Source organism: Lolium perenne, chromosome 5 (genome assembly GCF_019359855.2).
Source record: "Lolium perenne isolate Kyuss_39 chromosome 5, Kyuss_2.0, whole genome shotgun sequence".
Classification (NCBI taxonomy): Eukaryota; Viridiplantae; Streptophyta; class Magnoliopsida; order Poales; family Poaceae; genus Lolium; species Lolium perenne.
The window spans coordinates 40458570-40530658 of NC_067248.2; the positions used below are offsets into that span (position 1 = coordinate 40458570).

At 43.8% G+C, this 72089-nt stretch overlaps 3 protein-coding genes across 5 annotated transcripts; 1 reads left to right on the plus strand and 2 right to left on the minus strand.

The window, feature by feature from the left end:
• Positions 1-18921: 18921 nt before the first annotated feature.
• Positions 18922-19830, minus strand: LOC127298525 (uncharacterized). Its single transcript, XM_051328376.2, has 2 exons — positions 19667-19830; positions 18922-19568 (listed from the first exon to the last, which is right to left on the minus strand). The coding sequence occupies exons 1-2, from the start codon at positions 19769-19771 to the stop codon at positions 19083-19085; spliced, it is 591 nt and encodes a 196-aa protein (XP_051184336.1). The 5' UTR covers positions 19772-19830; the 3' UTR covers positions 18922-19082.
• A 6848-nt stretch (positions 19831-26678) lies between these two features.
• On the plus strand, positions 26679-29853 carry LOC127298524 (uncharacterized). Of its 3 annotated transcripts, none has more exons than XM_051328372.2 (9): positions 26679-26914; positions 26986-27189; positions 27286-27412; positions 28240-28310; positions 28405-28468; positions 28589-28677; positions 28752-28837; positions 29140-29242; positions 29435-29853. In XM_051328372.2, the coding sequence occupies exons 1-9, from the start codon at positions 26791-26793 to the stop codon at positions 29539-29541; spliced, it is 975 nt and encodes a 324-aa protein (XP_051184332.1). In that variant the 5' UTR covers positions 26679-26790; the 3' UTR covers positions 29542-29853. The 3 variants fall into 3 exon arrangements, with proteins under 3 accessions (XP_051184332.1, XP_051184334.1, XP_051184333.1); XM_051328374.2 differs by having other exon boundaries at positions 28589-28665; XM_051328373.2 differs by having other exon boundaries at positions 26680-26914; positions 28414-28468.
• A 1399-nt stretch (positions 29854-31252) lies between these two features.
• On the minus strand, positions 31253-36036 carry LOC127298523 (cationic amino acid transporter 2, vacuolar). The gene is made up of 14 exons (XM_051328371.2): positions 35701-36036; positions 34594-34795; positions 34419-34503; positions 34198-34338; positions 33986-34104; positions 33814-33910; positions 33542-33714; positions 33385-33451; positions 32911-33069; positions 32508-32748; positions 32293-32401; positions 32086-32198; positions 31926-32001; positions 31253-31808 (listed from the first exon to the last, which is right to left on the minus strand). Exons 1-14 carry the CDS (start codon positions 35843-35845, stop codon positions 31649-31651), a joined length of 1887 nt encoding a protein of 628 aa, XP_051184331.1. The 5' UTR covers positions 35846-36036; the 3' UTR covers positions 31253-31648.
• Positions 36037-72089: the final 36053 nt, after the last annotated feature.

The following is a 72089-nucleotide window of genomic DNA, read 5'->3' on the forward strand; positions in this document are numbered from 1 at the left end:
TGCTTGAGCATCAGATCACAAAGGAAATTGAATCACTTAGCCACGGTATTAATCAAGAAGCTATTATCGACATTGAATTGATCAAATGGATCAATTGCAGCAAGCCAAGCTACACAGGAAGTTAGCCAACAAGCAAGGAATGATCCAATGGATCATTGGCTTGCATAGATAGCATCAAGCAGATCACGTGCACCACTGCACACACACAAGTGTCACCGATGCATCACAAATACACCTAGACAAGCAAGCATGATATACCAAGAAGCACAAGCAAGTCATAACCAAGCATAGCATGGCATAGTTAGCTTTTGAGCAAGCACAAGAGAGCATGGCAAGTACGTAGCATGCTAGGAGCAGCAGAGAAGCAAGCACAAAGATGAATAGCAAGCAAAGCAAAGATGTGCCGATACCAAGAAATGGTAATTGGGTCATGAGCTTGCAAAGAATCAAGCACAGAAAATTGCGCAGCAATAGCATGGCTCGCGTGATCACAGATCACCAGAGAGCAACAGAGCATGAGGAGGAAGAAGAACAGTGGCAAGGGAGGCGCACAGAAGAGAAGGAGGAGATGCAACACTTACTTGCGCCTGGAAGCAGAAGCTAGGGCATGGCGAGGCAGTGCTCGCGCGGCCCTAACAGCTGCGAGTCCAGGGTAGGCGCCGACGTTACGCCGGCGAACCCAAACACGAACCTAGCACCACCGTAGCAGAAGCACCTGAGGCGACGGCACGAGTACTGCGAGCAGCACCCGCGCCAGGTCAACCCAGGAGCACACCCATCGTCGGCGAGGACGAGCGCTCGCCGGAGTTCGTCGAGGCGAATCTCCACGAGATCCAGAACGGAGGCGATTCGCCAGGAGAGGAAGAGAAGGGGAAAACTACGCGGACAGATCGATAGATCTGCACGCGGTGGTTCTAGTTCGGTAGGTGGCTATGGCGGAGGAGCACGGCGATGGCCGGAGCGAGGCGGCGGCCATGGCGGCGACGCCATCGCCAGAGCGTCGCGAGAGGTTAGGGTTAGAGGTGGACGAGAGAGAGAGAGGGCCGAGTGAGTGAGAGCGGTGGGCCGTTCGGCGCCATCGAGCCGCTATGGGGCAAGCCTTAGTGGGCTGTCCCATGGGCTTAGGTCATTGGGCTGGGCCCAATAAGGTCCAGGGGGGTATTTTAGTCTTTTAACATTTAATAAAAAGCCAGAACTTTACCAAATTTTAATAAATCAAATACAACTCTAAAAATCCATTAAAAATTGGATTAATGAATGAAAAATAAATCTTAACAAGAATAAAATATGAATGGAATTTATGAAACAAATTCAAAATTATGAATTTTAAGAATTTAAATAATAACTTGGAATTTAAAATTATTATTTCCTTGTAATTAAAATTCAAGGAAAAATCTCAAATAAGTTCAAATACTTATTTTCAAACATTTCAAAATAAAATTCTAATATTCCAAGTCATTTCTATTGAAAAGGGTATTTTTCCAAGAAAAATACTATATTCCTTTTTATTCCAAAAACTATAGAGTTAACTCAATAATTTCAAATTATTTTTGGAATGATTAAGGAAATCATCAAGTAAAATAGTTTTACTTTGAATTGTGTACTTTGTGTGAACTACAATGATTTATACTTTTAAATCAATTGTAAATTACTGTCGAAGACATAAATCTTAAACGCAACCCTAAATTGATATAACTCAGCGGGGTAAAGGGATCCAACATAAAATAATACATCCATGATTGCATTATTTGGATTTTATAACATTGTCCTTACCGGACAATGATGCTTCTTACAGAACCCGAGGTCCAGGTTCCATCAACCGCATTGAATCGCACTATCTCGCATCACGTGCAAGTTCACCCTTGCTCATGTCAACTTGAGTATTTTCTACTACTTTAATACAAAGCTATATACTTATCATTCCTGCATCGCAAATGAAATGTTACTTTCCAACTATGAATATGACTATGTGGCTGGCAATGGAACCATGGTATGTGTTGATATGGTGGAGGTTCCATTGCAATGGGTTATATCACCCTAGGATTAATTACCAATGCCGTCCAGTGATTCTAGCGCCGTACAAATCGCGTTGACCATGAGATCTATAATGGCTCTGGGGAAGCCAGCCGTATCTTTTCCCTTCTGCACGCCAACGGATTGGTAGAGCCGGTGGGGTGTTGGAGGCACTTCCGCAATAGGTTGGGATATCCTTTTAAATCCCCATCCATTAGTGATGATAAGCTCTACCATCTATGAAGGATTGTCCGGAGTACACCGTGAGTAAAGCCGTATTATCGGGGGAAGTCTACTGGGGGTGTACGGTTGGACAAAAGGGTGGGTTTGCAGTCACGGAGAAGGCGGTGTGGGCTTTGGATCTTTATACCTGGCCTCACACCAAAGGAAGTGTGAACGGGGGCAAGTCCCTGCGGATGGCAAAAAGGGTGAGATCTCTTGTGGGAAAAGTAACGCACCTCTGCAGAGTGTATCAAATTGTGGCTGTCACTCCTTGTTCCGGGAAGGGAACTGCGAACGCGGCAGGAAAGGAACTCCACGAAGTTCTAGTCAACCTGTGAAGACTGACGGGCATAGTTTTCATAATAAAAGCAACCTTTTGAAGAAATGATTGCAAAACATGCATTGACCTGTGATTTCCTGATCAATGGTCGTAGCTAGTGCATCAAACACCTTTTTATTCTTTTAGAACTTGCTGAGTACCCCTGTACTCACTTTCTTTCGACACCCTTGCTAGACTGTGATCCAGAGGTGGAGGCCATCAACGATGGAGCACCAGAAGGAAGTTACGAGCTGGTCTACGAAGAACCTGATCTTACCGGCGGAGTGGAAGGCATAGACTATGGGATAGTCTACGGACCAGATGACACGGAGGTGGAGGAGTAGTGACATACCCTAGCATCATAGAGCCGAGCAACGTAGAACTTACCTAAATAAGTTGTTGAGCTCTCTTTATAATTGTTATGAGTTGTAATCGTACTTAAGTAGTATCTTAGGGTGTTCTCATAGGACCTGTGAGAATACCAACTTGTTAAGACAATGTTTGTAATAAAGTATGGAGTGTTATGACCTGCAATGTTTCTGTTGTACCACTCTGAGGGATATGGCAAATTGTGAAGAAGTCCCTTCGCAAAGATCATATCAACGACTTGTATACTACAACATGCAGTGGTATGCTGGGTCACCGCACTATCTCCGTCTTCTGGAAAAATAAGATTTTCCGTGTAATTTCCGTCAATTGTTGATCTTCCGAAATATTGCATTCTGACAGTGCTTTTTCCAGCAGAATCCTGACTCCGGTGCGCGATTCTCCAATAATCATGAAACAAGCAAAATAGATGAAATAACATAAGTATCATCTCTAAATATGAAATATATCAATGAATAACAGTAAATTATGATATAAAATAGTGATGCAAAATGGACGTATCAAGTACCGCTACTACTTTTGTATGTAATGTATATATATGCAATGCTCCCGATGGGAGTTTCTACCAATGCTTTTATGAAGTCAGAGTTGTGCTGCAGATTCCTCTGTCTTCTTCTCGCACCGATCCTTCTGTGAACTTCTCGGCTAACGATGAGTCCGATCTTGTTCATCATTTGCGTGACCAAATTACTCGGCTGAACAAGGATATAACCACCCTTCATGCGATGGTGGCGTTGATAAAGAGAAAAAGCAAAATCGCCACTGCAATTGAACAACACGCCCTTGATCGTCTCCATATTTCTACTGAAAGCTTGAGCTGTAAGTGCCTATCCATCTTTCGATGTTTTACTGTCAACCGATTGCTTCTTGACTGATTAATGCTTCTCGACAGTCGTGGCTTCCGATTCGGCAGAGGAGAACAAAAGGATCCATGAAAAGATCGAGGCGATGTCCAATATTGCACATCCGAAGCACGAATTATGGTCCCAGCGTCCAAAGGCTGTTGTTGTGGCCAAATTCGAGCATCAAGCAGAGAAAGTGCATTACTACTTTGACAAGTACCATGCTCATCTCTCTATGGTGTGGAGGACCTTGTTTCCCTTGGACCAAGCACCCGAAATTTTATCTGCTCTGTTCACTCGATTCAAGACCCCGGAGAGGATTCGGCTATTGGTGCGAAAAGAGCTCCTGGCCAGTGCTGAACTTGCCTTTGCCTCAGTGTTAGCGTGTCATCCGACCTTAGATTTGGAGGCCATAGAAAACACCAGTAGAAGTTTAGAGCAATATTACGGTATTGCTAGAAATCCTGCGTATACTATCATCTCTCGGATGGAAACAGGTATTGAGAGGGATCTGAAGGCCCGAGAGGACCGGAGAAACCTGTCATGAATTTATGCATTCATACGTATGTAATGACCTTGTACCTGCAAGGGATAATCTCATATAAGCTTAATGTGTGTTTTGTACGTCATGTACTTTTGGTGAATTTGCTAATTTGATTAATATTTTTTTGTCGGGGGCGGCCGAGTGATCAAGTCAGCCTGCTCATCCGACGACTCCGTTGTAATTGCAAGTTTATTGCGGAGTCGATATGTAAGTTCTGTAAGAGCTTGGCTTCGTGACACGGTGCACCGGTTTGAGCCTTGTTTGTGATAGTACGTCCATCAACTGCAGCGCTCGCGTATTTTCCTGAGGCTTGGATGGGTTGTTGTGTGTTATTAACCTTAGCTCCCGATGGGAGTATTTAATTAATGACATTGTGCGAGCGTGTTTCTGGCCAGCGCTGCCGATGGGATTAAGAGCCAATAGCATGGGCCCCGAAAAATTTGTTCGGATGATGAGGCCCGGAACAATAAAGGTAGAAAACTTGATTAGAATTTTTATTCATAAGACAAGCTTAAGAGCTACCAAATAACTAGGAGAGGATAATTATGTCCTATGCGTAGAACCGTCGCAAATGTGCAACGTTCCTTGGATTTTCAACGTCTTGACCCGAAGCTGGATTCTTGAGGCGATAAGCTCCCCCTGGTATCACTTTAATGATGATGAATGGTCCTTCCCATGGAGATTCAAGCTTCAGAGGTCTCTCTTGCTTCAGCCGCAATACCATATCTCCGACACTGAAGCTTCGAGTGCGTACTCGTCGGCTGTGATAATTTCTTAACGCTTGCTGATACACTGTTGTTCTTGCTAAGGCGATGTCTCGAGCTTCATCAAGGAGGTCCACGACATCTTGCAGTGCGTTGTTGGAAGTAGCTTCCGTGTACGCGGTCACCCGAGGGGCTTCGAACCGAACATCGGCTGGCAAAACTGCTTCGGCTCTGTACACCAAGAAGAACAGGGTGTACTGGGTTGACATGTTCAGTGTAGTACGCAAACTCCAAAGCACAGATGGCAATTCTTCTACCCAAGCTCCAGCCACACCCGTAAGTCGTTTCTTGAGGCCATCTCCTATTAGACCGTTGATCCTTTCAACCTGACCGTTGGTCTGAGGATGTGCCACCGATGCGAATTTTAGCTTAATGCCACCGTCATCGCAAAACTTCCGGAACTTTTTGGAGTCAAAATTAGTTCCATTGTCTGTGATGATACTGTGAGGCATGCCAAATCGAAAAGTTATTCCCCTGAAGAATTGAATGACAGTTTCGGCTTTCTGATTTCGAATAGGTACAGCCTCGATCCATTTGGTAAACTTGTCGACTGCAACCAGTAGATACGTGTGACCCCCAGGTGATGATCTTGGTAGTGGTCCAACTTGATCGAGTCCCCATTGTGCGAAGGGCCATGCAAGTGGTATCGTCATTAGATCCGTTGCGGGGGCGTGCGGTTTTGGTGCAAAACGCTGACAAGGGTCACAATTCAAGACCAGGTCTCACGCGTCCGATGCTGCCGTTGGCCAGTAGAATCCTGCTCTGAAGGCTTTCGCCACGAGGGCCCTGCTGCTTGCGTGGTGCCCACAGGTTCCTTCATGTATCTCGCGTAGCAGGGCCTTTTCGTCGTCGATGGCGATGCACCTTTGAAAGATGCCAGAGATACTACGTTTGTAGAGTTCTCCGTTTGCCACGGTGAAGGCTTTTGACCGTCTCACAATCCTGCTGGCTTCCTCTGGTAGTTGCTTCTCTATTAGGTATGCTAAGAAGGGTTTGGTCCACAGGGGCTCGAGGAGGAGGACCTGCTCAGCGGATCGAGATGGAGGTTCTCCGGTAGTTTGCTGCAAGCCCGCTTCTGAATCGTCAGCCGATGAGTTTGGAGGTGTCGACGCTTTATCCTTTATCGATCGTTGAGTGATAACTTCGTAAAATACCCCGTCTGGAATGGGGGAACACATGGACCCAATGTTTCCTAGAGCGTCGGCTTCCTCGTTGCTGGCTCTGCCGATATGCTTAAGCTCGCACCCTTCAAATTTGGCTTCCATATTCTGGTATAACTGACGGTAGGTGATCATATTGTCACTGACCACGTCGCATAGATTCATCGACTGCTGCACCACCAGATTCGAGTCTCCATAAATTTCCAGACGAGTTGCTCCACATGCCTTTGCCATCTTCATTCCATGCAACAGCGCTTCGTATTCCGCCTCATTATTTGTCGGCAAGGAGAAATTCATATGCAGGATGTACTTCATATTGTCTCCTTGTGGCGATATCAGTATCACCCCTGCTCCTGCGCCTGTACTCTGCTTTGAACCGTCAAAATACATTGTCCATGAACCGGACATGTCGGGTGCTACCGGTGTTTGTGACTGGATCCAGTCTGCCACAAAATCTGGGAGGACTTGAGATTTGATCGCCATCCGATTAATGTAGGGTATGTCGTGTGGCGCTATCTCGATAGCCCATTGGGACACTCGACCCGTAGCTTCTGGGTTAGTAAGTATATTCTTCAAGGGTGCCTCGTTGACGACAATGATCGGGTGCTCCGTGAAGTAATGGCGTAGCTTGCGAGCCGTTCTCCATACCGCACATGCCAACTTTTGGTGATGAGGATACCTCTGTTTTGCTGGCGTGAGTACTCTTCCTGCCTCCTCCCGTTCGACAACTAGGACGTTGCTGAAGACTTGCACCGTTGCCGCTATGTACATGAGCAATGTTTCTTTTTCGTGCGGGGTTACAAGTACTGGAGACGTCGATAAGATCTTCTTTAGATTATCAAAAGATTCATGCGCCTCGTCTGTCCACTCGAATTTTTCTGACTTTTTCATCAGGTTATAGAAGGGCAAAGCTTTCTCTCCCAGCTTGGCGATGAATCTACTGAGTGCTGCCAGTCGTCATGCCAATTGCTGCACTTGGTGCAGATTCTTTGGCGGCTCCATATCGAGAATAGCTTTGATCTTTAAGGGATTGGCCTCTATCCCTCTGGCTGAGATGAAGTACCCGAGCACTTGTCCTCCTGGCACCCCGAAGAAGCATTCCTTCGGGTTCAGCTTGATTTTATACCTGTCGAGGTTGTCAAAGGTTTCTCGCAAATCGTCGATAAGAGTGGCGGCGTGCTTTGTCTTCACCACGATATCATCGATGTAGACTTCAATATTCCTTCCAATCTGCTCCCCAAGACAGGCTTGCATACACCGCTGATAGGTTGGCCCTGCGTTCTTCAACCCGAAGGTTATGACGTTGTAGCAAAAAACTCCGTGCGGGGTGATGAATGCGGTCAACTCTTGGTCTTCCTTCTTAAGCTTGATCTGGTTGTACCCGGAATATGCATCGAGAAAAGAGAGACGATCGCATTCTGCTGTGGAGTCGACTATCTGATCGATACGAGGCGGTGGGAAGTGATCCTTAGGGCAGTGCTTGTTGAGGCTTGTGTAGTCGATGCACATGCGAAGAGCGGTTGTATCTTTTTTCGGTACCATAACTGGATTTGCTACCCACTCGGCTTCCTTGAGCTCCCAAATGAATCCAGCCTTGCAGAGCCGACTAACCTCTTCACCGATTGCTTTTCTCTTCGGCTCTGAAAACCGGCGCATTGACTGTTGTACTGGTTTGGCTTTTGGGTCAACATTGAGGGCGTGCTCAGCGAGTTCCCTGGGAATACCTGGCATGTCAGATGGTTCCCATGCAAATATTTCCCTACGCTCACGGAGGAACTCGATGAGCGCGCTTTCCTATGCGACAGCAAGATCTGCCGAAGTGTTGACTGTCTTCTTCGGGTCAGTGGGGTGTACTTGCTGTTTCTTTGCCTCCTTTGCAATGTCAAACTCATCGGTTCTCACATTCCGATTGTCGGCTGGTGGCTTTGCGTGGTCTGTGATAGCGTCGATTGCGTTGAGTTCTTCCTTGGCTCCAAACTTCGAGGCGATCTTCTGGAAGTCCCTGTCGCAGTTTTCTGAACGTGAGAAGCTCCCGTGGATGGTTATTGCTGTTCCATTATTGCCTGGCATCTTCAATTTCAGGTACGCATAATGCGGTACCACCATGAATTTGGCAAACGCTGGTCTGCCGAGGATGGCATGGTATTGAGATTCCCAATCGACCACTTCAAATTGCACTTTCTCCTTCCTGAAGTTGCTGGGTGTGCCGAAGACCACGTCCAGCGATATTTTACCAAGGGAATAAGCGGGTCGAGTTGGTATGATGCCGTGAAATCCTGTGTCGGACTCTTTTAACATATCGACTGTTAGGCCCATTGCTTTCATTGTGCTGGCGAATAACAGGTTCATGCCACTTCCTCCATCCATGAATACTTTGCTCATATTGTAACCTCCGATCTGTGCTTCAAGGACTAGGGTTGCGTGACCAGGTCTTGGGACGGCTTTCGGGTGATCTGCCTTGCTAAAAGATATGCTTTGGTCTGACCAGTCGATGTAGTCGGGTGTGTCGACCATGGCAACTTCCGTGTACTTTACTTCCCGCGAAAACTTCTTGATCTCTCTCTTTGAAAAACTAGTTTTATGGATCATGCTGACCTATCCACGAGATTCCGGAAACACCTCGGTTGGTACGTACTTGCTTCCTCCTGCTGGTATGTATGATTCTGGTATATATGGTTCTGGCGGATAACTATATGATGCTGCCCTTCTTTCCATCGTATGAACTCTTGTCGTGGCTTCAGCACTAAGATCATCGCAGAACTGCCGAATTTCGAGGAACTGCCGACAATTTCTGAGCAAATGACTGGATTTTTCGAGGCCATCCTTCGGGTCGATATAAGAGTGCAGATAACACGGTGCTTAAAGTTGCTCCGTAGCCGATAGGTAAGGCGTGCGGAGGCGATTCTTGTTTGACTGCGTGATGTGGCATCCTCATTCATACTGTCGGGGCGAGTTGCGATTTGCTCTTCTCCTTTGCGTCGTGAGTCTCTTCGTCTTTTCTTTTGCTCCTCCACGGCGCCGATGTTGCTTCGGCTGCCCTCTCCTGCACTCTTGGATAGGACTGCCAAGGCCGCTACTGACGCGATATCTCCTGGAACCGAAGTTCTCGGGCTTGATGCGCTTGAACTAGGGAGGCGAAGAAATCCTCTGGAATCAACGATGAAGTGAACACCGCCAAAAGTAGTATCCATGCTGCCGCGCGATTCTGTGGAGATCGGTTGCGACGCCACAGTGTGCGGTACGAACTCGAAGGATCCACAGCGAACTGAATCCCTTAGGTCTGATGGCGTTGGTGACTCCAGCATGAACGCCGCAGATGTGACTGGTACTGCCGATGACCTGCCTTGTGCCGACAGATTTCCCACAGACGACGCCAATTGTCGAGGGTACTCCTCGGCAATGCCCTCCGATTGGGGCTTAGGGTTGATGGAATCCTGTAGGCTGACACAAGACATCAGTTAACAGACAAGCGGGGAGAGCGATTTACCCAGGTTCGGGGCCCTCGATGAGGTAAAACCCTTACGTCCTGCTGATCTTGATTATGAAAATATCAGGTTTACAATGGGGTGCCGAAGGTTTCGGCTGTGGTTTCGGCGAGAGGCTAAGTGCTACGTGGACCTAGCTCTAGACTTGCGGTGGCTAAAGTTGCTAAGATTGATTGTGTCCCTCGGCAGCCCCTCTCCTGGCCCTTATATAGGGTGCCAGGTCTCGAGAGATCTGTCCGGGTACGACTAGGTTACAAAATCCCTAGATCTAAACTTTCCTTGTTTGGTTCCTCTTCGTCTTGTCCTTCAAGGAATCTCTTCGGCACCACCATAGTGGCCCACCTTGCCATCGGATGTCTTCATGGGCCTCCAGTTGGGCCGCACAGGATAGGGCAATAACAGTTAACTGAAGGGTAATGCCCACGTCAGAGATACTTGGTTAGCGAAATTGATGTATCACCTTCCAATTTTTTATCTGAAATAGCTTGTGTTAAAAGGAAATAGTGGATTATATCCCGATTTTGTTTCCGCAGATGGACGGTGAGATAAATGACAAAAAGATTGAACGGATAGGATGTCTCTAATGACGACCACCAAACGCGTTGAGTGACCAACCAACAACTGCAATATAATAGTATAGATCATCGTTGTTACTTGTATTGATTGTGTTGGACAAGTCTTTGAAAGGAGAACGTTCACTCGATTGTTTCGATGGATCCATCTGCAAGGTAAAAGCGTAGCAATCAAATGATTTGCGTGCTATCGGATGGTAGTTAGACGCTAGAAGCATGAATCATTAGTAGAACTTACCAGAGATCAAATAGAGTCGTCGACAGGACCTTGGAATCTTCCACCGTCGTACCTGTTTGCATAGGTCATTGTTTGTTCACCGTGCTAATTGTATGGGAGCAATCAAAGTGGCCGAAATTTGAGATAACTCTGTCGGTTTGGAGAATTCTGCTTGGAGCAGTAGATCAAATTTTGGGTAAGGGAGCCAAACTTGGGTAATATTATGTGCCTTGCATAAGGAAGGTGATCTCTCATCTTAATTTGGCTGGAAGTAGAGAGAAATTTGGGCAAGGGGAGGAAATTTGGGAAGGTGATTATTAAAAATCCTATTGAATAAAGAAGCTGATCTCTCATCTTAATTATCAAGAGTTTATGAAGGATGCCACCAATTTTAGCAACTAATTGCATGTTGGACCAATTGATGATGATTATTTCCTTATTTTCGCTCATTTTAATTTCCTTATTACCTTCATTGGAATCTTAGGTATTTGTTATGGTATCCACCCCTTTGCGTTTCAGTGGAATAAAAAAAATCCCTCGTCAACAGTTTAGGCTACTGGTTACTGCCACATCTAAAATTAACAGACATATAAAATTCGTGCAGCTTGTAACCAATGGATAGCTCATCACATTTTATTTTATTTGTGTCATAGGTTATGTCTATACCACTCCACTTTTCGTACTTTGCCACAATTTGAAATTTCACCGTTTGCCTTTAATTAGTTGATATTACATTTATTTATGTGTGTTATCCAAATTTGCGCGAGCCATGAGACACGGTCCAGATACTCGGGCGATGGTCTGCGAAGCCCAGGTGGGCGACGGCGAACGACCAAAAGGACGATGAAAGTAGGGGGAAGGAGGAACACGTTCCTTCTTTTTAAGTCGCATAGATATAGATATAGATATAGATATAAATTTTTTACATGCTTGTTCTACGGTTGTAGTTGTAGATGATATCGAGGCGGTTGTCCTTGTACACAGTCCGAGAAACTGTTGGCTGCTCGACCTAAGATTGTTCGGTGTCGCCAAGCACCATGCCAGCATCGTACTAACAATAGTCTGGATGAATTCGCCGGTCTAATTAGCGGCCCAGTGGTACCTTCTAGAATCGTCCCAATATATGAATATATGCATTACTCGATGTCTGTGATAGACTCATTACAATTTCTTACCACAATACCTTCAAGCAGTACTCTCTACTTCATTGGAGTGACGTGCATGTACATGCTTATGCAGGAGTACTTGCTTGATGTCACGTGGACGTTGAGTTTGTCACTTAGGACGGCACCGAGGATTTATTGGTTTTCATCTATGCTCCATCCCTAGGAGGGTGATTTGTTGTCTTGCTTTGGTAGTGTAATCTTCGTCCTAACACTCTCTAGAAGAAACAACTTCGACTTAGCGACATAGATCTCCCATGCTCGCTACTACTTTTAGTGCGAGGCGATGTACGGTGTATCTGCGAACATCTCCCACTGAAATTTCCAATGCATCACATTCCTTAATAGATCGTACCACGTGACTTTCCTATCATTCACCTTGCTCGTTGACAACAATTTTTCCCATTTGACCCTAGCAACGAAACATGATTCCACTACATATGATAGGTAGCTATTTATGGAAGGTGAATGACTGAGCATGGTGCATGATCTGAACTCATTGGTTCACACATAAATCACTTGCTAGTTGTCATATCATTAGTTTCAATGTCTACGGTGTAGTTGTAGACATTTATGGCAATCGTTGCACATCTATGTATGAACAACACTAAACCAAATGCAGCTAGCAACCCAAGACAATGTAGCCATAGTGGACTCTATAAACAAGGCAAATGAGTCTTGTTGATTTATTTTCAACAAGGGGTGGCGTAAAAAATACATACACCACACCATACCTTTTTCATAACTCAGAAAAAAGAAGCAAAAATAGACACGAGTAAAAGATTTTAAAAAATAATGACAAATTATGACTGATGATCATCATAAGAGCATTTTGGATGTCATTTGGAATAAGCACATGAGTACCATCATAATTTCCCATTTGGCACTAGCAACTAAACATGATTCTACTATATAGGGTGGCTAGTTATTTATGGAAGGTGAGTGGTTGAACATGGTGCGTGATATGCACATCATCGGGTCACCAAACATCACATGTTGGTTGTTGTGTCATTAGTTCCTATGTTCATGATGTAGTCGTAGACATTTTTATCGTCCGTTACACACCTATATATGAACAACCGCTAACAAAATATAGCAAACAAACAAAGACAATGTATCCATAGAGGACTCAATCAAAAACAATAAATGTGTCTTGTTGATTTATTTTTTAATATTGACATATTATTAGTGATAATCTTCATAATCACATTTTGGATACCATTATATCCTCCAACCCTCTCTCTCTCTCTACCTCCTCTGCATCCCGCCGTGCCTCTGGGTCACAACCGAACCCTTTCACTCCATCAGCGTACAACCAAAGAGAAACGTTAGGTTTATTTTCTGCATCTCGTTAAGAATGATCTAAGAATGAGTCGTTACATGCCGTAAATGCCAAAGAAAATGTAGCATTTATTTTGGTAGTGAAGTGATTTTAGTGAAGAAGGCGCAGGGGCTGGATCTGATCGGCGAACGGTAGGAATAGCCCCAGAAACTAAGTCTCGTGGAAGATCAATCCGTGCGGGAGAGGTGCAGAAGGGGCATCGCGGCCCGTGATATATGACGGGGGACCTATCGGGGCGCTGATCCGGCGGGTGCCGTCAGCGAGGAGGAGTTAGGTTTTCGACATTTAGTGTTTCCTAGCGGCGGTGGGTGGGTGGGGAGAGCGGAGGGGTCCGGTGAGCGGGAGCACTGGCGATGGGGATCATCGGGGGAGGGGACGGAAGGGCAGGTAGGTCGTGCTCACTTGGAAGCTAGGATGTCGCCGCCGCGTGGAAGGGCCCGACGCCTGTCGTTCCCTCCTACCGGACGCGGCGGCGGAGGGGCGCAACAGAGATAGGTTGGAGTGGGGGTGAGCTGAAATGGTGGAGGAGCGGGAGCTGAAGTGGAGTGGGCGGGGCGGCGTGGAGGGGAAGGAAAAAATTCCCCACGAGGTGAGAGATAGAGAGGTGACAGGGTGGGGATGCCAAAATTTTTGGGGGAGATTTCGATTTCGAAACACACATTTTTCGGCCCCAGCCCCGCCGTCTGCCTCTGGAGTCCGGACAAGCGCACCTGGCTCACGGCACCCAGCGGAGAGGCTTTTTTTAAGTGAAGGAATTTTCTCTTGGTTGGGCCGTATTTCTTCGGGTACACGGTTTTGGCCTGGGAACTCGTGTTCGACGCTTACATTTTGGCATTCGTGTTCTCATTTCTACATTTTGGCATTCCTGCCATGAGTTAGCTAAGTTTAGTTATTTTAATAATCAATCTTGTAATCGGGTGGATGAACCCCTAGCTTTCTCTTAGACACTCTCATTAGTAATGTAACCATACTTTGATATTGGGCAGCAAGTTTTAGACACACTTTTTCCTTACGAGAGTACTAATGGAATTGAAAGGTTTTTAATGAGACAAGTTGCTAGCATGACATATTATGGTTCCAACAAATGCTGATGTTGAGGAGTAGATAGTCTGCGAGACGAAAGATAAGCTGCTCGAGCTGGGTCTGCTCGGCGTTGTTAAGCTTTTGGAATCGCCTCCCTAAGCAGAAACATATATGGACATGCATTACTCGACTCATTACAAATTCACATACGGATACCTTGCTACATTGGTGTGACCGGGGTTGTACATGCTTAGACAGTAGCACTAGCATGGCTACATTGAAGTCGACGATGAGCTTGTCACTTAGGAGGGCACTGAACCTTTATTGTTGTGCATATATGATCCATCATTTGGAAGGCAATTCGTTGTCTAGCTTTGGCAGTGTAAACTTCGTCCAAACACGCTCTAGACGGAACAACATCGACTTAGCAACATAGATCTACCGCGCTCACTCCAACCTTCAAAGTGGGACCCGTACATGACCGTTTCCCAGAACTCCTACTAGAATTCCCAGTGCATCTTATTCCTTAATAGATTGCACTACGTGACTTTCCTACCATTCACTTCGCTTGCCGTCCATAATTTTTTCCATTTGGCCCTAGCAACTAAGCGTGATGATACTACATAGGATAGCTAGCTATTTATGGAACGTGAGTGGCTGAACATGGTGTGTGATATACTCACCGGGTCACCAGAAACCAGATGCTAGTTATTGTGCCATTAGTTCTTATGCCCATGATGTAGTCGTAGACATTTACTTCTTTCATTGTACGTCTATACGTCTATATATGAACAACTGCCAAACCAAACATAGCTAGCAAACCAAACGAAGACAATGTAGCCAAGCATGCACTTTGACCTATAAGAGAGAAGATTAATATTAGGACAAGATAAATAACTACATGAACTAAGCAAAATACCTAAAAACTACATAACCTATCACGTATATGATAAGCTCACCAAGAAGCTATTAGGCTCACCTAAGCTACTGTAAATAACTAACAACTAAAAGAATTCTTAAGAACACTCAATTAACACAAGTAATAAGTTGACAAAGAACTGTCATGATTAAATCTTGATCATCAAGTGATAAAAAAATATTTGAGTGCCCAATAATTACTTCAGTGATAGAATAATTATTGAATGTGTTGACGTAATTAAACAAAACTATACAATTGTTTACTTAAACTTGAATAGCAACTAGTGACAGTCAACTATCAAAACCGAAGAAAAAATAAATGTATGTGACCAAATTGGAAGAAGTACTAACTAAATGAAGTTTATTAGCAACCAAGAACTAATAGAAAGTCACCTAAGCCACCTAAATACCCAGGAAGAACATGTGAAACAACTGAAATGAACAATTTTTAAGTGTTGTCTGATAGAACCAAAGAAATTTCACTAACATCTGGAATTAAGAAGGAATCGATGAGTAGGATTAGTTTGGACGAACTCCTAATCACTAAGGACATGTTAGAACCCCATATCAATCCTTAGACAACCCAATGAACCCTAGAACTCGAGTCAGCTATGATCGACCAGTCGAAACTCTAGAATTTGATCCAAGACGAACATAGAGGAAGAGTAGTAGGCAGGGAGAGGGGAGAGGCATAGAACGTACCTTGGACATTAGAGCACCATCGGGGATCTTAATCTCGACATATGGTGCCGCCATGAATGCCATAGCGACACAGTGTCAATACTAGGAGCACCCCCTCGTGGGCAGCTCGACAAGCGCCTGGCCAGGGCATTGCCGCAATGTCGTAGACACCGTAGGAGTAGCCTGGGAGTCCATTGAGGTATCCCAAGCTCAGCGGTGAATCCATGGAGACGAGGTCAAATCGAGTTGCATAGGATTGTATGATTGTATAGAGGAAAGAGGCTCATAGTTTAGGCACAAGCGTGAAGATAGCAGCAGCAGGAAACGGTTGCGGCTGGCCGACGGCAGTGCGGACAAATCAATCGCCATCGCGAGCGCATGAGAGAGAGGGTCGAGTGAGGCGGGCGGGTGCGGTCGGTTGGTTCGACAGGACCGATTCGACCGAGTTTTGTCCAAAATAGATTAACATGGATGGATCCACCTATCAGGGGTACTTTTGTCATTTTAATAACCCTTTGAAACTCTAAAAATCAACAGAAGCCCAAAAAAAGTCAGAAAATTAAGATAAAAACACCTAAGATAAAAGTAGTGAATAGTCCAAATATGAATTTTGTTTGATTATTTGAAGTAATTTTGTTCGTATAATTATTTGAGGCATCACGTGTTAGAGGGGACTGGCAGGGTACTGCCGTTGCGGAGAATGGCCACGCGCTGCGAGCGCATGTCTTCGTGGAGGAGCATAGGCACAAGACGGATATGGAACTCTGCGCAGTAGGGAAGAGCTGGTGGATCCATGGCGAAGCAAGACCTTGGGGCGTCATCGCATTGGCCATGGATGTCGAGGTTCACGCCGATTTGTGGGGGTTTCTCGGTGGTGAGGGATTGGATTATTTGGGGAGAAAGATCAAAGGATGCTCCCCGCTGACGATGTCAACCATGGGACGACCTCCTCAATTGGCGGCAGGGGATGTGGGCGAGATTGGGGGATGTGCGGTGGCGACACGGGGATGTCTCATAGTCGCGTGGGGGCGACCCGTAGTTAGGTTAGGGTTTTCTAACCCAACAAATTGAACCCCAGTTTACGCAATAAAGGGTTTTCTGCATCACTTTGATGGAGAGGCTGGGGCTATGTTCCCCATTTCGAACGAAATCACCTAGTATACTGATCTCCCAATCAAGTTTTGCCCCAATGGTGACAAGTTACTACTAGACGTGGAACAAATAGAAGAAGAAGTTCAAGAGGAAGATAAATTTTTATTGATAAAGAAGAGGAAGATAGATAGATCACCACCACTGATCAGGTAAGACATTTACATCTCCCGTACCAACCTTCTATTTATTTATGTATACTCACTGAGCATCTCCACCGGCGCACGTTAAATGGGCGCCGGAAACCGCACAGCTGTATGGAGGACGCCGGCAGGAGCTCCTTAGTTTAGGGACGACAATCCCACACCGGCACGTCCTATACGGCTGGCCCCAAAAAAATTGATTTTCCTTTTTTCCTAAATTATAACACTTTATATAGTTCAAATAATAATTTACAACGTTTAAACATACAAATTATTCCACAAAAATAGTTTGAACATGCATGTTCATAAAAAAATTAAATAAATTGCAATCCAATAAGTTCATGAATCATGAAACATTTCCTCTCCGCACCCCCAAATGCTCAACTAGATCATTCTATAGTTGAGTATGAACACCTCATGCATGTGGAGGAAAGCGGCAAACTAGGCCATTCCCAACCCTCGAACCACCACGCCGAGGCGTGCTGACGACGAGTAGGTGCTGGAGAAGGCGGAGAAGGTTCACGAACATCAACAATTGTTATTGCCGCTCTACAATGACATTGGCTTCCTGATGCACGAACAACTCGTTATCATCTCGCCGTCGCTGTCCATCGCGGCAATCGGCCGAACACCTTGTGGGTGGTGGGCGCCGGGGGAGACGTTGGGGAAGACGGTAGGTTCAGCAACACAACAACGCGAGACGGCGGAGGTGTCGGCGTTGGCTACATCGGCGGTTTCTAGGTGGACGAGCAAAGGCCAAGCACGAAGAAGGAGGAGCGACGACGGTGATGGCGATTCGGAAAGATGGAAGGCGGATGCGAGGTCGCAGAGCAGGTGGAGAATGGCCGGGTTTGGCTGCCAAGAGGGTCCCGCGGGGCGAAATCCTATGTGGATGGGAGTGCCGGCGCGTCCGTTCGGTACCCCACGCGTAGGGGTCGGCACGGGGTTATCGTCGATTCTATTGGGCTCCAAAACTGACCGGCTACTTTTGAGGCGCGCCAGTGTAGCCCTAAAACAGTGTTGGACCCCCAAATCGCTATTGGGGCGCGCTGCTGGAGATGCTCTAAGGCGATTTTGTACCTGAGCCCTCAGCTTTGCATTATGTGGCCAACTGCAGTAATTGCATGATTCGGACACAGTTTGCTTGTAGTGCTTCCTGATTAGACTCTTAATTTTACTTTCTGTTATTCTCAGTTGATCTTGTGAATTTACATGTACTTTTTTTTAAGTAGCAGGGATTTTCTCCCTCGCCCCAGTTCAAGAGACGAAACCATTGTTTTTCAGGAAAGAATCTTGTTGGAGTATAACGACCATCTCTCTATCAGTTTGGACTTGGTTTTGGTTACTCCCACAAACAGCACTGACGGAGTACAAGTCGCAGAGAAGAGCATTCTACACACTAAGGTTGCAGCTGATACTTGCTAGAGAACATGAACATCAGCACACGCAAAGGATGATGCTGTGGAATTTCGAATGTGGACAGTGTCCAACTCAAAAAGAGGGAAGGGGAATTGGGGTTCAAATGGAAAACAATACTCTCAAGAAACCCCAAGGGGAAATTGTGTCTCCAATTATAACGAGACTGGGAACGAAGCAGAAGCTATATGCCTATATGCAGACAGAACAAGAACAGAGTATCATCAAGGATACATGACGTCCACAACGGTGTCTTAGCGAAATGAAAAAGAACAGAGTATCAACAAGGATACCTGACATCCACACTGTCGTCTCAGCAAAATGAAAAAAGAACAGAGTATCATCAAGGATACACTACTGATCAGTAAACAATTTACTGCAAAATAAATTGGAGTGATTGCAATAATTATGGAGCAAACTGCAAGTTCATCTCACATAACTAGCTCCAAACAGCTGCTGAACCATTTGTCTACACCAAACACGGGTAGAGTATCATATCATCAATGATACACTGATGAATAAAAAAAATACTGCAAAAGAAATTGGAGTGATTGCAATAACTATGGAGCAAACTGCAAGTTCATTTCACATAGCTTAGCTGCAAACAACTCATGAACCATCTGCATAAACTGAACACAACCCACGATACAGGGAGGATGAGGAATCCTTTTTGTACAGACCCTGAACGCCACACCAAGCAGACCTAAAGCTAGCGGATCAGATCAAGCAGCAGCGACCTTGCGAGCCTTCTTGGCGGCGGGTGACTTAACGGTCTTCGGCTTGGCCTTAGCCTTGGCCGCAGGGGACTTCTTGGCCTTGGCAATCAGCTTCTTCTCGGGTGCCTTGCGCTTGGTGCCAGCGGCCGCCACCTTCTTCTTGGGCTTGGCGGCGTCGTTCTTCTTGGTCTTGGCAGCATCCTTCTTCTTGGGCTTGGCGGCGTCCTTCTTCTTGGGCTTGGCGGCGTCCTTGGCCGGCTTGACCGCAGCCTTCGCCTTGGGCGAGTCCTTCTTGGCGGCGTCGGACAGCTTGTAGGAGGCCTTGACCTTGACGAGCTTGCCCTTGGCGGCGGAGCCGCGGAGCTGGACGGAGAGGATCTTCTTGAAGTTGGCCGGCAGGGACTTGCCGTGCTTCTCGTCGATGAACTTGGCGATGGCGACCGAGCTGGATCCGGTCCTGTCCTTGAGCGCCGCGATCGCCTCCTTGATCATCTGCCAAAATCAGATTGAGAAACCAATCAGCCCCAATTCCGATCGAAACCAATGAATGAACAGAAAGTTAAGAATATAGGGGAGGTTCGGACGGTCACCTCGAAGTAGGGCGGGTGGGATGCGCCGGCGGCGGCGGTCTTCGGCTTGGCGGCGGAGGGCTTCGGCTTGGTCGCCGCGGCGGCGGGCTTGGCGAGGGGAGCCATGGTGGCAGAGATCTGGAGCTGAAACTGGCGCTTTGGGAATCTGAGAATGAGGTCGAGAGTTGGATGGATTTGGAGAGGACGGGTCGAGGGTTATTTATACCCACGGGGAGGGGAGCGATCCGGGGTGGTGGGAGTGCTGCGATCTCATTGGCTAGCGTTTGGGTGCTGCGGATCGCGATTCCCGGGGGGGCAAGACGGCGGGAAACTCTGAAAACCCAAATTTGAAGCTTTCTATTTTGGCGGAAAAGGCAGGTTTCCAATCAAAATCGCACGATGCCACCACCACTTCTCCGACGTACCAGGGCCGATCCTTCGCAGCATGGCATCGGCTCCACACGACTAGGAAGAAGTTTCCTCTCAAGGTGGAACCAGTCATGCTGGATTCCGCTTAGCACAAAAAAGGAAAAAAAAAAACAGAAATTGTTGTATCATTTGGTTCCATCGAGAGTGTTGTAATAACTTTGCAAAACTTATGACTTTTGATGGTAAGTACTACGCATGCATGAGATGTAAGGCGGACACATTTATCTTGTTATTTTTATCATTTTGCCATTGATGTTTATATGTTTTAAGCAAGTGTTGGTTTCTTGTTTTTCCGGGTTTGCGAGTGTTTGACTTTTTGTGAGACGGAAAAAATTTAGCCGGAAAAAATAGTTGGGTCGATATTTCTTAATAGCAATCAATCAAGAACCTCGAAAACAACATCGCCCACCGCCGAAGATAGCATCAACGAACATTCCTTGGCAACACCGGCGCCCCGATGGCAGCACCTCCTCCCACACCTTTGGAAGCAAATACGCCCACCGCTTGCAGCATGACATGGTCGGCTTTACATCACCATGTGTCAATGCTTGCGGGCAGCTTGTTGAAAGGATCGTATGCCGCACCTAGAGAGGGGGTGAATAGTGCTACCAAATTTTTAGTTCTTTTTTAAATTAGGCTTGACACAAAAGATAAATTCGCTAGATATGCAACTAAGTGAATTTACATAGATGACAAGCTACACAACTACGCAAGCTACCATTAAGAGCATCTCCAGTCGCACCCCCCCCCCCCCCCATTTAGCGTCCGACGCTACCCTTTAGCCGGTCAAATGAGGGGTGCCGATGCGAAATTTTCTAGGGGGGGGGGGGGTTGTTTCCCTAGCCGCCCCCCCCCCCCCCCCAAACAGCCTCCCAAATAGGTTGGATGGGCCACCCGTATGCCTTTCGGCCCAACACATTCAAATTGAAACAGGTTCCCACCGCCATCGTTGCAACGATTTCATCACAACACGGCGAAGCTCAAACCTGCTCGCCCAAAATGGTTGTCCATTGTCCCGACGTTCCAAAAAAAGCAGATGGTTCGGCGAATATTACAGGCAATTCAAATGTGAATAGGATCGTCAGCGGTGGAAAGCCTCCTCCATCGCGGCGAATGCAGAGCTCGTTGTCTGGGTGGAGTTCGTCGTCGGTGGAGGGGTGGGCATCGTCATTGGTGTCGTAGCCATCGCCCTCTCCTTGACGATCAGAGCGCGATATTCGTTGTACCACGCCTGCCTGTCGGCATTCATGGTGGTAGTATCAGTCATAAGAAGGTCCAAGTCCTTCTCCGGCTTGATCGTGGCGACGTTGTCCTTCAGGGGCCGATCTTGATTTCTTGGTTCCCTAGCATCGTCGACCATCGCTCATTGGACTTCTCGTCTCTCGTTGCCGCGGCACATACCTTCTCTTCCTCCCTCACGACGACGTCGACGATGCATTTTGTCGATTGAAGCTTGGAGACGTTCGGCCGCTAGACTGGCGTTTCTCTCCGCCTTGGGCTTTGTTGTTACCGATGGGTCGGCCTTCCCTGGCTGTCGGTATCGGCGTTGTAGGATTGAAACCACCCTCTTTGGCCTTGGCGAGCATCGCCCGAGGAAAATTTCACTTGCCGCATGTTTCAATTCATTTGAACACATGGAAGAACTTGAAGCCGACGTCCTCGTTGTCATCGCGGTAGGCTTGTAGCATTATATCCAACTACAAAACACAATGGGCACAACATAACCAAATGCACCAATGCAAAGCGGCGACATAGGAACGAAATCGGCTTACGTGATCGCAGATAGACGTACCACTCTTGGCATGGTTTTGGATCTCGGTTTGAATTCCATGCCATTTGTTCCAAGCGACTTGGAGAATGCCCCAACGATGTGACATGCCACCTTGGTTGCGGTCCATATGTGTCTTGTTGAAGTATGGATCACATGTCTTGCGCTCATCGAAGGCCACCTTAACCCTCGCCCAATGTGTCGCCGTCTTGGTTCACGCCGATGCATGTGTCCATGCCCACCACCTTCCATGCCTCGGCAAGACATACGTCCTCCTTGACTGCCATGTATTTTATTGACTGCTGCTCCCGCCGGCATCCCTGCTCTTCTTTGCGGCCTTTTTTTTAGATTGGAAAATATAAACTTGTCTACGTGTATGAAAAAATAGCACGTGTATATTAAATGTTTATATATTGTTCTTTTGACAATCAGTACTCAACAAATAGTACATCGTAGAGATATACGAGTGGTCTTCAGCGATTGCAAAATAAAATCTAATAGAACCGAGCAAATCTTTGAGATCTTCCAACATTTACTTCTTTCACGACGCAATCTTGTACTTTTGTAAAGTCAACTAAACATAGATAGCAAAGCATAGACGTGTAAATCCCAATAAATGCTTAATTTGAGACGAAATACCAAGGCTGCATGCATATTTGCAACCATTAAAATAGTCAATCAACAACACCAAGAGTACCAACACTAATATGCTAGTGAAAAACAACCGAACAAACTAATCGATATTGCTAGGAAGTCGAGAGTACGAATCACCATTATCGAGGACGTAGCACCGGGATAAATATTGCAAGGACAACCCTCCTCATGGCAACCATTAGAAAATATCCAAAATCGATCCGATGAAGTAAGATCCGAAGGCCCATAATAGAAAATTGTAATCTTCCAACACCACTATTAACGTCGGGAAGGAGATCTTGTCGTTAAACGAAGGGCCGAAGATCACTTATTATAGAAAATGCCATGTTCATTGAAGTGAAGACTAAAACTACATGGCTACCAAAACCCTAACAAGATGAAAACACTACTATTATTAAAAACTTAAATCATATTATTTCTTTCACTTCTTTATATATTGTGCTTAAGTAGGACATACACAACACAATATATGTAGTCTCTCTTTAGATGGGTCCTACTTCTAGCGGGCGCTTGCTGGTTGCTTGGAGAAGCTTCAATGCAAGACTATCGACGAATCGAGCGGTCCACTCTGGCCCACCGAATCGTGCGTTCCTCCTCTTAGCTCGCTTGGATCTCCACGGTTCTTCACGCTCCGCCGTTGTGCCATGTTACTCGATCTGTTGTTCGTGTTGCTTCCGTGCTCGATGAGTAGCTGTACCATTGTCCTCAATGACCCATGTCGGGTTGGTTTTCACTGGCAGTCCATGCTAGGTCTTCGCAATCATGTGACTAAAATGGGAAATATTATGGTACTAATGGCGTGGAGGCGAGATTTCACTCAGAGGGGAAGAACCATTCTGATGTTGGATTTCTCATTGTAGGTGGAACCCTAGCTACCCAATGAAACAAGGTTAAGCTTGCCGCTCATCATATCGTATACACAAAAGCTAGGAACGCCATCGACGGAGTTGTCCATCCGTGCTTGTTCCTGTGCCCAATCGATGCCCAAGATAAACACGCGGTTCCCTCCTCGGAACCCCTTGTCATAGAGCTCGGTGGATGAGGCTGAGCCCGCGAGCGCCCTGGAGCAAGTCATGCTGAGAAAGAGGACCTGACCATCCAGGTCCTTCACCTCTGTCCACTCCCCCCTCTCCAAATCCGCCTCGAACACCTGCAGATTCATTTGGCTCCCAGGAGGGAGATTCCATCGGGCCATCAGTAGCTTTCGGCCGTCGGATGACACGAGCATGTAGTGTTTCACGACGGCGGGAAAGACGCCCATTGTGTGGATCCCCGGCTGTGGCGGGGGCCTATTCTTGATGATACGCTCGGCGTGACACGGCTGCCCTAACGAAGAGCCCCTCGTTTAAACTGAGCGCGAAGATCTTCTCACGGTACAGGACCATGTCCTTATAGTGATGCACCGGGGTGCAAATTGCCCACGAGGGCTGGCTAGTGGCGCCCGGCCGGAAAAAAGCGAAGCAAAACACGGCGTCTGACCTTCCGACCGCAGGATAGACTATGGCAGCGACGAGACTTGATGAGCACACGACGACCTTATGCATGGCGTTGCCGATGCCCGCAGTGCCGATCAGCCGCAATGCCTCCGCCGTGGCGCACGGGTCATGGGCGCCGCCATCGTCGCATCCGCCGGTGCACCGGTGGTAGTGGCGCGGGATCTCGATTTCAGACAACGAGGGATCGCGCAGGTAGAATTGACCGCGGTGCTCGTACATGAGCCGGCTGCCGAAGGAGACGACTTCGCGGCCGGTGCGGCGCACCTTGCCATCGGCGATGCTCTGGTAGACACCCCCGCCGAGGCTGATGCACGGCATGGCCGGTGGCAGGATCGGGCGTTGTTGTTGTGCAGCGAAGCGCCAGTCATGGCAGACGGCGCGGAAGCTGATGCGGTCGTCGTGGGACGGGAGTCAGGCGAGGATGAGGCCGGCTATCTCCGGTGGGAGGTGCGGCCATGGCGAGGAAGAAGCAGTCTTGCCGAGGCAAAGACCCATGGCCGATCGATGTGACGATGTCAGTCCGGATAGAGCAGCGAGACTAGATTCCGCTGTTTCTCATAAAAAACAAGACTCACGTACGTCCACGATTTATGTGATACGACTATACGAGTATATCAATCGAGATCGGATCCGTGTACTGGAGTTCCTTATCCGAACATGATTTGGACGTACCGGCTCGTATGAGTAATCAACTCGTGTACATCCGAATCCTCAAGACCGTGTTTGATAGTACAGTTTGTTAGGATTAGGGGGGATAATCCCAACCAAACATCAAACCATCACTTTAATCGTAAAAACATGTTTGGTATTAGAGCATTGAGCAAGTTTAATCTTCGTTTATCTCCATTTTTCTAAAATCTCAGTGTTTTTTTCTCAATTTCTAATACTCTACTTCTACCTAGTGGATTGGGATAGAGTTTTGTGAAGATTGGGTGAACATACAAGTTTCACCTAATACGCTAGATGATTATCCTAGTAATCCCCACACAAATTCTATTACCAAACAAGATCTAAGAGATTTAAGCTCTGAGGGTTTTACTCGCTTGTGGGCGTTTCAGGCGGGTCCATGCACACATCACCCGTGTAAAAATTGTCCGTACATTCTTGATTTCTTCCACAAAGATTTTTTGTGCCTAAGTTATTTTTTTTAGAATAGATAATTTTTATGTATCCGGAAGAAAAGGTTTCGGGAGTTTGCTTGCACTCAGAGCATTTCTAGCTAACCTTAAATCTTGGTAGCATAAAAGTTTTCTAGCGAAACCAAAAATCTGCTTTAGGGTATTGTGCGGGTCAAGCGGAATAAATACCTCGAACTCGAACCATCAACGTTTTATAGTACAGGTTTGGGGATCTGTTCTGGCATGGTTTGTGTGGCAATACCGCAAAATATATGCAATTGCAAATAATTTAACGACACCAGTTTCTAGTTCTTATCTTGACAATAGTGTTTGATCCAAAAGTATGCACAATCATAAAAACAACTTCACATATGATGTAGGAACCGAATGCAAGTTGAAACTACATAACCGAAAAACCAAAGAAAAACAATATCATCCAACCCAACACACATTCACATACGGGTAAAAATTATACCGCTCTCGTGTTTCTCAAACACATCGTGGGCCTCGACGTAATTGATGGTTGCACTAGGCACCCCGGCCGGCGGAGGTGGTGGAGGACCTTTTCCTCGACCTATCACCTTCTTGGGGATGATAGTCGTCGTCTTTGGCCAACAACACCAACATTGTAGCAACGAAGGACACCAATGGCGCGGGAGGGAACCAGGAGCACCGGCCGCAAGGGGACCTACTCCCTAGATGACGTGATTGCCATACCGCTTGTGTTTGACAACGGTGACGGGAGCAACACGAGGCTGCTTTAGGGGCCGCATGATCTGAATCAGACGGGCGATCGCTCAGGGAGCTCCATGGAGGCGATTGGGCGGTGCCAAGGTAGGGTGATTGGGGGTGACATACAAGAAACTAGGAATTTGAGCGACTAGAGACCCGCGTTAGTGTTTTTTGAGCCGAAAACTATACGAAATAAGTTTTTTTTGACGCGGTGAGTATACCCCATTTTTTTGGATTTTTTAGATATTTTAAAATACTCTCTCCTATCCAGACTAAATGACTCAACTTTTTATAGATATAGGTGTACCTAGATATGTTTGTTGACTAGATACCTCGATAGAGTTGAATCAATTAATAATGAATCGGAGGGAGTATTTTTTTCGAAAGTGGGTGCATCTACTAAACCTATGAGTCAAAATGGATTTCCTTTAGTTTATACAACAAAACAGTACTCCCTCGGTTCCTTGATATAAATTTTCGGCACGGGATTAAAGAACGCATATTAAGAGAAAATTACACCAGATTTTGACGGGATTACCACTACATAATTGGCGTGAGGAAATAGGGGATTTCGCATAAGATAAGAAAACATAAACAAAACCCTAAAAACAATTGTGGTGAAACGTATTACATTTTGTATTCTGATTTTTTTCTCAAAAAATTATATGGCTAGAGAGGAAGTAGTTTTCTTTTGAGCTAATAATAAACAGCAGTTATTCTCACAGGCCGGGCGCTCTACGGGCTCTATTAGGCCTGGACATTCGGCCCATTATAACATTGGAAGCCCTAACTCCCTTCGCGTTCTGGTCCAACGCCCCATCCTCTGCGGGTCCGTCGGCGAAAACCATTCCCTAACTTCCCCTCCACCGAAATTTGAACGACGACAGAGCAAATCATTCCCCAATTCCCAGACTCCGGCGACTCGCCGCCACCGCCGCCGCCGCCGCGATGCGACGCGACATGGAGGCCTCGATCTCCTCCCTCTGCGGGGCCCTCTCCGACGTGCTCGCCCACGCCGACTCCTCCGCCGGCGCGCTCTCCGACGCCCTCACCCGCCGCCCCATCCCCCTCGGTACCCACCTCACCCTGTCTCCTCTAGGGTTTAGCCCCTCCTCCTGCTTAACTAACGCGCGCGCCCCGCAGACTCGGCCACGACCGCGTTCCTGCAGGGGCTGGACCGGCGGGTGGAGGCGGCGGGCGCCGACCTGGCGCGCCTCGAGTCCATGGCCTTCGGCACCGTCTCCGTCGAGGAGCTCCTCGGCCACTGCCAACAGGCGCTCAACATCGTCTCCCGCCACGCCGACGCCGTCGAGTTCCGACTCGTCTCCTTCGGCTACGTCGCCCCCGGTAAGCACCTCCATCCCGCCGCCACACCGTTCTGGCTATGCAGTGTTCGTGTCTCGTATGGCTGAGAAACACAGTGGTTTTGTCTTGTCCGTGTAGAGGTTGATGCGGAGGAGGAAGATGGAGACACGGGGGAGCTTGAGGTCCCCGGGAATGGGCGCCTCGGAGAATCCAGCTCGGTGCTGAGGTCCGATCTGGACCGCTTCGACGATGACGATGACGCGCTGTATCCTTTCATCAGTTATGTGATTTATTTATTCTTGTCTTGGGTGTGATATTTTGTTTGCAGGTAATGATGATTGTGTGTGGTTCATGATCGAACTGATGGAATGGGTAGATACATCTATACTGCAATTTTATATGCGGAAATGCCTTGCATACGATAAACTTTGTACGATCTGTGTACGACTACACTCACCATGAACCTGCCATAATCTGGTCCACAAGCTGACTCATGCTAACTTGAGTCTGATCGTACCAAACTATACGATGAATTCAGTCGTACGTATAGCATTGCTCTTTTATATGCATAGGCTCAAAATAGTAGACATCAGTCTGTGGCTAGTTGGCTAGTTGTAAGGGCTTGCAGTGCAGCTTCGCCAATGTTGGATGTGTGCGTCCAGAAGTTCCACCATATTAGCTGTTGGCCTTTATTACTTTTATTCTGTTATTAAATCTCCAAATTATCTGCTGAAATCTCCGAATCTGAAGTTGCATACCATAATTTGGAACCAGCAGACAATGGAAATTGAGATCAATTGGTTTGTTGCAGACTTGTTATATCACCGGATGAGCTTAACAATATTAATGTACTAACTGCAAACCTAGATATTTCACGGGCATCTGTTTATTCTTGGAAGTACATGTAGTAAGGAAAACCCTACTTTATCTAGAGAGAGCTAGCTTCGTTTAGTCGGGCACACATGGTTCTGACGCCATACGATTTAGTCTACTTTATTACACCGTTTGACATTAAATTGCTCATTGTACTTCTGTTATTGGTTTGTGTAATGGAGATATGGGGTATTGAGTTCTTTCTTGACTACACGTAAGATTTGAGGATTCCATGTCACTAAAGAATCTTGGGATTTCTGATGCTTGTCTGGCTGCTCTGTCCTCTCAAGGTACGACACACTTGCAAAGCATCTTTGCTGCACCAACTGTTTAGACGCATTCTCAATATATTAATATTTCTTACCGCGACTATAATTTGTTCAGACATTGCAGATAATGATTTTTCGGCAAGTCCAAAGATGCCTGACAGCAAACCTGAAAGTGAAAGGTAAATCAACGAAATACACATTTACATGAGTTATCTACCGCTATCTCGCTGTTCTTTGTTTTGTTTCCACGGTTCTTTGCTCACTTTAGCTTTCTTGACCCATGCGTTTATGCTGTTCAGTGTTGATGATGGCCAAGAGATCATGAACGAGGCCGAGGAGCCCACACCTCCCCAAGAAGAAACAGATGGGCAAGATGGTCAGCAGCAATGTAAATCTTTTAGTTTAAAGAGATAGATTACATCTCCACTCCTTATAACCTGTTTCTCTGCTGAATCTGTGAAGATGATGCTTTCCAAGGGATGATAAGGGCGTCAAAGGAGCAGTACGAGCAACTTCCTCCTTATATGAGGACTCTCGCATCATGGGAGGTATGAGTTTCCGTAAATCACATGGACATGCTTCTCGTAGTACCTTTTGCATGTTGTCTATTTGATAACTGTCTCAAGTTACAGCAGTGTCCGTGTAGTTCCCAGTATGCTACTGGAATTACTAGGAGGGAAAACACGCGCAATCAATTTTCTTGCCTATTGTTATGAACTTCTTTTTGTCTTATTTCTGCATTATCATCAGTTGGTCCGTTAGTGGCATGACAATGCCACTGCTATCTTAGTGATCACCTCAGAGCAATCTACTGCAATGCTTACTTTTTTCCGACTTCTCACTGGATCAGGAATTGAGTGATGCAGTTTCAAAACTAAATTCATACTTTGGCGGTGGCAAAGGTCAGGGAAGTGTTGCATTGAATCAGGATGATGTTGGATCAATTGGTTTGGGTATGTTATAGTCCTATGTATAAATGCCATTTCATGCCTGCAGAAATTCTGAAATGTTATTATATGCTACTCCCTTCGATTCATAATAAGTGTCGTGGTTTTAGTTCAAATTTGAACTAAAACCACGACATTTATAATGGATTGGAGGGAGTAAATGAATTCCATTGATGTTCATGCCCTTGTTTTTTGCAGGGCGCAAAGGAAGATCCTACCTGTTGATCCTTCTGCGGTTGAATCAACTAGCTATGGAGACAGTTGATGGTTCCATCTACTACACCCTACGCAAGACTGACTCGTAGGGACGATTTTTGGAAAACCTGGGAAGTAGAAGAGGATATAGCCGATACTACTATACTGTATTTGTGTTTTTCTTTATATATTATCTTGTTGCGATGTAGTTAATCTGGTGGATAACTTGCTCTTTTCTAAGGCAATGGCTTGGATTTGATTGCTGTATGTTTTGTAGAATAGCGTGTTGTAATGTTGTTAATCTGGTGAAGGAACTTGGGTTTGATTGACAGTTGATGTATATTCAACCATGGAGTTGCACAAGTATAATTCAGTCTCCTGCTCCTGGGAGAATGTCATTAGACCCTGGGCTGTTTGCACAAGTATTATTCAGTCTGCCTTCTTTTCTTTTTCTTTTGGAACAGATGATTCGGCAACATTTCCCAGAGAGCAGCGAAAGCAAGTGACCACTCAGATTGTACAACATAGCTCTAAGGACACGATCCTTGAGCTAGATTCCCAGGGATACATCTAAAGTTTGAAGATCTACCCTGTAAGTTAAGGGCCAACCTAGCCTGATGGTGTGCTTTCAAGTTCAGACTTCAGACTTTTACCTAGGTGAAATTTTTTGGTAGCTTCAAACTGCTGGCTCTGGATGGTCCTTGCAAGTTGAGGCCAAATCTCCCAATGCTCTGGTTTGTTAATTATGTGTGAAGCTGCCGCTGCTTGCACGAAAGTAGCATTTTCAGAGAGAAATTAGGGCTGCTGGAGGTGTAGTTTTTCTGAGATTGCTATTGCTAGCTGGAAAACAAAGGCTTCAGCCTGATAGCAGATGTAGCTGGTCGTGAGATGGCTGCGAAATGGATTTTCCGAGCAGTGAATGGTAGAATGGTAACTCCAGTACCCGTCTGGGCATCCTGGTGGTTAGCTTGTTTTCTTCCAAACCGCATCAACGATGATACAGATTCCATCAAGATCTGTGATAGTGCTTCCTGGAAAAGGGTGGTCAGATGCAGAAGCCTAGAAGAAAGATACTGGAGCGCATAGGAGTGATCTTGAGCGTCTTCCATCTTGGATTCCTGTAAGGGCTCCTTTGATTCATAGGATAGGAAAATCATAGGAATAGAAAAAGTGTAGGATTGGAATGATATGGCTAATTGAATCCTATGGAAAGATGAAGTGTGTTTGATTGTAGCAAAGAAAATTTTCCATGAGGTCATACCTCATGTTTTTTTCCTATAGGATTTACACTACAAGATTCCTATAGAATTAATTCCTATAGGATATGTTCCTATGAATCAAACAACATGTGTAGTAAATTTTCCTATAGGATTAAAATCCTATACTATTCCTATGCAATTCCTATGAATCAAAGGAGCCCTAAAATTGTTTCATGCCACACTTGAGGGCTATGAGGTTGCCTGCTGAATCTAGCTTTGTTCCTGGCTTTCCAGACACCAAAGAAAAAACACAAACATTAGATAGAGAATGATTTGGGTGTCTAGAAGAAAGGATGGACTGTATTAGTTTCAGGAACTAGTGAGTGAGCTGTAACATAGATTTCAGAGCGGATGAACCAAGTTTGCAGAACCAAGCTGCTTTTGCAAAGGGAAAAGGAGGGCTATCTTTCTACTCAATTTGCTTATGCACTTGGATAGGAAGTGCAAAACCATAATATCATAGCATGCATGTCTTACTGAAGAATGGTGATGATGAATAATTTCCTCCTGCCGTGATCTCCTGGCCCGTTATGTAGAGTTTGTACAGGAATACACATATATATTGCGGGAGTAAAGACTGAGATCTTTATTGAATCATATAATGTTTACATCGGCATCAAGAAGATGCGTGAAAAATAGGAGGGCCCAGGGTAATCCTAACGATTTACTACATTAGTTACCCTTTGCACTGTTGCACATATTGCAAACTATACACTTCCAATCATATCTATTTACTATTTACATTCCTCCAACGAGGCACATACATATGATGATGATATTTCTACATTTTACAATTTACACAGCTTAAAAATTTGTTGAATCCTTCAAACCTCATGTCTGCCATTCCGCGCAGGATGCAGCAGCAACAGGGAACACCTCCAGCCAGGGTGCTCAAGGGTTTTCTGAAATGGACTCTGGAGCATATGATCTCTCAACTCTCAAGGATGATCTTATCTAGCTAGGCCACAAACCCTGAAGAAGAGGAAGCATATATCTCATCTGCCTGAGCTGTGGGGACGTACACAACATCGGTCAATGAGCTGTGGGTCCGTCCATAGAAAATGTAGACAAAGACCCCCATCACCAGCCATACACCGACTCGCAACCATGTGCCAGCCCTGAAGAACACAAGGTAAGACAAGGTTCAGACATGTTTATAGTAGGTATATACATCCATTCTGGGCATTTCATCGAAAAGCAAACTTAAAGGTGAGATCGTTGTGTCGGATACTCACCCCAGATTTATTAGCAAGTACGTGTTTATGAGAATGCACATCACTGGCAGCATTGGAACAAATGGGCAGATGAATCCTGCAGCAGCATAAATAGGTTGTAATATGAAGTTATGAGTAGTCTAGTACAGAGAGATGCATAAAATTTCTGTGATGCTAGTACCTCCAGAATGACCAAATGAGTGCCTCCCGTCATCTTGGTCAATCCAGCAGAGCATGCCAAGACCAGCTAGGAGGAGCAGGCCGCCAAAGATGCAGAGGAAGCACATCGCCAGGCTGACGTGACATGGGAGATATGCATGTTAGACTGGCCAATATTTTTCTTACAGAGAAAGTTCTGCAGAACAAGATATGCACATTCTGTACTTACAAGGGCAGGAATGTGACAGAAGCTGAAGATGTCAGGATTAGAACCCCTGCACATACAGATGCTATGCTGCAAGCAGCTGTTTTGCGCCGCTTTACCTCATCCAATTTGCCTGATGAATTTATAGAGAATCTGATTAGCTAGATAAATAAAATGTACCTACTTATGAATTAGATTTGTATAATTGACCAAGTCAAAGGGCAATTCCCCAGACATACTTGCATATAGCTGCTTCTCAATAAGAGGGTCACTGATTGATTCTACTACAATCACATCCTTTATCTCAGATGTCCCCTGTTCTCGATTCTCATCTCTCGCCTTTTCCTCATCACATTCTTGGCTCAAACGGAATGATGCTTGCAGAGATGATGGCAGGGGCACCTCATCTGGAGGAACATATCTGAGGATCAAGATGGAGACAGCGACTATGGTGAACGCGAGGAGTGTGCCTACACTGACCTGCAACCAAAAGGAACGCTTTTAGCTATATATGCGTAACATTCTTGATGCTTAATGCGTTCTCTGGAGAGAAGGCTCCTTTATGAAATAGCATCTTGAGCCAAAGTCCATCATCAATTGTTTTCAAATGTGAGAACTATCCAGTGGTTCCTAGATCCTTACCATTCCGGCCAGTTGTGAAACATCCATGAAGAAAGACAGAGAAGCCGCACAGATGCCAGTTATGATTGTGCTCTTGACAGGAACTTGAGTCTTCTCGCTAACATCAGCAAAGAAGGGTGGCAACAACCCATCTCTCGCCATTGCCATCAATATTCTTGGCTGTGAGAAAATAACAAACCATAAGTTCAAATATGTATCTCATTTGTAAGATTATAGTTGCAGTGATTAGCTAAGGGAGCAAACTGATCAGAATTTCAACTCCTATATCCCGATCATACAAGAAGTATATGAGGACAGACAGTTCTATCTTGAGCTAAACAATTAATGGTCAGAGAGCTTTAGAAATAACAATTTTCGTCTGTGTAATGTCAATCATGCCAAGAGTGCTATATTGGCTATGCCCATTTCCAAATTTCCATGCAGTGTAATCACAGAAGCTTTAAGTCACATATGGATTAAGATATTTAGGTATACCTGTGGCAGAATCGATCCCATCAAGGTTGAGCAGAGAGCAAGGACAGCACCAGATGTTACAAGGTACCTAAAACAAGAGAGCGCCGAAAAAGCCTCAGCAGGAAGCTCGCTAAGTAATGTATGGTGAAGCTGAAGCGGTGTCTAAAGGAGTCCTTACACTGCCCACTGCATCCCATGTCTTGCGAAGGCTGAAGAAATAGGGGTATCTGGGTCCATAGCAAAGTATGGTACCAGACCAACAATAACAACTGAAACCAACATGTACAAGGTACAGCAGATTGACAACGCTGTTCCTATTCCCAATGGCAGATCTCGTTGCGGATTCTTCACCTGTTGTGAGTGTAGATGAAAGGATTATCAATAATACAAACTGATCCAGCAGACGTAAGAGGCGCAAAATAAATTTTGTGCAATAGGGCCTTTCGTTACCTCCTCAGCAGTGCTAGCTACCGAATCAAAGCCTATGTAGGCAAAGAAAACAGTAGCTGAGCCTGAAAGCATTCCATTCACTCCATACGGCAAAAATCTAGGGGGGGAAAAGTGGTTAGAGCACTATTTTCCAAATAGAGAAAACTAAGTATCAAAGTAAGTTTTGCATTACCCGCCCGACACCTTATAGCCAACCCATCCTGTTTGGAAGCCGATGTAACTACCGGCTATAATAACAAATAGCATCACACAGCAATTCAGGATCGTCACAATCCCTTGTACGTATGTACTCTGTTACCAAAAAAATGGAAGGGTGAATATCACACACTATACTTCACGAAAAAGGAACACGAAAGGTGTTTCTGAACTGTATAAGTCAGCAACCTCTTTTATTCCGACACATAACAGGCCAGTGACGAGGAGAACCAAGGCAGCAGCGCAAGGATCAACAACAACATCTAACCATGGGAGCTCATGGCGCGCTAGAATCCATGGCAGACTATTTGGTCCTCCGAAAAATAACGCCTGAACACATAGACAGAGTGTGTTAGGAGAGATGGAAGATTGAGAGACATGCTGCAGAAACAAGGGTAAACCCCACTCACTAAATTGGGAGATATGCCACGGGCAACAGCTGATCCTCCAATTGTATATTCCAATATCAAAGCCCAGCCGATCAACCATGCAACTCTACGTAAACAAAAAATACTGAACAATGTGAGAACATTCATCCGGTCAATGGATAAAACTTTATGAACAATGTTGGTATCAGTAAATCACCCTTCACCAACGCAGATGTATGAATAGTGGTAGGCGCTTCCTGCAGAGGGGCAACGACTAGCAAGCTCCGCGTAACAGAATGCTGAGAGAGCGGCCGCTATTCCGGCTATCAGAAATGAGAGCGTCAATGCTGGGCCAGAGTGCTCCCGAGCCACCGTCCCCACAAGAACGTAGACTCCGGCTCCAACCGTCGAACCAACACCTGATAGATAACACAAAATGTTCCATGAGCACTACACTGATATGGTATGACGCAGCATGTTAGCTCTGCAACGTGTTAAGGAACACTCTGCACTCCAGAAGCATGTAACAATTTGTACTACCTCTGTCCATAAATAGATGTCTTAGATTTTTCCAAATCTGGATGTATCTAGACACTATTTATGGACAGAGGGAGTACATCATAGCATTAGCATATAGTCAGAACAATCAGTCCATTTACATCATTCTCAAAGGTAGCATGACTTAGAAATTGAATCCTAACGGGGCATGGGCAAACCACCCACCCTAGTACCCTACTGAAAATGACATAGCATCAACCAAGCAAGCACAGGAGTAGTAGACACGGCAGAAGCCTGAACTTCTCTGATCATCAGTATACAAATGAATGATACTATCTGCATCTTACTTCATTGCCCAATCGAAGCACTCCTATTTACGTAAACAAACAAAAAACGTTCCTACTGAGATCTCAGCCTGTAATTAAAGCTAGACAAAATTCATTAACGGAAGCTTGTGCGATCAGTAGCAACGAAATTTATTGCAACTGTAGATTGTGTTGAGCATATAGAGTACCTAAATAGAATTTTGGATTTACCGGCTGCGTGACACGAGACGACAGATCGGAAGGTAAAAACTTTGCAGAAAATCACACCACAAAACTAGCGATCTACCAAGCCGAATTCACAGACCAACAAAGCAAATGGTGATTTTCACTGTTACAAGCTCGAAGATCCAATTTTTTTTTTGCGCCGCACAAAAGCTTCAGACATGAAATTAACCGAGAAGGCGGTGCTTTTCCGACGTAATCCAATCGCCATAGTAAAGATCATGAAAAGCTCAGGAAAGGAATGAAGAAAGAAAGAAAGAAACTGGTGGACTCTGTACCGATAGCGATGAGCTGCGTGACGGATAGCTCTTTGGCGAGCTGCTGTCCGCCCGCGGCGCGTGCCCGGTCGGAGTCGACCTGCTTCCGCCGCGTGAGCGCCCGGATCCCGCCGCTGCCGCCGCCCGCCGCCGCCTCGAACCCCATCGCCGGCACGGCGAAGTAAGAACCCCCTCTGCCGCTCCCGCGATTTGGCGGGAGCAGGCGACGAGAGGTGGAGGGGATCGCGCGGTGCTGGCTGGCGTGTGCCGCCGCCTGCCGCTGTTTCTTTGCTTGAGCCGCGGGGATTCTTCTCGGGAGACGAGGAGGAGGAGTGTGTTTATGGGGCAGACACGAGCAGAGTAGGTTTGTCTTTTGGTTTTATCGTGAGGCGTGCCGATGTCTGTCCGAATCATCCAAAAGATAAGAGAGAGAAAACATTCTGCTCTACAAATTGTGTACCGTATGTATACCTATGCTGCTCGTATAAAATTGCGATGTTTCGTGTGAATTTTGGTACAGATGGAAGAATAACTTTGGAGGAATCAATCATCAGTCAATAAAGATTGCTGAGTTTAATACGCTAACGGGAGTATAACTCGAGAATAGCCGGAGAGTTGAAGAGTCGTAAACCACACGCGGAATGACAAATCTGTAGACGAGTCGCTGAAACGATAAAACCCACGTGGTTTAATAGTAGGGTGTAATCGGATCTCAGATTATGCTTGTATCATATTTTTTTCCGGTTTGAATAATTAGAGCGGATAGATGGTTATAGTTCTTGCAAAACTAAAGAGAGATTTAAACTTTCAATTCTATGTAGTTAAGAAAAAAGAGATATAATACGCTAAAACTCAAGCATCGATAGGAATTTAGAGCTAAAAATGCTCGCCAAATAAATTTAACAACTCAATAGCTACTTACCTTGCAAAATTGACATTGTCTTTTGACTTAAAAGTCGGATTATTCGGTTTAATTTTTTTGAATTATCCTAAATTTCAGATAACCCATATTCGTATGTTATTGGCTATATACCATATCCTATACCATATCGGGAGCACCACTTCGAAATCATATACCCTTATCCGCCGAATTTTGTAAATTCGGATATGAATACATTAAAATGGATTGAGCGCTGATTTCGGTGTGGATATTATCGTATTCATTTACGACCCTATTTAATAATATTATCTCTGATTCATAATAAGTGTTGTGGTTTTAATTCACCTATAAAGTAGTATTATGTATCGGAGGGAGTACTTTTAATTTCATTATTGCATGATAGCTATGGAACTTTATAAAAAAAAATCTTTCACAAAAACAAACAAATAGAGCATTTGGAGGGAGCGGAGTTTAATTTGGCTCCAAAGATTAGCGCAAATTCATGAAAAATGCTTAAAATGTCTAAATTCTTTTGCAAACATACGGCATGGTTTGCCGAGAATTTGGAGTCCCACGATGAATAAACATGCTTGCTATGCTAGTGTTTTTTTGATGACTCATTGCGTATATGATCCACCACACTTATTAACCAAATGTTTGAAAGTGAGGGTATGTGGTGGTAGATTATTAGACACAATAAGCAGTCCCCGCCAACAATCAAGGTATGCACAAGTTGGTTATTAAGCAAAGCAAGAAGTACACTACTACTGCTGGAGTATATGCATGATTCACCTGTGCCTATGGTTCACCGCCCATGTATTCGTACGGAGTACTATAGTTAAAAGAGCGGGTGGTGGTGCCAGAGTATGCCACCAAGTAGTACTCGTACTATTCTGATGATTTTGATTCTAGTTTGTTTCGAGTCAACGGCACCGATAATAGTGTACATGGAATATACAGTACGTAAGGAGATGCAGGTAAGTAGGGTGGTTGGGATGCCGTGTTGGTATCTTCTTTCAGCGGAGATCCATCCAACGTATCGACCAATCAACCCCTGCTGCAGCTGTTTCCCGGTATGGTAGGAGTAGAAGATTCGGATATTTTGTTTATTGAGCCAGTGGGTGATCTCGCCCATGCAAGGTGTACATAAACAAATACATGCACCAAATGTACATACGTGTCACGTGTGCACCCTCAAGTTTGGACGTGTTCGTTTGATTTTGGTACTACATCACGAAAGTATATTATAAATTTATCTAAATCTAGATGTATGTACACACTCTTTAGAACATAGATATATTAAATTTAGATAAACCTTTAACATTTTTTTATAAACGGACGGAGCAGTAAAGTTTGATAATGAGGAAAAAAAACAGATTGTGTGACTAATACTGAAGTCCTTGATCTGTTTATCCTTATTTAACCACAAGCTTCACATCAAGAGAATTCGAAGTTTCGAACATACATAGATCCATTCCCCGTACCAAGTGAGATCTAGTTTTACTGTTTTTTTTTAATGGCTTTGCTCAGACATTTACGTTGAACAAATTAAGGAAACAATAGTGGGAGGAATATTTATTTCATTCTTGATTATGGACTTAATTAGAACTTGCACGAATTTTAAGATGAACTGAGCTAAGCCTAGTGTAAGTCGCTTAAACTTAACTCGTTTGCAACTCCATCTGCATGGCTTATGCAAAAATAAGATCAACGGTGACTTGTATAATAAAAGACAAGTGGTTGTAGCCTTTGTTCCTTTTTTGTAGGGTAAGTTTGATCATATTTTTGCCCGAGTTTCTGCATATGTGCATGTTAATTCGTTTCCACATAGTATTTTTTGTTGTTGTAAGACTCATAACTACCCAAGCTCTTACCACAAGCATCCAATAGATGTAAAAGATTTATTTTGGGTTCATCAGTTCACAGTGACCAAGCTTCATCGGAACTATGGATCGAAATTCTAGAAAAATATCTGGATTTCCCCTGAACCAAAAACGCTGCAAAATTCAATCAATACACAAACAGGATTCTCAAAGTTGATGATTTTTCGGAGACATGAATTTGTTTTTTTAAGTGGGGGAGTACATAGACTTGACAACTCCTGATTTGTTTTGTTTTGTTTAGCTTTGCCTACTTTTGGCATATTCTTTTACCTACTTTTGGCATATAACCTGCAAAACATATTGCGACGTTTCTTTTGTAGAAATCAACTGTAGGCCCATGCATTGATTCAAGAAAAATGAAACCAGAAATGCATGTCCTGACCTTTGATGGATTGGCTACAGAAATATAAATTAACAAAATTTTCTGATGAGGATATATAAAAAAAATTAATCAGCATCTTTTTATTTATAGCTTGTTTTTTAATAGGGGCTAGTCCCGAAGTGAGCTAATCTCACTGTTAAGTTATGTCTTTGGTCATGCTTTTATCTGGAACAAGGAAATAATTTGTGGGTGGGATTTTTTCCCTTCTTGATTATATGCCCTCTTTGATTTATGTAATATCTGGTGTGCATGATCATAAAGAAAAATATATAATTGGATCCCACCGCAAGTTCAATTCGTATGGATGTGAGTACTAGTTTCCATTCATATTTCAAACGGCAGTTAGTGTGTGTGTGGGGGGGGGGGGGGGGTGGGGGGGTCATTCTAAAAAAATGTGTATGATGTAGAATATAAGTATCTGCATGATTTATTAAAAAAATAGATCAACTCCGGTTTGTACATAGTAAAAGACAAGTGGGTGTAGTTGCAAAGTTCAACAAATAATTTGAATTTTTTTCTCTTCTCTTAAATACTCAGATCTTGGGTACTCCTAAACCCTAGGGTATCAAGGTGGGATCCCGGTGGGATTTCACTTATAGTGTATTTTTCCTTTTCTAGTTCAACTCGTAGTGTCAAAATTTACACTATAAAAAACAAAATGCACTACAAATAGGACTTAGGTGGCATCCCACTTGACACCCTACTAAACCTGTTAAGAAATCTTGCCCCAAAATCATATTTATAAGTTCTAGTGTTTTTAGATAAATCATCCATGTACATATCGCATTGATACTTACTCGCTATTTTTTAAGAAAAATCATTGCACTGTTTCATTGCTCACTTTTGACTAGCCAATATATCTAGAAGAAACAAAGGACCCTTCTGGTGGAAAAGCTGTCTATTATATCTAAAGGATTTCAAAGAACTCACCTCCTGCACAACAAATATATGAAACACTGTTCTCTTATGGGATGACAAATGGACTGGAACTAATCTTCATGAACAATTTCCTGAACTGCACTCCTTCGCAAAGAACATACATATAACCCTACAACAAGTCAGGCACCACAATCTAGAAGATCTATATGAGCATTTCCAATTACCCCTCTATGATTGTAGTGGATCAACTCAAATAGTCTACACAACCTCATCACTAATACACCGGACAGCAGAGCTCATGATAAATGGAATTTCACTTGGGGAGGTGAAGTATACTCAACCAAGAAGGTTTATGATGCTCTCACTATGGCACCCCCTGCACCCAAACCCTTCAGATGGATTTGGGAATCCCCATGCCTACCAAAACAGAAATTTTTCTTCTGGCTAATGTTGCAGGATCGACTAAACACAAGAGACCTTCTTACCAGAAAGAATTTTCATATTGAAACAAAAAGCTGTGTCCTGTGTGATGAAGACACCAACAAAACAATGCTACATTTATTCTTCACATGCAGTTTTAGTCAAAACTTTTGGTGGAAAATTGCAGAGGAATGGAATACAAACTTATGGATTCACATGAACAATATTATTTTCGACAATGAGCAAAGATACATGGAAACCTGTTACAACCTTTTCAAAACCACTATACAGGAGATAAGACATAGGGTTAAACCAAGTCTGAAAGAGGGTATGCAAGATTGGATAGACACCTTGTAATTGCTTTAACTATGTCCTTTTCATTTTCTGTTTTCTGTCCTTTTTTATTTTTGCCCTACCATTGGATATAACCATGCCACTTTTTGGGCACTATATATGAAAATGACATAGTGGGGACCTTCCCCACTGTATTTGTCAAAAAAAAAGTTACATACTTTTGTATTTAATTTTCAAACTTGGTATGCACATACCTTGCATACATTCACAACATCTAAATTTTATATTGTATATAACTATATATTTCTTCGATTTTATTGTTCACCACGGGATCAAGAATACCTTCGTTGTGAGAATTCCTGTCCCTTTTTATAGTGTAAGCTTGATCATACTTTTTCCTAATTTTCTGCATATGCGCATGTTAATTTTTTTTCGCATGTAGTTTTTTTCTTTTTAAAAGAAATTCTGAGAATCACAAGTACCCGAACTCTCAACACATGCATCCAATACATTCCCTCTATTCGGTGGAAATGATTTAGTTTGGATTGAGCACAAAGTGACCAAGCTTCTTAGGAACTAATGATCAAAAAGGTTGCAAAATCAAAGTATTACATAAACAAGGTTCTCAGTTCTTTCGCAAAAAAAAAAAAGGTTCTCAGTTTACAGGGGACGTTTCCCTGTCATGTCCTTTAACCTATTTCTGGCTTATAATCTGCAAAAATACATTGTGAAGCTTCTTTAATAGAAATCGACGGCCTATTAATTAGTTAGTTCACAAGAAGAAAATGAAATCTTGCTGCAAGTATATATATAGTTTGTGGGTTGGCTTCATTTATATTTGAGGGATTGGATCGGCCTGCGAGCTGTGGTGACTTGTGACAGCAGATAGTTTTGCCAACTTGGAAATACTGTTGGATCTTTTCCTTGACACAGCAACGGCTGCATGCACGATCGATGATTGACTCAGCCTGCAGGGGAATCATAAACTGGGTGAAGGAAACGTGCATCCCAGTAAGATCCAAGACACGTCGACATCCTCGCAATAAAATTAGAAGTGAAAATAAAGAGACGCAACGATCGACGTCTGACGTGTTGAAAACAGTAGGTTTTTTTTTTTTTTGCGAAACAGTAGTTCGTTCCTATCCAATAGCCTAACATCTTCAGGCTAATCATATCCACTGATTGGTCAGTGGAGTGAATTCCTCTCCTGCTGCCAATTCATCTAAAGTACTACGTACGTATATTGGGGAAAAAATAAGTCTATACACGTCTTGTCCGATTTTAGCTTTCCGCGGGAGGAGTCTCGACTATGTGGAACAACTATGCTGAAAATGATGTCTATGTCACGTATAATTTATGTTCCATTGCAAGTACTTCCTTTGTCCTATGAAAATTGTTTGTCAATATTTGGATGTCCTATCTAGAAGCTATGTCTAGATACATCTAAATTCTAACAAATCTCATACAACCTTCATGAAACGGGAGAGTATAGGTAACATACGGAAACAAAAGAAAACTATATGCTAATTTCATTGTACATATTAGTCTGTTTTGATCCTGTGCTTTTGGCCTCCATGTGTTCAACCCTTAAAAAAATAGGCGTGGTTAATGAAGAGCATGGGGCCGACAGATCAAGAAGTGGAAGAGCTACTGCTCTGCGATCGATTGAGCTTTCTGTCAGATCATGAGGACGATCGATTAGCTCTGCTGTTACGATTAGGACACCGCGGCTTCCGTGGCTGACAAGCTGTAGCTCGATGTGGACTGGCCTCGTGGGACACGTGCGACAGGCATGTAACTTTATTTTCAGACAATGTATATATTTTTTCGACAAAGATACAACGTATATGCACGTAAGCAATAGCACTAGCTGATTGGCTAGGTCGGGGTGAGGTTTGTGTATTCCGCATGTACCATACAAAGCTGATCTACTGACGAGTTAATTTCTCCCCGAAGCAGCTCGATCCCGACAGTAATGAACTTGTCGTGTTAGAGTTCGAGCACCCATGGACATTTAGGCCGAGGTGGCAGTCTGGCAGATCACACCACGAGGATGCAGCAGAATCCGGTCATATACTCATGTCTCATCCGCGAAGAGATATGACGAAAATGATCCCGGCTCAACCCTGAAAGGACTCTTCATGTTGGTCTGCAGTTCTGCACAGAATTAAGCAGGTTGACTGATTACCAAGGTAGATAGGAGGTGAGGAATGATTGGGGAGGGGAACATGGATCATGTCCATGTCTCTCTTTCTCGAAAAAGGTGTTTGCGGTGTGTTTGATTTGCGCCTAAGATTGTCCTACCAAAATTTTAGCTAGCCAATATTTTGGTTGAGCTATTCTTTACCATAAATCAGCTAATATTGGCTAAAAAATTAAACTAGAGTCGATAGTAGAGCATTAGCAAGCCAAAAAAATTGGCAATTATAACAACAACCAATCTTTGGTCATGACCAAAAAATTGGTAAGGTATGGTTTGGTAGCAATTCGAACACACCCTTGTCCCACTATATAAATATAGCAACCACAAGATACAATTGGTGGGCAAAAATATAGTCCAAGTCTAAAAAAGAAAAAAAGAGAAAGAAAATATCTGAACTGCTATGCTTACACAATTAAACTATGCACATGAACCAATGTAGATGCGGTACATTCTCCTTTCCGAGAAAAAAATATTACTTGCACGACCTTCGTACATGGAGTTGGCACACAATGTCGCATCTCTAGGGCTCCTTTGATTTGAAGGATAGGAAAAACATAGGAATAGGAAAGGTATAGGATTGGAATGGCATGTCTACTTGAATCCTATAGGAAGATGAAGTTTGTTTGATTGTAGCAAAGGAATTTTTCCATGAGGTATGAGCTAATGATTTTTTCCTATAGGAATTACACTACAAGATTCCTATAGGAATTTTTCCTATATGCTATGTTCCTATGAATCAAACAGCATGTATAGGAAATTTTCCCATAGGAACCAAATCCTACACAATTCCTATGCAAATCCTTTGAATCAAAGGAGCCCTAAGTTTTGGTTTCTTTCTTGCACTAACCCCTAGCAGTACAAATCCAAGCCACATTGCTCTTCTGCCTGCCACACAATTGTGCGCCAACTGAATCACTTCCTGGCGGGCCTAGATACCAGGGTAAATAAAAACGCAGGGTAAATAAAGATGGAGGGACTATCAATTTTTAACTTTGACTTTGACTAAAGGCAGAACACATGGTAAATAAAAACTGAGGGAGTATCAACTTTGCATGCGGATGCTAGAGATATTACGATGCACATTGTGATATAAGTAAAATATTATCAGATTAAGTTAACAACGAAATATGTGTCTATCATGAAAGAGAGTATGCAGAAAATCTTTACTATTAAATTCCAGTTGGGGATGGTGTCCACTTTGACATCAAACATTCGACAAATCTCAGCCGTCAATCACAGATACCGAGCACATATAGAAGGAAACACACAGAAGGAAATACAATTAAAGACATCAATCACCAATCATATCACATCCAGCGCAAACACGAAAGGAAATTGGTATACTGCGTCAATCAAGGAAATACAATTACCGATCGCATCACATCCAGCGCAAACACGGAAGGAAATTGATATACTGCCTCAATCAAGGAAATACACTTAAACACACAATGAAATTGGTATTCAGCTCCAGCGCAAACACGTCCAGATCTTCCGCTGCCATCCAAATCTTCGAGCCAGCCATCGATTTCCGCCGCTGCGATCTGCCGAAAAAACTTCTTCGACCCAGGCATCGACCGCCGCTGCCGTGCTCTGCTGACGCTCCACCTTGATGTTCTCCCGCTGGTAAAAATGAGTAAACAGAAGAATGTTGATCAATCTTCCAAAGGGGAACGTACCCCATTTCAAGATATAACCCAAGAATCTGCAAATGAAAATAATGGAGCAAAACAAGGCAGTGGCAAGAAGCTGAGTTGCTATGCTCGATTGTCTCCTGAGGCAAAGCACGAACACCTAAAGAAGTTGCGGATAGCTCGTGAACAAAAAAAAACGCAGCTACAAGCATTGGTAAATTTATCATCTAATTTTATTATCTGATGCATCTACGTTGATCACTGAGCATACCACTTTCAAAGATAGGACCATGCATCTTATTTTATCATCTGCCGCATCTAGGTTGATCACTGAGCATGCTATTTTATCAGGAGAGCATACCCCTTTCAAAGACATGACAAACCGATATACTGATGAAAATGGAGAGCCGGTGCAAGGTATAAGACCATGCTCTCTTAAATTCACCGTTTTGTATTCACAATTACCATTGACCATGCTAAACTTAACACATCAGGGGGCATGCAAAATTTATCATCTAATTTTATTATCTGATGCATCTACGTTCATCACTGAGCATGCTCTTTTATCAGGAGAGCATACCACTTTCAAAGATAGGACCATGCATCTTATCATCTTATTTTATCATCTGCCGCATCTAGGTTGATCACTGCACATGCTATTTTATCAGGAGAGCATACCCCTTTCAAAGACATGACAAACCGATATACTGATGAAAATGGAGAGCCGGTGCAAGGTATAAGACCATGCTCTCTTAAATTCACCGTTTTGTATTCAAAATTACCATTGACCATGCTAAACTTAACACATCAGGGGGCATGCAAAACGGTGCGGCGAGCTTGGTTCACGGAGTTTCGCCATCGCCGATAATACAGGTGGTCTCTTGATCATCTAAACAAACAAAAAATTCTGAGAATATTGTCAGTCTTTTATATGTTTTGACCTTCCTTGTCTCCTTCCCAATATTTCTACCAGATGAGGAGTCTACATCATGCATCCGATTCAACCAACTCGGAGCTTACCCCAGTTACAAACAAAACCAGTGAACAAATGGGAGTTCTAGGCATCACTCAATTATCTGGAGAGAATAATACTTTCAAAGACCAGACAAAGATATATAATTATGACAACCCAGAACTAGCACAAGGTAATTATGAGTGGACCATACCAGATTTAGATGCACCATTTTATATTTATAATGAACAAGCTCTATGCAAAACTGAAAAACATCATGGAGCATCCAAAAAGGTCAAACATGTTCTGAGAACAATGCTTCGAGCTTTGTGGACATATTTTCACTATCTCTGATGCAGGTAGGTCAGAATAATAGTGATATGTCAAGTCTCTTTATAACATATTGTAACACTTACCATTTTTGTCTTCTTCCTTGTATTCCTACTAGATGAGGGGTCAAGATAATGCATCTGAATATCCTCTGGCAGAGCTTACCCCAGTTAGAGATCAAACCAACAGTTGTGCAGATACAAATAGCAGTGTCACGAAGCAAAGTTGGTACCGTAGATTGTCTGCGGAGAAGAAACAAGAATACATGTTGAAGCAACGCAGATACCGCCAATTAAAAAAGATTTCACCCCTAAATTTTGGCAGTTTAGAAGAACCAAAACATCTTCTAGAGCAAGGTAATAAACATACTATCCAAATCTTTCTTTATAATAATGCCCTTATGGACTTGAATATACTAATAATATACCTACTAGGATGTACTGCAATGAAACTAAATCAATAACCACGTGGGCATTCTTTTAGGTACAACATGCTCTCACAAGATTGCGGCGAGCTTTGAGCACGGAGTTTCACCGTCTCCGACTCACACTGAAAGTGACACAAATCGGGCAAGGCAGACACCTAACATATCACGTCGGATTATGCTCACACCTGATGAAAGAGACGACATGAATGCCCAAAGAAGAGCTGACAGGCAAGAGTTAACTATTGATCAAAGGAATGCTAGCCAAAGAGCTCGAAGGCAGAGGGATAGGACGACTTTACTAGCTAAGCGGAATGCAAAAGCCTTGGCTAAACGGAAGACCCCATGCGCTGAATCCATCGCAATGATGTGCCCACTTGGGGTATCCTCCATATCGACATATCCAGCTGTACCAAACACATCACCCGCCATGGATGCAGACGATTCACCTCATTCCTCACCTTCAGCAGTCACACATAACTACGCCATGGAGACAGACGGTAATTATTCATCTTTGCTTCACTTCCTATTTTCCAGTCAATTACTTACCGGCACCATACTGTTGTAGGTGAATAGCTTAGTGATACGTCTCCGACGTATCGATAATTTCTTATGTTCCATGCCACATTATTGATGTTATCTACATGTTTTATGCACACTTTATGTCATATTCGTGCATTTTCTGGAACTAACCTATTAACAAGATGCCGAAGTGCCAGTTGCTGTTTTCTGCTGTTTTTGGTTTCAGAAATCCTAGTAAGGAAATATTCTCGGAATTGGACGAAATCAAAGCCCAGGGGCCTATTTTTCCACGAAGCTTCCAGAAGTCCGAAGGAGAGACGAAGAGGGGCGACGAGGGGGCCACACCCTAGGGCGGCGCGCCCCCCCCTTGGCCGCGCGGCCCTGTGGTGTGGGGCCCCCGTGCCGCCTCTTGACCTGCCCTTCCGCCTATAAAAAGTCTCCGTGACGAAACCCCCAGTACTGAGAGCCACGATACGGAAAACCTTCCAGAGACGCCGCCGCCGCCGATCCCATCTCGGGGGATCCAGGAGATCGCCTCCGGCACCCTGCCGGAGAGGGGAATCATCTCCCGGAGGACTCTACGCCGCCATGGTCGCCTCCGGTGTGATGTGTGAGTAGTCTACCCCTGGACTATGGGTCCATAGCAGTAGCTAGATGGTTGTCTTCTCCCCATTGTGCTATCATTGTCGGATCTTGTGAGCTGCCTAACATGATCAAGATCATCTATCTGTAATTCTATATGTTGCGTTTGTTGGGATCCGATGAATAGAGAATACTTGTTATGTTGATTATCAAAGTTATGCTTATGTGTTGTTTATGATCTTGCATGCTTTCCGTTACTAGTAGATGCTCTGGCCAAGTAGATGCTTGTAACTCCAAGAGGGAGTACTTATGCTCGATAGTGGGTTCTTGCTCGCATTGACACCGGGACGATGTGACAGAAAGTTCTAAGGTTGTGTTGTGCTGTTGCCACTAGGGATAAAACATTAGTGCTATGTTCAAGGATGTAGTCACTAGTTACATTACGCACCATACTTAATGCAATTGTCTGTTGTTAGCAACTTAATACCGGAGGGGTTCGGATGATAACCACGAAGGTGGACTTTTTAGGCATAGATGCAGCTGGATGGCGGTCTATGTACTTTGTCGTAATGCCCAATTAAATCTCACTATACTCATCATGATATGTATGTGCATTGTCATGCTCTCTTTATTTGTCAATTGCCCAACTGTAATTTGTTCACCCAACATGCTGTTCGTCTTATGGGAGAGACACCTCTAGTGAACTGTGGACCCCGGTCCAATTCTCTTTCTTGAAATACAATCTCTTGCAATACTTGTTCTACTGTTTTCTGCAAACAATCATCTTCCACACAATACGGTTAATCCTTTGTTACAGCAAGCCGGTGAGATTGACAACCTCACTGTTTCGTTGGGGCAAAGTATTTTGGTTGTGTTGTGCAGGTTCCACGTTGGCGCCGGAATCACTGGTGTTGCGCCGCACTACATCTCGCCGCCATCAACCTTCAACGTGCTTCTTGACTCCTACTGGTCCGATTAAACCTTGGTTTCTTACTGAGGGAAACTTGCCGCTGTGCGCATCACACCTTCCTCTTGGGGTTCCCAACGGACGTGCCAACCACACGCATCAAGCAAATTTCTGGCGCCGTTGCCGGGGAGATCAAGACACGCTGCAAGGGGAGTCTCCACTTCTCAATCTCTTTACTTTGTTTTTGTCTTGCTTAGTTTTATTTACTACTTTGTTTGCTGCACTAAATCAAAATACAAAAAAATTAGTTGCTAGTTTTACTTTACTTGCTATCTTGTTTGCTATATCAAAAACACAAAAAAATTAGTTTACTTGCATTTACTTTACTTTATTCATCATGTTTCCTTTTAATTTTACCACAAAAGACATACCGGTAGGACGTGGGTCTATAGTTGGGAGAAATAATATAGAAGAATTCTTCAACCATGTTAGTACTATTGAAATTTTTGAAGATAGACACTTGGTAGACCTTGCGCCTACTTATGAAATTGCTGCTGCGCATTTAGTTCGCCTGTTGGAAACTAAATTTGTTAATCTTAATCCTATAATCCAACACATGTTTTTCACACTTGGCGATATGGAAGAAGGGGAAAAGAAAGATTTTGTATTAGAAACCCTTCTTAGAGAATTTGGTGGTCTAGCAAGAGAAGCTAGAAAGGTGTTTGCTAAATTTAATATGCTTGGTTCTCCTACTAATTTTGTTAGTCTCCTTGAAAAGATGGATATGGATAGAATAAGATACACTAATAATATTGATGATGGAGGGGAGATCAAAGCACCAATACCATGTAAGCTCCTAGCTATGAATGATGCACTAGAAAATAACTATGCTTGGCTTGTTCCTGAAAATTTGTTTGATGAGAGTAGCACGCCTAAGACTAATGAAAAGGGAGATGCTAAAACTTATGTATCTAACATACTATGCCTGGTTGAGAAAAGCCCACACCCCGCTGTAGAAGTACCACCCTTCGATAATACTTGATGCACACTTTCTGCGCCTAGCTGAAAGGCGTTAAAGAAAAGCGCTTATGGGAGACAACCCATGTTTTTACCTACAGTACTTTGTTTTTATTTTGTGTCTTGGAAGTTGTTTACTACTGTAGCAACCTCTCCTTATCTTAGTTTTTTGTTTTGTTGTTCCAAGTTAAGCCGTTGATAGAAAAGTAAGTACTAGATTTGGATTACTGCACAGTTCCAGATTTCTTTGCTGTCACGAATCTGGGTCCACCTCCCTGTAGGCAGCTCAGAAAATTAAGCCAATTTACGTGCATGATCCTCAGATATGTACGCAACTTTCATTCAATTTGAGCATTTTCATTTGAGTAAGTCTGGTGCCATTTTAAAATTCGTCAATACGAACTGTTCTGTTTTGACAGATTCTGCCTTTTATTTCGCATTGCCTCTTTTGCTATGTTGGATGAATTTCTTTGATCCACTAATATCCAGTAGCATTATGCAATGTCCAGAAGTGTTAAGAATGATTGTGTCACCTCTGAATATGTCAATTTATATTGTGCACTAACCCTCTAATGAGTTGTTTCGAGTTTGGTGTGGAGGAAGTTTTCAAGGATCAAGAGAGGAGTATGATGCAACATGATCAAGGAGAGTGAAAGCTCTAAGCTTGGGGATGCACCCGGTGGTTCACCCCTGCATATATCAAGAAGACTCAAGCGTCTAAGCTTGGGGATGCCTTGGGCATCCCCTTCTTCATCGACAAATTATCAGGTTCCTCCCATGAAACTATATTTTTATTCCATCACATCTTATGTGCTTTTTCTTGGAGCGTCGGTTTGTTTTTGTTTTTTTTGTTTTGTTTGAATAAAATGGATCCTAGCATTCACTTTATGGGAGAGAGACACGCTCCGCTGTAGCATATGGACAAGTATGTCCTTGGTTTCTACTCATAGTATTCATGGCGAAGTTTCTCCTTCGTTAAACTGTTATATGGTTGGAATTGGAAAATGATACATGTAGTAATTGCTATAAATGTCTTGGGTAATGTGATACTTGGCAATTGTTGTGCTCATGATTAAGCTCTTGCATCATATGCTTTGCACCCATTAATGAAGAAATACATAGAGCATGCTAAAATTTGGTTTGCATATTTGGTTTCTCTAAGGTCTAGATAATTTCTAGTATTGAATTTGAACAACAAGGAAGACGGTGTAGAGTCTTATAATGTTTTCAATATGTCTTTTATGTGAGTTTTGCTGCACCGGTTCATCCTTGTGTTTGTTTCAAATAAGCCTTGCTAGCCTAAACCTTGTATCGAGAGGGAATACTTCTCATGCATCCAAAATACTTGAGCCAACCACTATGCCATTTGTGTCCACCATACCTACCTATACTACATGGTATTTTCCCGCCATTCCAAAGTAAATTGCTTGAGTGCTACCTTTAAAATTCCATCATTCACCTTTGCAATATATAGCTCATGGGACAAATAGCTTAAAAACTATTGTGGTATTGAATATGTAATTATGCACTTTATCTCTTATTAAGTTGCTTGTTGTGCGATAACCATGTCCACTGGGGACGCCATCAACTATTCATTGTTGAAATTCATGTGAGTTGCTATGCATGTTCGTCTTGTCTGAAGCAAGAGAGATCTACCACCATATGGTTAAGCATGCATATGTTAGAGAAGAACATTGGGCCGCTAACTAAAGCCATGCTCCATGGTAGAAGTTTCAGTTTTGGACAATAATCCTCAAATCTCAAATGAGAAAATTATTAATTGCTGTTATATGCTTATGCATAAAAGAGGAGTCCATTATCTGTTGTCTGTGTTGTCCCGGTATGGATGTCTAAGTTGAAGAATAATCAATAGCGAGAAATCCAATGCGAGCTTTCTCCTTAGACCTTTGTACAGGCGGCATAGAGGTACCCCTTTGTGACACTTGGCAAAAACAATGCATTGTGATGATCCGGTAGTCCAAGCTAATTAGGACAAGGTGCGGGCACTATTAGTATACTATGCATGAGGCTTGCAGCTTATAAGATATAATTTACATAATGCATATGCTTTATTACTACCGTTGACAAAATTGTTTCATGTTTTCAAAATCAAAGCTCTAGCACAAATATAGCAATCGATGCTTTTCCTCTATGGAGGACCATTCTTTTACTTTCAATGTTGAGTCAGTTCACCTATTTCTCTCCACCTCAAGAAGCAAACACTTGTGTGAACTGTGCATTGATTCCTACATACTTGCTTATTGCACTTATTATATTACTCTATGTTGACAATATCCATGAGATATACATGTTACAAGTTGAAAGCAACCGCTGAAACTTAATCTTCTTTTGTGTTGCTTCAATGCCTTTACTTTGAATTATTGCTTTATGAGTTAACTCTTATGCAAGACTTGTTGATGCTTGTCTTGAAGTGCTATTCATGAAAAGTCTTTGCTATATGATTCACTTGTTTACTCATGTCATATACATTGTTTTGATCGCTGCATTCACTACATATGCTTTACAAATAGTATGATCAAGATTATGATGGCATGTCACTCCAGAAATTATCTGTGTTATCGTTTTACCTGCTCGGGACGAGCAGAACTAAGCTTGGGGATGCTGATACGTCTCCGACGTATCGATAATTTCTTATGTTCCATGCCACATTATTGATGTTATCTACATGTTTTATGCACACTTTATGTCATATTCGTGCATTTTCTGGAACTAACCTATTAACAAGATGCCGAAGTGCCAGTTGCTGTTTTCTGCTGTTTTTGGTTTCAGAAATCCTAGTAAGGAAATATTCTCGGAATTGGACGAAATCAAAGCCCAGGGGCCTATTTTTCCACGAAGCTTCCAGAAGTCCGAAGGAGAGACGAAGAGGGGCGACGAGGGGGCCACACCCTAGGGCGGCGCGGCCCCCCCCTTGGCCGCGCGGCCCTGTGGTGTGGGGCCCCCGTGCCGCCTCTTGACCTGCCCTTCCGCCTATAAAAAGTCTCCGTGACGACACCCCCGCACGAGAGCCACGATACGGAAAACCTTCCGGAGACACCGCCGCCGCCGATCCCATCTCGGGATCCAGAGATCGCCTCCGGCACCCTGCCGGAGAGGGGAATCATCTCCCCGGAGGACTCTACGCCGCCATGGTCGCCTCCGGTGTGATGTGTGAGTAGTCTACCCCTGGACTATGGGTCCATAGCAGTAGCTAGATGGTTGTCTTCTCCCCATTGTGCTATCATTGTCGGATCTTGTGAGCTGCCTAACATGATCAAGATCATCTATCTGTAATTCTATATGTTGCGTTTGTTGGGATCCGATGAATAGAGAATACTTGTTATGTTGATTATCAAAGTTATGCTTATGTGTTGTTTATGATCTTGCATGCTTTCCGTTACTAGTAGATGCTCTGACCAAGTAGATGCTTGTAACTCCAAGAGGGAGTACTTATGCTCGATAGTGGGTTCATGCCTGCATTGACAACATGGACAGTGAAAGAAAGTTCTAAGGTTGTGTTGTGCTGTTGCCACTAGGGATAAAACATTAGTGCTATGTTCAAGGATGTAGTCACTAGTTACATTACGCACCATACTTAATGCAATTGTCTGTTGTTAGCAACTTAATACTGGAGGGGGTTCGGATGATAACCTGAAGGTGGACTTTTTAGGCATAGATGCAGCTGGATGGCGGTCTATGTACTTTGTCGTAATGCCCAATTAAATCTCACTATACTCATCATGATATGTATATGCATTGTCATGCTCTCTTTATTTGTCAATTGCCCAACTGTAATTTGTTCACCCAACATGCTGTTCGTCTTATGGGAGAGACACCTCTAGTGAACTGTGGACCCCGGTCTAATTCTCTTTACTGAAATACAATCTACTGCAATACTTGTTGTACTGTTTTCTGCAAACAATCATCTTCCACACAATACGGTTAATCCTTTGTTACAGCAAGCCGGTGAGATTGACAACCTCACTGTTTCGTTGGGGCAAAGTATTTTGGTTGTGTTGTGCAGGTTCCACGTTGGCGCCGGAATCACTGGTGTTGCGCCGCACTACATCTCGCCGCCATCAACCTTCAACGTGCTTCTTGACTCCTACTGGTCCGATTAAACCTTGGTTTCTTACTGAGGGAAACTTGCCGCTGTGCGCATCACACCTTCCTCTTGGGGTTCCCAACGGACGTGCCAACCACACGCATCACTTAGCAGGACATTTGACAATAACCTCATTCACGATGACTTGATCAACGACACACAGCAGACCAACGAGCAAGGTAAGGAGAGCAGATCTCATCGAAGATCTCGAGAAAGAGCAGAAAAAATGGGTGGAAGGGAACGAGACACTAGAAAGTAGTGCACATCAAAGAGCAAACAGAAAAAACATACCACATGGGGAGAGGCATGCACATCAACAACGTTCTAATGCTCAGTTTGCAACTAAGCAGACCAGCCCATGCGCACAGTCAATAACAATGCCATGCCCCGATGCATCTACCTCGTCTGCAAACTGCCCTGTGCCAAACGGGCAATCATCACCTCATGAATCAGCATCGGCGAGCAACCTGGTTGGGATGCCGATATATTTTTCAGGCCACGCACGTCGCCAACTGATATTCCGCAAAGTTCAAGCATGTGAGTATCTCTAAAATAAAACCCATATGTTTTAATTTTTTCGGTAATTAAGATAATAACGAGTCATTTATCTACAGGAAAGCTTCTGGTTATTTCATTTTTTATATTATGTTCTCATGGATTGGTAAAAATTTGGTTCATCCAATATGCACGGTGGGTACTTTACGCTGCACTTTCTATTTTTTCACAAAAACTATACATGCTAATGAAAAATATTGTTGTGCAGAATATTATCAACCTGAGGAAGAATTTTTTGGTACGCTTGCTCAAGTACATCAAAATGAAGCACTCGAAAATATTCCATACATTGTACGACATACTTTAAGGAGTATCGAGGAGGATATTTTTTTAATATAAAATAGTTAATTAGTGGAGTACTTATTGCATATTCAAGCGATGTCAAATATATGGTTGTTAAATATATTTCATACTGGTTAGAATGTTATAAGTTTTTCTAAATATCTTGTGGTTTTGATACACGTGATTTTTTACAACTATTGTATTGACACAATGTGAGAAAAAAAAGAAGCCGTAGCAACGCACGAGCATTCAACTAGTCTAGGTAGTATCAATCATACCGGAAAGTATGTATATGTTGTATAGACTATATAATTGAAAGATAGACGAGATTGCACATATTTGCAATAATTAGTCATTAGTAGCACATTGAGAGGAAAACTTAGTCAATTTCTTGACTTAGCTAAAGGTTTAAACGCGAGAAAAGTTGCGTAGTTCACAACCATCGGTTGCCCCATTTGAACTTCCGCCTCTTCCTAAGCATGCCACCGAGCATAGATGGGCACCACGAGAGCATGGTCGGAATTGTGTGAGGTGGATGATCCTAATGTGGTGGAGATGGAATAGACCCTTCCTGATATCTGGATAGGAGTGACCATCTTGGAGTCGAAGCTTGATGCCATGGTCGTCAGTGCAAGGTCTAGGTCCTCGTGGTGCCCCATGAGTGCACCCTATAGCATTGTTGCGACAGTCCTAGACATCTCTAATGCCGCATGTGGTGTCGCGATGGCTGAAATTTTGGCGGCGATCTCGGTGAAACATCATGCCTTCTTGTCCGCCCACTCTGCACGACACCTAGTGCCCTGGTCTGTCCGCTCGACAAGGTGTCGCTGCTACAGTTCCATCGCAAACGCGAACACGTAATCTAAATGGGAAGCCCAGGCTGATCCGTGTGACATGGTTGAGTAGGTTGGACCGAAGCACTCGCATTGGGGAATTTTGGTTGGATCAGATTTGGAGGTCTGAAAGATTGAGATATGAACACTAGAGGGAGTGAATATGAGTTTCAGCGACACTATGGACATAGGTCAAAACCCATTGGGACATAGAAAAACATCCGTTGCCTAGGCCCTGTTACTAATGTGAAGGGATCCTATGACTCAAAGCTACAAAATAAGATACTACGGTCTTCATCCTGGTTACACTATGTGTCTTCATGTATGTTTAATTTGCAATAAACTTTGGTAGATTCCTTGTGCCTTGATTCTTCAAGTGTGCCATACGAGATTCTTGCTTTATCCAAACGGCTTCGTAGTTTGTTCTTTAGTCGTTTCCTTGCTTCAAAGTTTTTCCTTTTTAACGCACAGACATGCTCGAAAGAATTTCCTTCAAGATGGCATTTGTGTCTTGAGTCTCTTTTGAGTCCATGCTTCAATGTTGAAGGTCTTGTAACTTTGAAGATTGATTTTTGTGAAGATCTTGTCATAGGTATTCATCTTGAGGAATACATCTTTGGAGGGCTTCTTTTTCTTGTGACTCCAAAACTTGAGAGATGAAGATCTCATAAAGATTCTTCATTTGATAAACATAGCTTTAGAGTCCCGCTTGACCTTATGCTTGAGCGTAGAACTTCATCTTCTTGAAAGACGTAGCTTAAGAATTCTTGGTTGTAGACTAGTTGAGAGTCTGCACTAGGAGTATTCTGTTTTTGAAAGCTTGGTATATGATCCTTGGACCCTTTAACATAGCATTGTCTTCAACTTGTTCATCTTCAGTACGTGGATCATCTTTGTAGTGGATGTGTTGAAGTAGAGTGACTTACTCTTGTGACTCATAAGCACAACGGATAATGAAGAGGAAATATCTCCAATCTTACTATTGTAGCTTCGGAGTTACTTGGGCATTGTACTTGAGTATGCCTTGCCGTTGATACTTTGATAGAGGCGTGCTTTTCTACTCAAGATTATATATACGTACAACCTTCATATCTATAGACATATAGTAACATGTAGTGAGTCGAAGTGAGGTGGTTAAGGTGAGTGACTAGCGCAAGTTGTCTTGACTCATGTGCGTAGATATGCCATATGGTATGCTATGAATCAGCTTATAGCCATAGACTGAGACTATGCACCTTAGACAAATATATAAGTCCCTTAGTTATGTTGTTGTCAGTCATCCAAAACCCACTAGCAAGGAATTACATGCACTTTCAAGGTTGTTTGACAATTTTGTCGCGGAACTTTTGTGCACTTTGAGTGAAAAATCGATTTGCTCTGATACAAAATGTTAGTAGCTTGGTTCTCGGCCACTCGATTTGGTCATCAATCCAGAAAGAACAATGGAAACCAAGGATTCAGAGAGAAGAATGGAAGAAAGATAGGAAGAAGATGAACAAAGGAGCACACCATGCCGAGGTAGGTCAAAAGCCTTTCGTTTTGTCCAAACCCCTTCTCCAGGGCCCCCTCATGTTGTATATGTAGCGGATGTCTGTGCTAGCATCTAAGCAGACCGGGGGTGAGTATTGCCGGCCCAGATTCCAACCTGAGCCAAGTGTAGAAGGGTCGCTAACGAGAAGTATTACTGGCAAGTTTTTCTTTAGAGTGGAAGAAGAAGAACTACTCCTCAGACTATTTAGGGTGTGTTTTGGTAGATCGACTCAGCCTAGATTGTCTATCTCTACTCGTACATGCCGACCCTACCCTAGTTGGGCTGAGACTTTGTCATGTGTTTGACAGCGGGTATCTGTTGAGATATGTTGAGTTGAGCTGTTATTTGGTAGCATGTCTCTGTTTAAACATGGTGAGCTGAGAAGTTTTAATAGAATACTCTAAATCAGGAATTGAAATTACAAACAAGTCTAACTTTTTTACACACTTAACCTGAATAGAAAAATAAAAAGCAATCCAGTCCTGAGCCGGTGTGCTCGCGTGCATCTAGCGGCCTTGGGGTTGTGCGTTGACGTTGGTGAGAGAAGCACATGGAGGGCTTGAGGCTGAGCGCGAGGAGGCGCTAGGAGATAGAGGTCCTTCCGGTGCAAATTGAGGCCGGGGTGCTTTGATGTGTTGTAGATTGGTTCAGGCGCCCGCTGCAGATGGGGGCGTGGTCCACGACCAGAAGCCGGGAGGAGACGTGGTCGACGTCTTGGTGGGGAGGCCTGATTCTAGGGACGAATGAGCCTGGTAAACCAAGCTCTCCATGGCCTCGATTTGGATGATGCTGACATCAATAGGAGGGCATCACGAGGTCCATATCAGCGGTCCTGCTAGAGGTAGGTCGGCTGATAGGGGGAGGAGTGTGGGGACGGAGGCTGGTCTCGGTGATGGGAGAAGAGGGGAGTGTTGGGAGCGGTAGGTGAAGCGGGCCTCCGCGTCACATGAGGGGAATATTTCGGGCCAAGCCAGCCAGGTTGAGTTGGGAAGATCAATTTGAGCTTGTCTCCTCAGCCTGGCTAACAGGCACTAGTGGAGAAGAGGCCTTTGGTCCCAAGAAAATGTTCCAGTGCTGAACCAAACCGGGACCAATGGGGGCATTGGTCCCGGTTCGTTTTTGCCCAGGGCGACCCCACTAGCTGGCGCCTGTCCTGTAGTGGCCTTTGGACCCGGTTTGTATTACAAACCGGGATTAAAGGGTCCACGGCAGGGCGCGGCAGGCCGTGTCAGGCGTGGGAAACCTTTAGTCCCGGTTTGTAATACAAACCGGGTCCAAAGGCCCCGCCTCTGGCTATATAACCTTGCCCTGCCCAAGGGTCCAAACACTTGGCCATTTTTTCACTTTCTTCACAAGAGGGGTGTATTGCTCTCCTCTCTTCTTCACATGCACAAGAGGTGTTCGATGAAATGCTTAAGAGGATTTGCCACTTGAGTTTACACAGATCAAGCCACACTTAACTTACTTTTTTCTTCTTCATCGAGGTTAACAACTTTATCCTTTTCATCTGCAATTGATAAAATGCATGTGTATATATACATCGTGACGTTCTGTAATGGTTTTGATCAGCTTAATTATATCATGCAGATGAATCGGCAATGGATGTACATTGACCGACGGTTTGACGAGTTCACTTCGGGCCTGGATAATTTTATGGCCGTGGCGGAGGCAAACAAACATGGTGGCTTCATGTATTGTCCATGTGTGGACTGCAAGAATACCGTAAATTACGCTCGCTTGAGTCTCATTCACAGCCACCTTCTGCGATCCGGTTTCATGCCCAGTTACTATTGTTGGACCAAGCACGGAGAAAGAGGGGTTATGATGGAAGACAATGAACAAGAGGAAGAGGATGATGACGGTTATCCCAATTTCCCTGAATACGATGATACTGCAGAAGGCAATGAAGACAATGAAGTAGAAGATCAAGAGGCACCAGATGAGCTCTTGATGATGATCTTGGTCGGGCCATTGCTGATGCAAGGAGAGAATGTGAAACTGAAAAGGAAAGGTTGGCCTTCGACAAGATGATAGAAGATCACAACAAATTGTTATACCCAACTTGCGAAGATGGCCATAAAAAGCTAGGCAGCACACTGGAATTGTTGCAATGGAAGGCAGAGAACGGTGTCACTGACTCAGAATTTGGAAAGTTGCTGACAATAATTAAGAGGAAGCTTCCAAGGGGTAACGAATTGCCCGCCAGTACGTACGAAGCGAAGAAGATTGGCTGCCCTCTAGGATTAGATGTGCAAAAGATACATGCATGCATTAATGACTGCATCCTCTACCGCGGTGAGTACGAGAATTTGGATGCATGTCCGGTGTGCACTGCATTGCGGTATAAGATCAGACGAGATGACCCTGGTGATGTTGAGGGCGAGCGCCCCAGGAAGAGGGTTCCTGCCAAGGTTATGTGGTATGCTCCTATAATACCACGGCTGAAACGCTTGTTCAGAAATAAAGAGCATGCTAGGTTGTTGCGATGGCACAAAGAAGACCGTAAGAAAGACGTGATGTTGAGGCACCCTGCTGATGGCTCCCAATGGAGAAAAATCGATAGAGAGTTCCCAAACTTTGCACAGGATGCAAGGAACTTACGGTTTGGTCTAAGTACAGATGGCATGAATCCTTTTGGAGAGCAGAGCTGCAGCCATAGCACCTGGCCTGTGACTCTTTGTATATATAACCTTCCTCCTTGGTTGTGCATGAAGCGGAAGTTCATTATGATGCTAGTGCTCATACAAGGCCCGAAGCAACCCGGGAACGACATTGATGTGTACCTGAAGCCATTAGTCGAAGAACTTCTACATCTGTGGTCCCTAGCAGGTGTACGTGTGTGGGACGAGCACAAGCAGGAGGAATTTGACCTAAGAGCGCTGCTTTTTGTAACCATCAATGACTGGCCTGCTCTTGGTAACATTTCAGGACAGTCAAACAAGGGATACAATGCATGCACGCACTGTTTACATGAGCTCGAAGGTGATTATTTGGAAAAATGTAAGAAGGTCGTGTACCTGGGGCATCGTCGATTTCTTAGGCTTACCCATCCCGTAAGAAAGAAAGGCAAGCATTACAACGGTGAGGCTGATCACCGGAGGAAGCCTCCCCATCGTGATGGTGTTGATATATTTGGTATGGTCAAGGATCTAGATGTAATATTTGGAAAGGGTCCTGGCGGACGGTCTGTTCCGAATGACGATGCCGGACACGCGCCCATGTGGAAGAAGAAATCTATATTTTGGGATCTACCCTATTGGGAAGTCTTAGAGGTCCGCTCTTCAATCGATGTGATGCACGTGACGAAGAATCTTTGCGTGAACCTGCTAGGCTTTCTGGGCGTGTACGGGAAGACAAAAGATACACCAGAAGCACAGGAGGACCAGCAACGTAGGAAAGACCCCAAAAAACTGCATGAGAGAGTTAAAGGACGTCATTACTCCAGCTACGCTCTTACAAAAGCAGAGAAGGAAATATTTTTTGAATGTCTGAGCAGTATCAAGGTCCCGTCTGGCTTCTCCTCCAATATAAAGGGAATAATAAATATGGAGAAGAAAACATTCCAGAACCTGAAGTCTCATGACTGTCACGTGATAATGACACAGTTGCTTCCGATTGCATTGAGGGGGCTTCTACCGGAAAATGTTCGACTGCCCATTGTGAAGCTATGTGCATTCCTCAATGCAATTTCTCAGAAGGTAATAAATCCAGAAATTCTACCGAGGTTGCAGAATGATGTGGTCCAATGTCTCGTTAGTTTTGAGCTGGTGTTCCCACCATCCTTCTTCAATATTATGACACATCTCCTCGTTCACCTGGTCGATGAGATTTCCATTCTCGGTCCTGTGTTTCTACACAATATGTTCCCCTTCGAGAGGTTCATGGGAGTCTTAAAGAAATATGTTCATAACCGTGCTAGGCCAGAAGGAAGCATCTCCAAGGGCTATGGAACAGAGGAGGTCATTGAATTCTGTGTTGACTTTATTCCTGACCTTAAGCCGATTGGTGTTCCTGAATCGCGGCATGAAGGGAGACTAAGTGGAAAAGGCACGCTAGGAAGGAAATCAATGATATGTAGGGACGGGATTTCTTTGACTCAAGCACACTACAGTTCTACAAAGTTCCACCTTGGTGGCTCCGTATATCGGTGACCACAAGAACTTTCTACGCTCCCGTAACCCGGGCGATCGAACGATTGGATTAGACGTGAACACGTGTCGACTTTCGGCGGTTGGTTGCAAAAACATCTCCTGAATAACAAAGATATTGAAGATCAGTTGTACTTGCTGGCCCAGACACCATCTTCGACTGTAGTGACTTTCCAAGGGTACGAGATAAATGGGAATACATTTTACACGATCGCCCAAGATAAAAAGAGCACCAACCAAAAAAGTGGTGTCCGATTTGATGCAATAATGAATGAAGGCCCAAATGACACATATTATGGTTACATAGAGGATATATGGGAACTTGACTATGGACCTTCTTTTAAGGTCCCTTTGTTTAGGTGCAAATGGGTCAACAAAACAGGAGGCGGGGTTCAGGTAGACAAGTTGTATGGAATGACAACAGTGGATCTCAACAATCTTGGGTATAGAGACGAACCATTCGTCCTAGCCAAGGATGTGGCCCAGGTTTTCTATGTGAAGGATATGTCTACCAAACCAAGAAAAAGGAAACATAAGGAAACAAATACATCAAACGATGAGCCAAAGCGCCACATAGTTCTTTCTGGAAAAAGAAACATCGTGGGAGTGGAGGACAAGACAGACATGTCAGAAGATTATAATCAGTTTGATGAAATTCCACCCTTAAGAGTGAACATTGATCCAAGCATCAAGTCAAATGATGAAGATGCTCCATGGTTACGGCCGAAGAAGATTAAATGATGAAGATGCTCCATGATGGCGTGTATTTCACACGTTCGTTGGGCAACCCCAAGAGGAAGGTATGATGCGCACAGCAGCAAGTTTTCCCTCAGAAAGAAACCAAGGTTTATCGAACCAGGAGGAGCCAAGAAGCACGTTGAAGGTTGATGGTGGCGGGATGTAGTGCGGCGCAACACCAGGGATTCCGGCGCCAACGTGGAACCTGCACAACACAACCAAGATACTTTGCCCCAACGAAACAGTGAGGTTGTCAATCTCACCGGCTTGCTGTAACAAAGGATTAACCGTATTGTGTGGAAGATGATTGTTTGCAGAAAACAGTAGAACAAGTATTGCAGTAGATTGTATTTCAGTAAAGAGAATTGGACCGGGGTCCACAGTTCACTAGAGGTGTCTCTCCCATAAGACGAACAGCATGTTGGGTGAACAAATTACAGTTGGGCAATTGACAAATAAAGAGAGCATGACAATGCACATACATATCATGATGAGTATAGTGAGATTTAATTGGGCATTACGACAAAGTACATAGACCGCCATCCAACTGCATCTATGCCTAAAAAGTCCACCTTCAGGTTATCATCCGAACCCCCTCCAGTATTAAGTTGCAAGCAACAGACAATTGCATTAAGTATGGTGCGTAATGTAATCAACAACTACATCCTTAGACATAGCATCAATGTTTTATCCCTAGTGGCAACAGCACAACACAACCTTAGAACTTTCTGTCACTGTCCCAGGTGTCAATGCAGGCATGAACCCACTATCGAGCATAAGTACTCCCTCTTGGAGTTAAAAGCATCTACTTGGCCAGAGCATCTACTAGTAACGGAGAGCATGCAAGATCATAAACAACACATAAGCATAACTTTGATAATCAACATAACAAGTATTCTCTATTCATCGGATCCCAACAAACGCAACATATAGAATTACAGATAGATGATCTTGATCATGTTAGGCAGCTCACAAGATCCGACAATGATAGCACAATGGGGAGAAGACAACCATCTAGCTACTGCTATGGACCCATAGTCCAGGGGTAGACTACTCACACATCACACCGGAGGCGACCATGGCGGCGTAGAGTCCTCCGGGAGATGATTCCCCTCTCCGGCAGGGTGCCGGAGGCGATCTCCTGGATCCCCCGAGATGGGATCGGCGGCGGCGGCGTCTCTGGAAGGTTTTCCGTATCGTGGTTCTCGGTACTGGGGTTTTCGTCACGGAGACTTTTTATAGGCGAAAGGGCAGGTCAAGAGGCGGCACGGGGGCCCCACACCACAGGGCCGCGCGGCCAAGGGGGGGCCGCGCTGCCTTGTAGTGTGGCCCCTCCGTGGCCCCTCTTCGTCTCTCCTTCGGACTTCTGGAAGCTTCGTGAGAAAATAGGCCCCTGGGCTTTGATTTCGTCCAATTCCGAGAATATTTCCTTACTAGGATTTCTGAAACCAAAAACAGCAGAAACAGAATCGGCACTTCGGCATCTTGTTAATAGGTTAGTTCCAGAAAATGCACGAATATGACATAAAGTGTGCATAAAACATGTAGATAACATCAATAATGTGGCATGGAACATAAGAAATTATCGATACGTCGGAGACGTATCAGCATCCCCATGCTTAGTTCTGCTCGTCCCGAGCAGGTAAAACGATAACACAGATAATTTCTGGAGTGACATGCCATCATAATCTTGATCATACTATTTGTAAAGCATATGTAGTGAATGCAGCGATCAAAACAATGTATATGACATGAGTAAACAAGTGAATCATATAGCAAAGACTTTTCATGAATAGCACTTCAAGACAAGCATCAATTAAGTCTTGCATAAAAGTTAACTCATAAAGCAATAATTCAAAGTAAAAGCATTGAAGCAACACAAAAGAAGATTAAGTTTTAGCGGTTGCTTTCAACTTGTAATATGTATATCTCATGGATATTGTCAACATAGAGTAATATAATAAGTGCAATAAGGAAGTATGTAGGAATCAATGCATAGTTCACACAAGTGTTTGCTTCTTGAGGTGGAGAGAAATAGGTGAACTGACTCAACATTGAAAGTAAAAGAATGGTCCTCATAGAGGAAAAGCATCGATTGCTATATTTGTGCTAGAGCTTTGATTTTGAAAACATGAAACAATTTTGTCAACGGTAGTAATAAAGCATATGCATCATGTAAATTATATCTTATAAGTTGCAAGCCTCATGCATAGTGTACCAATAGTGCCCGCACCTTGTCCTAATTAGCTTGGACTACCTGGATTATCACCGCAATACATATGCTTTAACCAAGTATCACAAAGGGGTACCTCTATGCCGCCTGTACAAAGGTCTAAGGAGAAAGCTCGCATTGGATTTCTCGCTATTGATTATTCTCAACTTAGACATCCATACCGGGACAGCATAGACAACAGATAATGGACTCCTCTTTTAATGCTTTAAGCATTCAACAATAATTAATTCTTTTCTCATTAGAGATTTGAGGATGTTTGTCCAAAACTGAAACTTCCACCATGGAACATGGCTTCGGTTAGCGGCCCAATGTTCTTCTCTCACAATATGCATGCTCAAACCATTCAACTCAGTGTAGATCGCCCTTACTTCAGACAAGACGAACATGCATAGCAACTCACATGAAATTCAACAGTTGAATAGTTGATGGCGTCCCCAGTAAACATGGTTATCGCACAACAAGCAACTTAATAAGAGATAAAGTGCATAATGACATATTCAATACCACAATAGTTTTTAAGCTATTTGTCCCATGAGCTATATATTGTATAGGTGAATGATGGAATTTTAAAGGTAGCACTCAAGCAATTTACTTTGGAATGGCGGAAAATACCATGTAGTATAGGTAGGTATGGTGGACACAAATGGCATAGTGGTTGGCTCAAGTATTTTGGATGCATGAGAAGTATTCCCTCTCGATACAAGGTTTAGGCTAGCAAGGCTTATTTGAAACAAACACAAGGATGAACCGGTGCAGCAAAACTCACATAAAAGACATATTGAAAACATCATAAGACTCTACACCGTCTTCCTTGTTGTTCAAACTCAATACTAGAAATTATCTAGACCTTAGAGAAACCAAATATGCAAACCAAATTTTAGCATGCTCTATGTATTTCTTCATTAATGGGTGCAAAGCATATGATGCAAGAGCTTAATCATGAGCACAACAATTGCCAAGTATCACATTACCCAAGACATTTATAGCAATTACTACATGTATCATTTTCCAATTTCAACCATATAACAATTTAACGAAGGAGAAACTTCGCCATGAATACTATGAGTAGAAACCAAGGACATACTTGTCCATATGCTACAGCGGAGCGTGTCTCTCTCCCATAAAGTGAATGCTAGGATCCATTTTATTCAAACAAAACAAAAAACAAAAACAAACCGACGCTCCAAGAAAAAGCACATAAGATGTGATGGAATAAAAATATAGTTTCAGGGGAGGAACCTGATAATGTTGTCGATGAAGAAGGGGATGCCTTGGGCATCCCCAAGCTTAGACGCTTGAGTCTTCTTGATATATGCAGGGGTGAACCACCGGGTGCATCCCCAAGCTTAGAGCTTTCACTCTCCTTGATCATGTTGCATCATACTCCTCTCTTGATCCTTGAAAACTTCCTCCACACCAAACTCGAAACAACTCATTAGAGGGTTAGTGCACATTATAAATTGACATATTCAGAGGTGACACAATCATTCTTAACACTTCTGGACATTGCATAATGCTACTGGACATTAGTGGATCAAAGAAATTCATCCAACATAGCGAAAGAGGCAATGCGAAATAAAAGGCAGAATCTGTCAAAACAGAACAGTTCGTATTGACGAATTTTAAAATGGCACCAGACTTGCTCAGATGAAAATTCTCAAATTGAATGAAAGTTGCATGCATATCTGAGGATCATGCACGTAAATTGGCTTAATTTTCTGAGCTACCTACAGGGAGGTGGACCCAGATTCGTGACAGCAAAGAAATCTGGAACTGTGCAGTAATCCAAATCTAGTACTTACTTTTCTATCAACGGCTTAACTTGGCACAACAAAACACAAAACTAAGATAAGGAGAGGTTGCTACAGTAGTAAACAACTTCCAAGACACAAAATAAAAACAAAGTACTGTAGGTAAAAACATGGGTTGTCTCCCATAAGCGCTTTTCTTTAACGCCTTTCAGCTAGGCGCAGAAAGTGTGTATCAAGTATTATCGAGAGATGAAGTGTCAACATCATAATTTGTTCTCATAATAGAGTCAAAAGGTACCTTCATTCTCTTTCTAGGGAAGTGTTCCATACCTTTCTTGAGAGGAAATTGATATTTTATATTACCTTCCTTCATATCAATGGTAGCACCAACAGTTCGAAGAAAAGGTCTTCCCAATATAATGGGACAAGATGCATTGTACTCAATATCCAAGACAACAAAATCAACGGGAACAAGGTTATTGTTAACGGTAATGCGAACATTATCAACTTTACCCAAAGGTTTCTTTGTAGAATGATCAGCAAGATTAACATCCAAATAACAATTTTTCAGCGGTGGCAAGTCAAGCATATTATAAATTTTCTTAGGCATAACAGAAATACTTGCACCAAGATCACATAAAGCATTACAATCAAAATCTTTAACCTTCATCTTAATGATGGGCTCCCAACCATCCTCTAGCTTTTTAGGAATAGAGGCTTCACGCTCTAGTTTCTCTTCTCTAGCTTTTATGAGAGCATTTGTAATATGATGCGTGAAAGCCAAATTTATAGCACTAGCATTAGGACTTTTAGCAAGTTTTTGCAAGAACTTTATAACTTCAGAGATGTGGCAATCATCAAAATTCAAACCATTATAATCTAAAGCAATGGGATCATCATCCCCAATGTTGGAAAAAATTTCAGCAGCTTTATCACAGGCAGTTTCAGCAGTTTTAGCAGTTTCAGGCAGTTTTTCGCGCTTTGCATTCGAAGTGGAAACATTGCTAACACCAATTCTTTTATTAGTATTAGTAGTGGGTGCAGCAACATGTGTAGCATTAGCATTACTAGTGGTGGTAATAGTCCAAACTTTAGCTATATTCTTCTCTTTAGCTAGTTTTTCATTTTCTTCTCTATCCCACCTAGCACGCAGTTCAGCCATTAATCTTATATTCTCATTAATTCTAACTTGAATGGCATTTGCTGTAGTAGTAATTTTATTATGATGATTCTCATTAGGCAAAACTTTTGATTTCAAAAGATCAACATCAGCAACAAGACTATCGACTTTAGAAGCAAGTATATCAATTTTCCCAAGCTTTTCTTCAACAGATTTGTTAAAAGCAGTTTGTGTACTAATAAATTCTTTAAGCATGGCTTCAAGTCCAGGGGGTGAACTCCTATTATTGTTGTAAGAATTCCCATAAGAATTACCATAGCCGTTGCCAATATTGTAAGGATATGGCCTATAGTTGTTACTAGAATTGTTCCGGTAAGCATTGTTGTTGAAATTATTATTTTTAATGAAGTTTACATCAACATGTTCTTCTTGTGCAACCAATGAAGCTAATGGAACATTATTAGGATCAATATTAGTCCTATCATTCACAAGCATAGACATAATAGCATCAATCTTATCACTCAAGGAAGAGGTTTCTTCGACAGAATTTACCTTCTTACCTTGTGGAGCTCTTTCCGTGTGCCATTCAGAGTAGTTGATCACCATATTATCAAGAAGCTTTGTTGCTTCACCAAGAGTGATGGACATAAAGGTACCTCCAGCAGCTGAATCCAATAAATTCCGTGAAGAAAAATTTAGTCCTGCATAGAAGGTTTGGATGATCATCCAAGTAGTCAGTCCATGGGTTGGGCAATTTTTAACCAGAGATTTCATTCTTTCCCAAGCTTGAGCAACATGTTCAGTATCTAATTGTTTAAAATTCATTATGCTACTCCTCAAAGATATAATTTTAGCAGGGGGATAATATCTACCAATAAAAGCATCCTTGCATTTAGTCCATGAATCAATACTATTCTTAGGCAGAGATAGCAACCAATCTTTAGCTCTTCCTCTTAATGAGAAAGGGAACAATTTTAATTTAATAATATCACCATCTACATCTTTATATTTTTGCATTTCACATAGTTCAACAAAATTATTAAGATGGGCAGCAGCATCATCAGAACTAATTCCAGAAAATTGATCTTTCATGACAAGATTCAGTAAAGCAGGTTTAATTTCAAAGAATTCTGCTGTAGTAGCAGGTGGAGCAATAGGTGTGCATAAGAAATCATTATTATTTGTGGTTGTGAAGTCACACAACTTAGTATTTTCAGCGTTGGCCATTTTAGCACCAGTAAATAAAGCAAACTAGATAAAGTAAATGCAAGTAAACTAATTTTTTTGTGTTTTCGATATAGCAAACAAGATAGCAAATAAAGTAAAACTAGCAACTAATTTTTTTGTATTTTGATTTAGTGCAGCAAACAAAGTAGTAAATAAAACTAAGCAAGACAAAAACAAAGTAAAGAGATTGAGAAGTGGAGACTCCCCTTGCAGCGTGTCTTGATCTCCCCGGCAACGGCGCCAGAAAATATGCTTGATGGCGTGTATTTCACACGTTCGTTGGGCAACCCCAAGAGGAAGGTATGATGCGCACAGCAGCAAGTTTTCCCTCAGAAAGAAACCAAGGTTTATCGAACCAGGAGGAGCCAAGAAGCACGTTGAAGGTTGATGGCGGCGGGATGTAGTGCGGCGCAACACCAGGGATTCCGGCGCCAACGTGGAACCTGCACAACACAACCAAGATACTTTGCCCCAACGAAACAGTGAGGTTGTCAATCTCACCGGCTTGCTGTAACAAAGGATTAACCGTATTGTGTGGAAGATGATTGTTTGCAGAAAACAGTAGAACAAGTATTGCAGTAGATTGTATTTCAGTAAAGAGAATTGGACCGGGGTCCACAGTTCACTAGAGGTGTCTCTCCCATAAGACGAACAGCATGTTGGGTGAACAAATTACAGTTGGGCAATTGACAAATAAAGAGAGCATGACAATGCACATACATATCATGATGAGTATAGTGAGATTTAATTGGGCATTACGACAAAGTACATAGACCGCCATCCAACTGCATCTATGCCTAAAAAGTCCACCTTCAGGTTATCATCCGAACCCCCTCCAGTATTAAGTTGCAAGCAACAGACAATTGCATTAAGTATGGTGCGTAATGTAATCAACAACTACATCCTTAGACATAGCATCAATGTTTTATCCCTAGTGGCAACAGCACAACACAACCTTAGAACTTTCTGTCACTGTCCCAGGTGTCAATGCAGGCATGAACCCACTATCGAGCATAAGTACTCCCTCTTGGAGTTAAAAGCATCTACTTGGCCAGAGCATCTACTAGTAACGGAGAGCATGCAAGATCATAAACAACACATAAGCATAACTTTGATAATCAACATAACAAGTATTCTCTATTCATCGGATCCCAACAAACGCAACATATAGAATTACAGATAGATGATCTTGATCATGTTAGGCAGCTCACAAGATCCGACAATGATAGCACAATGGGGAGAAGACAACCATCTAGCTACTGCTATGGACCCATAGTCCAGGGGTAGACTACTCACACATCACACCGGAGGCGACCATGGCGGCGTAGAGTCCTCCGGGAGATGATTCCCCTCTCCGGCAGGGTGCCGGAGGCGATCTCCTGGATCCCCCGAGATGGGATCGGCGGCGGCGGCGTCTCTGGAAGGTTTTCCGTATCGTGGTTCTCGGTACTGGGGTTTTCGTCACGGAGACTTTTTATAGGCGAAAGGGCAGGTCAAGAGGCGGCACGGGGGCCCCACACCACAGGGCCGCGCGGCCAAGGGGGGGGCCGCGCCGCCTTGTAGTGTGGCCCCTCCGTGGCCCCTCTTCGTCTCTCCTTCGGACTTCTGGAAGCTTCGTGAGAAAATAGGCCCCTGGGCTTTGATTTCGTCCAATTCCGAGAATATTTCCTTACTAGGATTTCTGAAACCAAAAACAGCAGAAAACAAAGAATCGGCACTTCGGCATCTTGTTAATAGGTTAGTTCCAGAAAATGCACGAATATGACATAAAGTGTGCATAAAACATGTAGATAACATCAATAATGTGGCATGGAACATAAGAAATTATCGATACGTCGGAGACGTATCACTCCATCATCAAGTTAATTGAAGAATGTTCATGGCACAAATGAGTATCTCAACATGGCAATCAATTTCCCATTTATTTTTGTGTAATCATTTAACTGTATGTAAGATATTAAAAGTGGAGATGCGCCACGGGAGATTTCCCAACCCTTTCCCCAACACTGTTAGATGAGATGTAGTCGTTCAGGGGCTTGCAGGGAAAAATTCCAAGGCGCAGTTTCTGAAGATGTCGTAGGGCGTGTGCACCAACGACATCTTCGAGAAACTGCGCCACGGGAGATTTCCCAACCCTTTCCCCAACACTGTTAGAGGAGATGTAGTCGTTCAGGGGCTTGCAGGAAAAAATTCCAAGGCGCAGTTTCTGAAGATGCCTTAGGGCGTGTGCACCAACGACATCTTCGAGAAACTGCGCCACGGGAGATTTCCCAACCCTTTCCCCAACACTGTTAGAGAAGATGTAGTCGTTCAGGGGCTTGCAGGAAAAAATTCCAAGGCACAGTTTCTGAAGATGCCGTAGGGCGTGTGCACCAACGACATCTTCGAGAAACTGCGCCACGGGAGATTTCCCAACCCTTTCCCCAACACTGTTAGATGAGATGTAGTCGTTTAGGGGCTTGCAGGGAAAAATTCCGAGGAGCAGCTTCCGAAGATGCCGTAGGGCGTGTGCACCAACGACATCTTCGAGAAGCTGCGCCACGGGAGATTTCCCAACCCTTCCCTTCATCCATGGGAATGAAACTCTGCTTGGCTTGTTGATCTGCTTGGCAAGGCGTATCGATGCTCCTTTTATAGGCACGGCACCTCTTCTACTTTGTCTTGTTCCTTCGACAGGGCGTCGTGCGCTACATGCTTTATCTCATCGAGCAGTGCGTCCACCCATGCGTTCTTATCCTGCCGATATATTTAGTCCCGGTTGTACCCACCAGCCGGGACTAAAGGTTACCCACACGTCCTTATCCCACCGACAGTTTTGTTAGATGACACAAAAAAGGATCTTTCGTCCCGGTTGTACCCACCAGCCGGGACTAAAGGTTACCCACACGTCCTTATCCCACCGACAGTTTTGTTAGATGACAAAAAAATGATCTTTAGTCCCGGTTGTACCCACCAGCCGGGACTAATGTTTTCGGCGCCACTGCGTTCCCACCTATTTTTCTTCCCGCGCTTTCCACTGCTTCCCGCCTCCATCCTCCCGCCATTTTTTCACTATATATATGTTGGCTTGGCCTCCATTTACATATCACATCTAGACTCATATCTGCAAACCTCATCACCAGGTCACATGGCTTCCATCGTATCTCTAACCCTCCGGGAGGCGGAGGCGCTTTGCGCGTCGAACTACCCCTGCCCGCCGGGCTACCGCGTCCCTACCGGCTGGTTGCTGAGCGTCGGAGGCGTACCGGTCCCTCCTGTCCCTCTAGGTGTGGCGCGCGAGATGGCCATCACGAACCACTACTACTTCGAGCTCACGCCAGAGCAGCGGAGGAATCCCCAGTGGCATCCCGACTACAACCCGACTTGGGAAAGCTTCTTCATCAATCGGCGTGAGAGGGCGCTTGCCAGGCACGAGGAGGGCGGCCCGCCTCCTCCGAACTTCAATGAGGCCGGCCGTCGGCTGTGGTGGCGCGGCCGGACTCTCCAGGGTGTCATGGCCCACCGTGGCCCCCGCCTGCGCTACCCTCATGAAGGAGATATTCCCTAGAGGCAATAATAAAGTGGTTATTATTTATATCTTTATGTTTATGATAAATGTTTATATATCATGCTATAATTGTATTAACCGAAACATTAGTACATGTGTGATATGTAGACAAACAAAGAGTCCCTAGTATGCCTCTTAACTAGCTTGTTGATTAATAGATGATTAGTTTCATAATCATGAACATTGGATGTTATTAATAACAAGGTTATGTCATTATATGAATGATGTAATGGACACACCCAATTAAGCGTAGCATAAGATCTCGTCATTAAGTTATTTGCTATAAGCTTTCGATACATAGTTACCTAGTCCTTATGACCATGAGATCATATAAATCACTTATACCGGAAAGGTACTTTGATTACACCAAACGCCACTGCGTAAATGGGTGGTTATAAAGGTGGGATTAAGTATCCGGAAAGTATGAGTTGAGGCATATGGATCAACAGTGGGATTTGTCCATCCCGATGACGGATAGATATACTCTGGGCCCTCTCGGTGGAATGTCGTCTAATGTCTTGCAAGCATATGAATAAGTTCATAAGAGACCACATACCACGGTACGAGTAAAGAGTACTTGTCAGGAGAAGAGGTTGAACAAGGTATAGAGTGATACCGAAGATCAAACCTCGGACAAGTAAAATATCGCGTGACAAAGGGAATTGGTATCTTATATGAATGGTTCATTCGATCACTAAAGTCATCGTTGAATATGTGGGAGCCATTATGGATCTCCAGATCCCGCTATTGGTTATTGGTCGGAGTGAGTACTCAACCATGTCCGCATAGTTCACGAACCGTAGGGTGACACATTTAAAGTTGGATGTTGAAATGGTAGAACTTGAATATGGATTGGAGTTCGAATATTTGTTCGGAGTCCCGGATAAGATCCCGGACATCACGAGGAGTTTCGGAATGGTCCGGAGAATAAGATTCATATATAGGATGTCATTTTATGTGAATTAAAATGATGCGGAAGGTTCTATGGAAGGTTCTAGAAGGTTCTAGAAAAGTCCGGAAGAAACCACCAAGGA

Bases quoted from the DNA above. Each gene is read 5' to 3' on its own strand.
- LOC127298525 (XM_051328376.2), bottom strand. From the start codon at position 19,771: ATGGCTCCCCTCGCCAAGCCCGCCGCCGCGGCGACCAAGCCGAAGCCC. The intron at 19,569-19,666 runs GTGACCGTCCGA...TGATTTTGGCAG, and splicing joins CCCACCCGCCCTACTTCGAG to ATGATCAAGGAGGCGATCGC.
- LOC127298523 (XM_051328371.2), bottom strand. From the start codon at position 35,845: ATGGGGTTCGAGGCGGCGGCGGGCGGCGGCAGCGGCGGGATCCGGGCG. The intron at 34,796-35,700 runs GTACAGAGTCCA...GTTATCTATCAG, and splicing joins CACGCAGCTCATCGCTATCG to GTGTTGGTTCGACGGTTGGA. The intron at 32,002-32,085 runs GTACTAGCATCA...ATGCTGCTGCAG, and splicing joins CTCATTTGGTCATTCTGGAG to GATTCATCTGCCCATTTGTT.
- LOC127298524 (XM_051328372.2), top strand. From the start codon at position 26,791: ATGCGACGCGACATGGAGGCCTCGATCTCCTCCCTCTGCGGGGCCCTC. The intron at 27,190-27,285 runs GTAAGCACCTCC...TTGTCCGTGTAG, and splicing joins CTTCGGCTACGTCGCCCCCG to AGGTTGATGCGGAGGAGGAA. The intron at 28,469-28,588 runs GTAAATCAACGA...TATGCTGTTCAG, and splicing joins AGCAAACCTGAAAGTGAAAG to TGTTGATGATGGCCAAGAGA.